A 72,089-nucleotide genomic window follows, 5' to 3' on the forward strand; every position below is an offset into this window, starting at 1 on the left:
CCAACGGTATACCTGAACTCACTGTTCAGGTTGTGGAATGTGGCTTGTTTGTCTCTGACTTTCTCTGACCACGGCGTTAAATAATTGTAAATGTTACATCCATACATGTGCTTGTTTAGTTCGTTGCCTTTTTATTTGTTTAGTTGTTTGTAAAAAACAAAGCAGGAGTTCACACATAGACAGTGATTCATCCTAACCAGCATTTGACATTATCAGTGCCTACTGATGATGCAGTCCTAGCCAGTGTGAACAAGAGCCTCCACTGTTGTACTGTGAAAGCATCACTACGTGGTCAGAGTCCAATAAAATGCAATGCCATTTTCAACAAGGATGATATTGTCTGTCTGGGCACACTGGGAACACATTTGTTCTGTTGCATGGCAGTTTTGCATCAGATTTCAGAATCCACGTGGTAGTTCTCAGAGAGCGGTGGCTTTCATGGGTGTTTTCCTTCCCCCACATCATTCTGAGAGTGTTAGATACTGCATCTTAATTTAGATTTAACTGTTTTTGTGTTTTTTACAGTGACTAATAAAAAATGTGGTAACTCTAATGACAAATTACATCTTCAACTACTTAGACTTTTGTACACAAAGCCCTCAACGTGCACATATTGGATCCAAGACTCATTAAAAAAGTTTTCTGTGAGTTCAGCAGCTGTTTCTATTGACTAGCTTTATAGGTATATAAATAGGAAGCATGCCAGTGCAAGAAGGACTTGAAGGTTATTTGGGTTAAATCCAAAAAGAATCTTTGTGTCGACTTTAAACATCTGTTGTTTTATTCCTGAAAAACCAATTAAAGCATTTAATAGGAGGTATAAAACACCTCATGCATCTAATGCCAAATTAAATCATGTTTATAGTGACATATGCTTTGCATATAACACAGGTGAACCAGTCAATTAAAACTTTAAAACAGTCTTTTTTATTTATTTCGATTTTTTTTTTTTTTTTTTTTTTTTTTTTTTTATTACAACAAGTCATTATTTATTTTAAAAAAAAAATCGTATTTATTTTGATTTAAACAAACAGAAATGTTTACAGGGTCACGTGGTTGCTGTGATGTTTCGAGGTGTTTCAGTGTTGTGAGCTATAGTCTGGTTTGGACAGGTCTGGTCTTTAAGTGTCATGGGAAAGTGTCACAGTTATTTACAAATGAATTTATTTTCAGTGTTAAGAATGTTTGAGCGCCTTATGCTGGGTTTAATAGAGGTAAACTTTGCTCTGATCCACTTGGAAGTTTGGGATCAGATTATCCACAAAAGCACAAAATAGGCTCTTACGTACCAGCTTTGCAATTACTGGTCCCCAGAGGCAGTGAAGTTCAAATCCCTATCAGCTGCTTAACATCCCATGAAGCAGGCAGAATGCTTTATTTTCTTATGGAATTAAAATAACCAATTTTACAAAGCTATTAGTGGTTCCATAGTGTAGTGGTTAACATATTAGTCTAACACGCAAAAGATCCCTGCTTTGGGACCAGGAGGAGACACAAATAGCTGGGAGGGCTGTGTCAGGATGGCAATCTGGGGTAAAACTGTGCCAAATCAAATATGTGCATCCATCTGCTGTGGCAGGCCTTTCAAAATAAGGGAGTAGCTGAAAGAAGCATCCATTTAGTTGTATTTACAAGACATTCTTGTTTTAAATGCTGATTTTGATTTAAAAAAGTCATTTTTTATATTTTTTGTCATAGGTACTTTAACTGCCTGATCACAGTTTTGTCAGAAGTGTGGTTCCAGCAAACAGAGAGCATAAAAAAAGCTTTACTTTTTTTTGAGTTTCAATTTTCAGCAAACAGTTTCATTTCAAAGTGCACACTAGTATTAATGTTTATGAAACTGTTGTGTTGATTTCAGATATGCTAATAGTAATTTACTAAGTGGTAAAAAGATATGGAAGACTACCATATGTATTCAAGTAATAAAGCATGTGTTGTTTTATAATTACAATAAAGTATCTCTCTATCTCTCTATCTCTCTATCTCTCTATCTCTCTATCTCTCTATCTCTCTATCTCTCTATCTCATATTGTCTTAGAATTGTTAGAAGCAGTGATCTGATCTTCAAATATGAGAAACAGCTGGCTTTAAATCCTGTGCAGCTCTACCTTCATATTATAAGGGATTCAACCCACTTTTCAGTGGGTGACCGGTGCTGCGACAGCTGAGAGGAAATGATTGCGAAGCAGGCTGGTGATCCTTCCAATCCAAAATACAGACCCACAAGTCCCTGTGGCCACAGAAGAGAGAGGGAGAGCATGTTTGTCCTGTCAGTGAGCCAGAACAGCTTTCCCTCAGGAAACTCCTTGAAAAACGCAAAGTCAGACCTGAATAGCACTTTGTGAATCCCACACTGCAGCTGAAGCAGCAGCAGGAAAAAGGTCGAAGGATTTCAAGTCTTTCCTCAGTTTATTTTAGTATCTGTGACACCCAGAGACCCTATTGTTAATAGACAGCTCAGAGAGCATGGAACAACAAAAGTATAGAGCAACTGAAACTTGATCATCCGTGAGCCCTCAGTCATGGTTTTAATAAACACTGCAGAGAATAATGGCAAAAAAATGAAACATCATGTAAAACACCACATCAGACTGTTTATTCAAACTGCAACAAGCCTGCTAATTAAGCAACTAGCATCAACTCTTTGATCTTTGCAAAATCTCTCAAATCATTCTTTCTTTTCCCTCTTGGTAAAAAGGTTGCTGCTGTTATTCCATCCTCCACTGTATAAACCATCCAAATCCATCCAAAAACATCAACCTAAACCAGTGTGGTCCACTCAGGGAAAAACCAAACTGGGGGACCTAACATTTCCTTGACCTTGTTTGACTTCGGCTATGTAAACCTTGTTGCTCGGTAATTGTTCATTGTATTTTCCCATATGTTGTTTTTGGGTACACAGCCAAACACTTCCTCCCTCTGTCTTTAATGCCTGTTTTTTAACAAACACTGTGAGCTCCACTTTCCTCAGTTCTTTTTTTTTTTCTTATGTGACGCTCAGCTCAGACAGTGAGAGACCAGAAAAACTTGGAGCATGGTCAACTATAGTCAAGTCTGTATTCTGTTTAGCAGTTGTCCAGCAATTTCATACTCACTGACACCAGCCTTGGAAATGTCAGTGAAATAAATAAATGAATAGATTTCTTATTTGGGGATAAGTGGTGCAACATGTCTCTAATAACATGGCTTTCACCCCATGTAGGAATTCAGTTTTTTACTTACAAAGGGAGCAGCATTTTGTCTCAACATGGGCATATTGCTAAAGTGTTTTAGCAAATATTATATTAGAAATGTGCAGAGTGAGTGACTCTGTATCGTCACCAGCAGTAGAGTGCACCACATCCTGTGTATTTGTTGTAGATCACTTTAGTTGTATTTGTTGCTGCAACATGTGTCGTGGCAACATGTGTTTAGCTTAAAGAAACAGAACATGGTTGGCCAGGATTATTCTTGGAACTTTATCTTCAGAGCAGGGACTACATTACACTACGTGTTATATTGCATTTCATGCAGCACTCTCTAGGAAAGTATCAAAGGTCTAAAAAGTTAATATTTAAAGGTCAAGTGATGATCGTTGACTTATGATATAGAAATATGACCTGTTCACACGAATGCTCACAGTCAAAATAGTCTCCTGCAGAACTCAGAAATAATTATTATCTATAATAAGTATATATTAAGCTGGCAGCCTCATCAAAAAAGTTATACTTATGTGCTGTGACCCAGTTCTGTCAGGAAATAAAAGCAAACAAATCCATGCAAGCAAACCTAGTTATACACACCTAAACACACACATTGTGTATGTACACATAAACCTTCTTGGTTGGTCTGGGATGGGTTGCGTGTGAAGACTGTTGAGTCTGTAGAGCTAGACAGTCTCTGTTCTGCAGTCTGTCTGCACAAGGGTTATGCAACATGGGCTTGGCCTTACCACACGCTAGCTTTTCATTGGCTCCGTAGAACTTACTGATTTGAATACCCTTCCCCCGAAACTGTTTCTGTCTGGACTTCAACTGACTACGTAGGGCTTCTACGGTGTAGAAAAAAAATACCCTTCTAAAGGCATACTTTTTGGCAGCAGGAAATGGGAGGAGGAGACCTTAAGCACATCTGTATTTATCAGCTTTTCTGGGAGGGAAGAAACTGGGTGAACTGAAATAAGAAAACAGGAAAGGAAAGGCTCAATCAACAATTCCAGCCTCCCTTGGGTTCTGTTTCATCAGCTTAATCAAATATGGGAGAGAGCCTTACCAAAGATATCAATTGTATATAATCTCATTCCAATTACGGCATATAAACAACAAAAGAACAGGTTTGCACTAGTTAAACCTGAATTTATTTGACGAGAGAAAAGTCAAGACTAATACTCTTGGAAAGTTATATTTTGTGACACAGACTGAACTGGACCAGTGACCTTTTCAGGTTTACTTGTTAACTTATTGTTCTAATTCTGTTTTGCAGGATATGGTTTTAGTGCACAGAAGCAAGCCTAATACTATCTATTGGAAAGAAGGCTTATCTTAATGGCAATGAATATCATCTCACTTTCAAATGACTAGTTTTACACAAAGTGCTGACACATTCTCCCTATATCTGTTATGTTTCCTATTCAGAAACGTGTGAAGAAGTGTTTCATGCCAGCTTGCACTTTCTGCATGCGTGCGGTTACATGCTAACCATGAATCACATTATTGTTGTTTCTCTTGTGTTTCAACAGACTGCTGTTTATCTGCCTCTCTTTTCTTTTCTGGTCACAAGTCTGTCTTGGGATATCCTGACGTCAGTCGGGTGTCATAAATGCAATCGTACAGCTGTGGAGTGTTTGAAGTTTAGCTGCATATCTGTGGTGTTAATATTTGCTGTGATATATGTATTCTTATGTTTAATTGTAATTATACAGCAGTGGCATTTTTAAATTGGCAGTTTTGAGTGGGTAACCTACTATACTGGACATGTGAGGTTTTACATTTTAGGGGAGGCAGTTGGAAGTGTTGCTGGAAATGATAATTACATTAGTAAATATTGCAAACCTATTAATCATTCAGCATGCTGAGGTGATACTTTGGTACTATGTCTGCTGCACTCAACGCATCTATGCAGCCAACATGCTCGGTACAAACAGGGAGTGGAATACACTTACACATATCTTACACTGTGTTATCATAAGGACAAGGCATAAAGTCGATTACATCAAATGTCAGGATCTGTTTTTTTGTGTGCATGCGCCTGACTGTCTGTGCAGATGTATGTCAGAAGTTTTGTTTGCTCTTAACTGCACATTTGTCTCACATGGAAATGTGCAACCTAAATATAGAGGGCAAAGTATGGCCTGCCACTGTTTGTCATGTACCTTTAGACTGTGGCAACAACTGACATGGCAAGTTTTAGAGTCACTCTATCGGAAAATGATAAATCCCACACAGCTAGCAATTTCAACAACTGTGCATATTCAACGAAAAATAGCAAAAGCTAAACTCGTAGTTTTTACAAATTCACTAGCATTTCCATACATCTCTAATGAATAAAATACAACACTGAAACACAATTGCAACTCTAAAACGATCATTTAAATGAGTATTTTTACAGCCATTTGGGAAATAATCCAAGTAGTACACAGCGTAAACTTGATTTAGCATGCAGGTCCCAGCATAAACCTGCATGCTCACAAAAACATCCTGATGGCAAGCACATAACAAAGGAAGGTATTTGCAAGATTCCTGAAATGCATAAACCCCACACACTGAAAATGTCTTTTGACAAAACAGATGGAGAATAAGGATTAGAGAAACACAAAACCCATCCTTTCAAACTAAATGTAGTGCCACCCCATGAGAGAAAATGACACTAGATTGCAGGTTTTAAATTAGTCAGCTATTTGAGATAACAAATCTAAAGAGGTTGTCTTGAATGAAGTTTAGAAACATACACCCTCCATCTGTTTTCGTCTAGTTATGTAATTCAATGTCTAATTTAGGGCAAGAGGTAGGGTGCAACCTGGACAGGTCACCAGTGTGTTGCAGGGCTAACACAAAGAGACAAACAATCATTTGCATTCAAATACAATCAATACAGTCAATTTAGAATAACCAGTTAACCTAACCCCGCTAACTGCATATCTGTGGATTTTTGGAGGAAGCCACAAACATACCCCTTGATGCAAACTGTGTTAACTAGTTACCTTGTCATTATAGTATCTTCATGTTATCAAAGGCTGTGAAGAATTTGCTGTGTTGGACAGTTTTACACATTATGTAACCACTGATTAACCCTAAAGCCTCAATATGTGTGTGTCAGAGTAATCAGGTTGTGCATTTACAAACAGACTTTTTTGTGTTTGCAACTAAAATATTTTTCTCCTCCAGCTCCAGCATAAAAAAAGCCCATGCATAAAACAAGAATGTGCCACAGGCAGAGTCATGTGCATCTGGCTGTGTTTGTTTGGGTGCCTTTTCAAGGACATTTGGATTGGAGGAAATGTATGCCCAAGAAAGCCCTTATAGTTTATTTTTCATGCTAGAAGGTTTTCTTTTTGACTGGTTCCTGGAATTTGTCTGGAAAGGCCAGAATAATTAGGCCAAATTAAGAACTAAAGTGAAGAAAACTTCATTCAGTTTGCTTGTTTGCAAACGCTAATAAAAAATGACAGTGTTCTACGTTTCTTCTCCAACTTGGAGAGACCACAGGAAAAAACAGGTGAGTATGATTTTGTCCTTTTGCTCATGCAGTTACCAAACAGCCCATCCAAAGCAGTTCAAGGTCTATTTACTTAAGTACTAAGTACAAGAAAAAAAAGGTTATATAAAACATTACACCTGGACATTTGGCTTTGCTTAATATTGCACCATCTGCACTATCTAATGCATGTTTTGATTTTGTATTAGGTATACTGCAGCACAGTGTGGTCACCTGATTAGATGATAGTTTATCGTTTTCATTTCGCTTATAAGGGCATCCAGCAACCGGTGAGTAAAATCATCATTGCTCTGCAGTAACATTTGAAACACCACATAAAGCATAAAATTTGTTCGCACAAACCTGTGCATTTGGGGCTGAGCAGCAGACATCATAACATTTTGTGTAATAACAGCGTCATTTTACAAATTGAAAGTGGGAACACGGAAACACACTAATCGTCATTCTTTAATCACTGTATTTCATTATATGAACTAACTGTAGTGTATCACTACTAGAGAAGGGTGCAGCTGTAGATGTGTGATGTTATGACAATTCATCACTCTCAACAAATGAAAACCTATTAATCTACAGAGTTGGCTTCTATTTGATCACCTATATACAAATCATTAATGTAAGTTCAGTCAAGGCCCCGATCACAAAGTACTAGAAGTTTGTTGGCACCATTTGGCCATTGCTGACTGCAAGGGAAAATGTGTATTCCCCAACTGGTTGTTAAGTGATCCATAAAGGTTGCTAGCAGCTAGTCAGTGAAATGAGTGACAAAGAGGGTCCTGTACCAAAAGCCTCCCTGTGATTCCTTTGGTCACCAGGCCTCATGTAGCCAACATGTTTCAAAAGGCACAATCTTTACTTTGAAGGTAAATCTGTTTCTGGCTTGTGCTATACTTTTTGCAGTTTTCACTACTGCTCGGAGAGAGTGAAGACATGTCGGCATCTGCCCTGCAAACTACGGGCAACTGCTACCAAACAAAGCAATCATAAGGAGGTTTTTGATGGTGGTGGTGTTCAGTTTCACCAAATGACTCAAGCAACCACTCACCAACTGGTTAGCCAATAAACATTTTTCCTTAGTGATCTGGTTAACCAGGGGCTCAATGGTCTCTAGGCCTGTGCGACTGGGTCTTTAGCAACTAATTTCACAACGACCGCCATCAACCTTCAGGCATCACTCACCAACACGTCATGCAATAAACATTCTTACCTCCCCACAGGTGGTTGTGCACTTGCCCCAACTGTGGGCACCAAAAGTAGCTCAAAGGCATTATGATACATTTACAGCTTGTCAGTCATAATCTGCACAAACACAAACATCTGTCGCAATATTCTGCTTTAACGACCGTTTATGAACCAGAACTGTGTGTGTGTGAGAGAGAAAGCAAGAGAGAGAATGAATGTATATTTCTAAGTATAGATTACAGCATATTTTACATGGCTGCTGTTATTTCCTTTTTGTGGAGAACAAGCATGGCTGCCTCCTGTTCCCTGTAATCAAGGAACCCTTTTATTTGGATTGTTTATAACAATCTTGAATTAAGGTTGAGCCTGAGAAGAAGCAGCATCTGTAGCGATTAGCTGTTGGAATTCAGTACAGCAGTAAAGCAAGCTAAAGGGTGGGCTGACTGGTAATTTAAGAAAAAACATAATTATGTATTACAGATGCCAATAGAAGAACATAAAGATCTGGCACACTAACAATCTTTTCTCATCCACGGCAGCTCTCCAAAGCTGGGGACAGGTTAGATGGCTGTAAACTAATCCTCGTAAAGTTCACAACCCCAGAAAACCACAGGAAGGTAATAAACCATCAGAGAACACACTGTTCTGCAATCCAACAGAAGCTCGAGAGAGGTGCCCTCTCAGTACAGAAGCAGAACAGGACAAGTGTGATCTTTAAGACATTGCATACTCTATTGTGTCTGTAGCGCCCAACCTATCATTATACTATTACCACTAATAATTATATAGCAATTTTCAGCTGATTTGTTGCTGTTTTTTCATGCCACTACTCTCCAACATTGTGCAAGGTTTTGGCATCACTATGCAAATTACCTAACTTGTCAGACACACCTGGCTAAAAACTGTAAAGTTAAAACTTTTATTTCTGGTTACCTGCAGTCTGACGTTATTCTGCTGGGTCACTTTCTCTGTCTCACATAATAGTGTTCACACAAAAAATGGCAGGTCCCAATTTTTATTGTAGGAACTAATTTTAAAACATCTGAAAAAGACATGTTGATCTATGTGAGCCGGTTCTTCTTTCAACATTTCCCTTGAGAATTTCTAAGAAACCAGATGGAAACTGTAAGTGCTCACAGTCTTATAACCTAACAGGACAGCATAAAAACAACTGGGCTCTGAGCTAAATCTCATGTGAGCTTTGTGATACACACAGGATGTATTAAAGCAGTTTTTTTGAGTTCACTGATATTCCCCATTTTTTCTCACATTACCCGACTGATTCCTTTATTGTATCATGAAATTGTTTTTATGACCAACAGAGGAAATATGAGACGGTGACAAAGTGTAACAACGGTAAAGGTTTTTAAATTGCACCGAGGTTTATTGTCCAGAACACAAACATTTTCCCAGACTTCATGTAATCATTCACAAGACAGAATTACATTTTTTCCTACAACTGTAACTTCTACATTCACATTTAATTGCGCTGGTTTGAGGTAAAAAATGGGGTTTAATTGCAAGGAAGCTATTTATTGTTACCCAGCACACTATAAAATTTACTGTACTGTATTTAACAAACAGCTGCCATTAAGAGATTTCAAAATTGCTTCTCTGTTTGCCTGAAAATCCCACAGGAGACACTTGGTATGATTAAAAAACATGTTTAAGTATTTACATCACTTATGTGAACCGAATCCAAGTGCAGTTAATGGAGTGACGTTAACATTAGTTGTATTTGTCATACCTCTGCTTTTCCTGCCATTTCAAATGTCAAAAGGTTATTACTGAGTGCAACACATGACGGCCATGTCAGGAAAAAGCACCTCACTGACCCGGTGTCCTATTTATACTTTTCATTTTTTTTAGAACATTTTAAGTTCTGTTGTAAGCAGCAGATTGCTAATCCAAGCAGAGCAGACAAAGTTACAATGTGAAAGTTACACATTGTTCAAGCCACTGTGGCGCAGTATGTACCAAACTGTTGAATAGACATATTGTATTTCAGCACTAATCTGTCACAATTTGGTTTATACAACCTAATGTTAGATGTTTCTATTGTTTTATTAATAGGTATTTACACAGATAATATTTGATTGTGTTAATTACAAATTCAGTTATGGCTGCTTTGGCTTTGATCCTGGTATTTTGGTACAATCAATGATGTTTTTCCTTGTATGGAATGTTATAATCCCTGCTGCTCAAAAAACTTAAGAGAACATTTAAATCTCACATCAGATCTTGAAGAATTAAATAGTCAACTTGAAAAGCTTTACTGAAATACAGTAAATGAAATAACGTAACATTGTTCATCAGAAACCAAAATCCTGAGCCCCTTGAGGCCTGGATTTAAAATCACACCAAAACTCTAATTAAAAACTGTTCTAGTGTTCCTTTCATTTTCTGTGCAGTGTATAAATATATGTAAAATGTATTGGCTGAAACGTTTTTACAACATATTCCTCATGCAACTCCAAGGAACTCTTGAAGCAATGAAATTAACTGCAAATTTACTAGTGAAAAAACAACAACAGCTTGTTATTGTGCTTCTTTCTCTTTTTTAGAAAAAATAAAGGTTTTCCATTTCTTCTATGCGTGAACAGGGGTTTCAGTTTAATGGTTATTATTATGAACTGTGTCCCGTGTGTGTGTGTGTGTGTGTGTGTGTGTGTGTGCTGACATAACTTGTAACCATGGCCACCCAGCCAACACCACACACTCAGAAATTAAAGTACAGAAATGTACCTATAGGGGTACAATGGCTTGTCACTGGGGTGGTACCCTCTAAGGTACCGTTCTGTACCCTAAACTGTGGGTACTGATTTGTACCCTTGTAATTTGTACCTTTTACACGTCAAACCTGTACTTTAAAGGGCAAAGTTGTACCCTTAGTATAAAGTACAAAAAAGAACCCTTAAAAGGAGTACAAAAATGTCTTTCTAAAGGTTCAGTATCTACACACAGATTTCCTATATTTTTCCTCTCAGGATTTGAAAAATTGAAGATACAAAGTCAAAAATACTTGTCACATTTATTACCTTCTTAAATACATTGCTTAACTGTTACATACAAACTGTTATCAACAGAGTATGTGTCATAAGCTGCAACATCAATTTCCTGTCCAGGTTTTAGCAACGTCCATTCACTATCAACTCTAACACTGTATGAATGAAAATGGTTGTCATATAACAGAGGAATGAGAATTTTTCCACAAAAGACCCACATTGTGTCAATATTAAATATGTACTTAATTTGCCAGAACAGAGGAATCTTCTCTGAAAGCAGTACATCAATGACAAACACATCTCTTACACAGTATTTGACACTGTTCACAATTACTTCTGACACACGCTGGAAAGCTTTCTTAGCACTATCAACTTCAGAAAAGCCACAATAGACTGTCAGTGCTTGTTGCAGTTCCAGTGGTAATGACAAAAATGGTGTAGTCACACTTTTTCCAAAAACATTTTCAAATTCACCAAGTAAACTTTTGTTAGAAAACTCCCAGCACTGTCTGAACTGATGTCTGTTGCTCAAAGTTGTAGCAATGTTCATAAAATTTCTACAATTGCGGGACAACGTTTTGAAATACTGGTGCTTACTTTCAAATCTCATACACCATAACAAACGTAGAGGGCCGAACATTTCAATCAGTCTTGCATAGTGGATTAAATAATGACACTTTGGTGTAATTACATCCCCAAATACACTTTTCAGTTTTGTGAGAAACTCATGGACAAGCAACTTCAACAATAAAATATTCTCTTTTCGCACTTTTTTAGCCATTACAATCTCTGTTATTTCACGACATAGAAGAAAAACATGCCAATATTTACAATTAGGTGGCACACGGTCTGCCATCAGAAATGGCAGCAATCTGAACAGGCACCACTTTTGAGATGCTGATCCAACAATACCAACACTCTGAAGTCTCTCTGATAACTGTACTGGTTTGTTTGTTTTGTCATTCTGACCGATGGGCATTTTTTGCAATTCTTCATTGATCTCTCTAATTGTAATATGCTTCTCAGTGTGGGCTTTACAAATCACTAGTTTCATAACTAGAGGAACTACACCTTCCAACAGATCATGCATTACATCAGGTGGTAAAGCTTGCGTAACACTGAAATAACTCAGTCTGTCAAAAGGACATGAACTATTTACACCATATATTGTTTTATCATCCGGAAATTCTTGGATTCGTGCAAGATGATACTGGTGAACCTCTGATGTTCTTAAAACAAAGCTTTCTTCCTCAAAGGATTGTTTCATATCTTCATAAGAAGCCATGCAATACCGACAAATTCTACCAGTGTTAAATGACATAGAAAAACCACCAATCATGTGAGCTGATAAATTATCACAAGATAAAGTTGCAAGAGCAGCATGAATAGTGTGTTCAGTTTTATCAATGGTAAAAGTAAAGCCATCAGTGGAAAGTTTTTCCAAATCATCAAGCAAAGGTTTAAGGATAACATGCCAACCACACCGCTTAACGAAAGAATAGCGTACCAATAACGCTAGATGAATGTGCCTCTGCTGAGAAGTGTACCTTTTGTCCAAATTGCCTACAGTGTAATAAAATGCACTAAGTTTGTGTTTGGATCGTTTAGATCCTAGAGGATTAAGTACTTCAAATTCATCCTCATAAAAATGGAGTCGCAGTGCATTTGGGTTATCCTTGAAGAATTGATGATGTCTGAAGATTTCTCCATCAGAGTAATCTGTTAGAAATTCATCAGTTTCCAAATTGCCACTTGAAAAAATGTGATCTTGTATGTCTTCATGAGAAAGATAATTTTTTAGCACCTTATCAACAGGCACATATGAATACGAGCCAACTGTATGACCCACAGAGTCTCTTAATTTGCAATGAACAGGCTCTGTCATGTTGAGCTTTGATTTGCAATGTTCTTTGACCAAATAAGGAGATCGAATAGCTGTTGAAGCCTTCTCAAAAAATTCATTTGAATGCAGGACATTTTTAAGCTCTGGACACAAAGACACATCAAGACCCATTTTCTCTAAATGATATGCTATAAAAGCATCGTAGTTCTCCTTGAAAAAACACATCAGAAAATTTACATCTTCCACAATTTCTTCCTGAACAGAGACTGGTAAAGAATTTTTCTCTCTGCACTTAAGAATGAACTTGAAAAGATTGTCTCTGAAATTTATCAAAAATTCATCCCAGGATGGAGGGGTTTCAATATTTTCAGTCATGTCATTTGCAAATTCATTTGGGTGTGGACTGACTACCTCCTGCTCATTTTCATCTAAGTCTTTATGGGGACACAACACCTGTTCTCTGTGTTTCCTATACACATGTCGTCTGAAAGATTCATATTTTTTGAAGGAAGAACAGCAGTCACTGAGTCCACAGGTTATATCAAAATTGGCATCATGGGAATGAATAAGTCCTATGTGCTGAATAAGCTTTGTCAAACTAAAGGTTCTTCTGCCACATTTGGAGCACTGATATGGCTGAGGCATGGTGGTCAATACAGAAGATTTATTTGTCTGGTGACTGTGATTGGCAGAGGCCGGTCCTCACCCTCATCTATTTTCACAATGTACTTTTGGAGAAAAATCAGGGTGTTCTTCAGATGTTTTGGATAAGCAAGGTTGAAGACAAAATACAAGCAGAAAGAAGAGATGATTCCTTCAAAAATACACGAGCTTCTGCACACTTCACTGCCATCCAACTTCACAATGTTTGGAGCGCTTCTGGAGAACACTGGTTTCCAGTCTTCATGAAGTAGCTGCACAGTTGGATAGGGGGTTTTCGGATGAACCTTTGAAGTCAAAAGAGAAGGTAGAGGAAAGCAATATCTTAGTCTCTTAACAAAAGATACATTTGTTTTCCTTTTATATAGACTAAATATTTTAATACACACACCTCTCCAAGTATGACAAAGAGATCCAGTTTCTCCTTGAAGACGTATGGCAGGAATAAAAGTGCAGCCCTTGTGTCAAGATCTGCCAAAAAAAACCAAAAACAACACAAGATCACCCATGCATTTTATCTGGCATTTCCAGTTACCTATAAAAATTATATAAAATGGAAGCCTTGAAAGCAAATACCTGGTAGGTCATCAGTGAGAGCCTCCTCTCTTGCATCAAGGTAGAGCTGGTAGAGTGGGGTTTTCCCTCGTGTAACGTCAATCACCTTTGCTGCAACACATGAGAGCCCTTCACGAAATCGCTGGCTTACATTACCCGTTGTTGGTTGGATCCACCCGAGTTCGTTGCACAGCTACAAGTAAAAAATTAATTTTCAGTACAAAATAACAGTGTATGAAAATGAAATAATCTAAAGTTGATATTAATTATGTATGGTGCTGCATAATTATTTTTTTATAGAATTTAACAACAATACTGTAAGAAGTTACATGAACATACAAAAAAAGGAAAGAGGGACAGATGAAGAAAGCAAGGTCAAGGGCAAATAAAATTTACTACTATAAACATGTTAAATGTGACAGCTATTTCCAAGTTCAGTTCAGCTTTCTGACTTACACCAGTAGGCATCCCTAAGAAGGGGTACTTCTTCAACACATCCTCCACAGGCATACCATCTGCAATTTCTTTTTGCCGCCAAGCAAACGTTTGCTGCATACGGTTATGAACCACCATGGTATCTGGTTGCATCTTCTGATATTGGCACTGTAAGACCTTTAAGTGGGCGTCGATGGATAATAAATCCTCTCCTTGGACGCATGGTCCCTTGAAAGAAAGCAAGAGTGAGAAGAGAAAGTCAAAACAGATTAGAAACCCAACATAAGACTAAATATACAATTAGAGCTGACACGATCTGTGCATCACAAAGAACTCGTATCGTTTAAAGTTAACCGATACCATGAACCAATATTTAAAATATGGAAACTCTGAAATAATTTCACATAAAATCTTAATTGTTAACTTGAAATTTTAGTTTTGGAGTCCTATTTAAAATGTTGTTTTTTTTTAAATCTAGTTCACCCTCTTTTAGCGCCTTCTAATTAATAATATTTTGTGAGGTAGAAGTATTAGCACTGGTACTTTGTATTAGCAAGTGCTCTAATCCAAGTATTGGTATAGTTTTGGTTTGAAAAAAGGGGTACAGTTGCATCCCTAATCCTTAGTTTTAGATGTAATAACAGAGGCAAGAACATTTTATAGCTCAAGATGTCCCTCACACCAACCTGACAAACATTTCTCTGACTTGTTCGTTGACATTTATTAGGCTGCCCTCTCCTCGTAGAACCAAACTTCTCCTTACAACGCCTCACTGCCTCACTGTCGACTAGTGGTGCCCGCTCTGATTTGAATTTACGTCTCAAAGACATATGCCATGTGTGCTTGTTGAACAGAAACATAAGTTACTGTAAAAACAATCTACACAAAATACACCCAACAAAGAATCAGTAAACATACTTCATACAAACCTACTGAGAGGCTACAGATTGTCTTACTAACAAAACAAGATTGAAAAAAGCTTCACTTTTACTTTGTAATCTTGAAGGAACCTTATGCAAATTTTAAATTTAACTTACATAACCATTTCCCTCACGATCCTTGAGGAAAGGATACTTCATTACCAGCGTCTTCACAGCTTGCACATATTCAGAATTTGTAGGATACCTGTAATATCAGAAGAAACATAAGTGTTAGAGCAACTGCTGACAAACAAACTTTATCAAGTGTCAGTTATTGTTTCTTAGTAATGTAGCGTTTATTTTCAATATGACAGATTCAGCTTTTTCTAAAGCAACAAGCTAACATTACCCTGATTAACTTACATAGTATACTGTGCCACAGCTTCATATAGAACTCTGATTATTGTGTGTCTGTCCCTTGGATTTTTATGGCACGGTTCTTTGTTGTCCAGTTTTAGTTGCAGATTTTTGGGAAATCTTGGAATTTCAAAAGAGGCTGGCAGTCTCAAAGTATTTTCATTGCTGTGAAAACAGTTAAATGTTTGTTTTTATTGCATGAATTGAAGTATAAAACACTACAGTAACAATACATATGGTAGGAAAAATGATCATATTAACTAAATCCTAAAAGTGCATAATGGCCAACATGTATGTTTCAGACATACTAACTTCATTATAAATAAGAAAATACCTTATTGAAGTTGACGAAGTAGATGGTTGCCAGTCTTCTGGAGAGACAGTCTGTAGAGTCAGCGTCACTGAAGATTCCTTCATCCTTGACACAAATTGGTTGAATTTAACCTGCTTTTTGAAGGATCCTTGGAAAAGGTATGCAACCATAGTCTCAGTAAGACCGCAGTCAACTGTGTCACCATCAACCTCATTGTCTGCAAGATAAATGGTAGTACAAACTCTAAATTCCATGTAAGAATATTTAACACCACATTTTTACATGGGTAAAAACCGTATATCACACACATTAAAACCTTTTGTACAACTTCTTTCAGTTCAAAGAAATATTCATTAAAAAAATCAGTAAATTAAATAAAATAAACCAAATTTTTAGAGTGAATCCTCTTGATATGCAAAGTTTTCATTTTTAAATTTAGATGTTTGTTTGGGACTACTGGACACAGGAGAGCAGAGTCTGAGCATGCTTTTGTGCCCTTTCAAGTTTGGAAGAAGAAAAAAAAGACTAGAATGCTGTAATTTGTTAATATTCACTACTAAGGTGACTCCTTTCTCCAGATTTCCGACAGTTTCTGCCGTCTGTTCTTTCAGACCGATTACTTATAGCGATAACACCCGGAGGACCGTATTACAAGCTCAGATTACATGCTGAAAAAGTTCCCACATTGCTGAAAACGGGACTATCAAACCCCAGCTGCGACACCCTTGTTATATTTTAAACAAGTGCGGCGTCAAGATATTTCCTTTAAACGCCGCCCATGTGTGTTAATGGCCTTGGAGTGGATGTAAAAACGTGATTTTATTAAACCATTAATACACTAACGGTAAACTGCATTCAGCTACCAGGGAATCAAATTTCGCGCCGTTCCGCTGCGCAGGGGTTACCGAACCCATAGACTGTGGCCGAACCACATATATAAGTTCAAACTTATACAAATACTATGTGTACACATTTTTCATTTTTCAGAACTGTGACCTCAACTTTACACATGAAACGTTTGTAAAAACGTTTGTAAAAAGACATAATTTGAGCTAAGAGAGTGCCGAAACTAGCTAAATTGCTAATATACGTTAAGCTAGGCTAAACCAATAATTAGTAATTACGCTACATTTTTCTTTAAATAAAACTTACCTCTGAAACGCTGAGCTTCAGCTTCGGTGACATCTAAGCCCCACTCTTGTATTTTTGTTAAGAGTTCCTCGGTTGAAAGTGAACAGAGCACACCAGGACTTGCAAGTTCGTAATCCATCTCCGTCCGTTGATAAAACAAAATGGCACCTGCTGCATTTAAAGAAAGTTCTAGAATCCACCAGCTATTCGTTGAGTTTCTTCTTCTACTTTTTGTTTGATGTTGTGAGGATGGGCTCAACTCGCACTCCGAGGGTGCTTTTTTGCAATTCATCCAAATACTTATACTTAAAAAAAAAAACGCTCTCTTAAAAAAATGTTTAAATGCATTTTTACTTTTTTTTCTTTCAAATAAATTCGTTGTTCTTAAAGCAGCTTAAAAATAAGGGGGGTTCAGGGAATACAAAAACAACAACAGCAATGAAAATAATAAAAAATAAAATAAAAACACTAAAATATATGCTTAAATCAATACAGTTGCAAATAAATTACTGTCAAAAAGAATTAAAAAAAAACCTCTAATCAAAAAGAGCTTAATCAACCTGTACTTTATCTTTTGAAAGAATGGGTACAAATAAGTACTTTTCACAATTAAGGAACATGTATGTACCTTTCAGACGCTAAAAAAGGTACAGATAGTTCCCCCGAGGTCCAATATTTGTCCTTAGACTGTATTAATGTCATTTTTGTACCTTGGGGCACAGTAATGTACTCCTTCCGTACCCCTATTTCTGACTGTGCAGCCCACAGTACACTAAACACATATTTTGAAGTTTATGTATTCATATCAAGGCTGAGTGGCTCGGAGATGTAGGAAGCGATCCCTAATAAACCTACACACTAAACTGTTCTAATCAAAGACTATATAAATAATTCACTCATTTTTGAGGTTAATAATTCAGTATTTTTATTATTTATGAATATTATTTCCAGCTCCTTATTCTACAAATCTACATATTTCCAGTACAGTCTGGAGTTGATTTTCCACACTGGCTCTCCCTCTTGCCATAGGCCAAAGCTTGAGCAGAGAAAGACAGATGTTTACAACACATACAAAATCTTAAAATCTTCTGAAGAACTTACCAAGCAATATTTGTGGTGTATACTAATAAGACTTGATGAAACTTAACAAAGAAAAACAACCATAGACATTTTCATCTACTGTATTTCCACATAAAGCCCATTTGCCGCTATGTTCATCTGTTTCTCTGTGCATGTCAGTGCACTTGATTACCACCTGCTGCACTGTGAAAAACCACAGTACACAGATTCACATTCACTAAATCCAGTGGACATTAACAAAATGGACTAAGAACCACTGGTTTTAAAATGTATTCAGAAGAAAAGAAACAAAAAAGTTCTGAATTTCTCCTTGTCTGTTTTATTTCATTCATTTAGATCAGTGATTATTATATCAATATTTTATTTCCAGCTAAGGCTTTTTATGATTAGCCACTAATTAACAAATCTTATGACTGGTGCATATAATTATAAAAGCACATGACCTGGTCAGTTTTACAGACTACCTTATCTGTATTGATCACATAATGCAAGCATTTTCTTTCTTTGCCACCAGACACATGTCACATATTAAAGCATGACTTTTTGGGGCTTCATGTGCTGGCTCCTGCTGTGCAGTGGTGCCCTGAACTGGGGTATGACCATGAATCAGATGAATGGTTCATGACCTCGGACCTTTATGAATAAGATGCCGTGACCTGTCTGCATTCCTAAAGTGGCTTTGATCAGGTAGAACAGCAGCTGATGCCCCCATGCAAAAAAACAAGAAGTTGCCAGAGCACTTCCACAGTCAAGATCTAAACAGCAGAAATGCATGTTTACAATGTGTTCATTTTCTTTTGTTATATAACAAAAACATTGAAAAAATTTAAACTTAAAAAAAATGATGAAAAGAAAAAACTTGAAAACAAACCAAGTGAATCACAGAATTTTAGTGAGCGTTTAATCCCATAATCAGGTCTGCAAATTGAAATATCCTCGTTCATTAAGGAATTCCCAGAAAAAAAAAGGAAATTTTTCAGAGGTTTGTGATCCAAATTTGGATTTGATAAATAAATAACATGTTTATCACATTTTCAAAGACCCACCATTGTCCACTCTGACCACATATTTAATATTGATAATTTAATATTGAAGATTTCTGTTGAGTCCACCCAGACACACGTCTCATGTCTGTATAATAGTACAAATTAAGTGAGAGAGAACAAACATAGCTACATTCATTCACATGACTCAAAGCATAACCAACACTAGCCGGTGTCTCTGATCTGAAATACCTATGTCATGACCTGGATCCAAGGCCATGACAAAACAGAAACGGGCAATGGTGGACGATAAATTTAACCCTTAATCGTGATAATATAAAGCAAAGAAAAAAATAGCACATGTTTAGCAGAAGTATTACCTGCATGTGTAAATGTGGCCATTTAAACATGGTGAAATGTAGGGTGTTGTGGAGGATATATTACAAAACCCCAAAAAACAACAGAGGAACATACAGATGCATGTGGGTGAGGAAGGAGAGCTTAGTTGGATTGGTTTTAGTCTTCTTGAATCCTCAGACTAGGTGCACGAAATCAGATGATTATATCAGCCTAGCATTATTATGTACCTTCAGGAACACAAGGGGAGACTTATTAGCCACATCACCACACACTGGTAGTTAGGCAGGGGCTGTCGCAGCTTGTTTGTCTGCATGGTTGGACTTTGTACATTTGAGGTGGTTCAGTCTCCTGTGTCAATTTACCAATGTATGGGAGAACTTCATATGCTGACACAAAGTCATGATCAGAGAGCAGGGAAAGGATCAATCTAAGCAGTGGTATAATAACTGTGCAGACACACTGAATAATAGAAATGTCAAAATTAACTTGTACATTATTGTTTTTGTCCACCCTGCTTCAGACATGAACAGTTAAACCTGCTTCAAGAAGGTCAAAGGTCTATCAAACACACACACAAAAAAAGCTGAGATATAAATAAAGTCTTTCATCCTTCACGCTACAGTTTTCAGAAGTGCAGAAGCAAAACAGCATTTTTTTTTTCTCTTTTACATAACCATCTGTCGTCAACAATTTTCAACTCTTCTGAACTGCTTCTTCTGGAAAAAGCAGAGCGACTCTTTGTTTGTATTACAAAAATGTGCAGGGCATGAGACTGCATAGCAGTATGACACGGACTCCAAATCTGACGTATTTTTCATTAAACTCTGACTTTAAAGTTGTCGTGCTAAATATGCTGACAAGTTGTATACGTTCGCATGAAAAGCAGTCCGTCTAAATTATCCCCTTGCATGCAACCCCGACCACACTGAGGCAGATCTGACATATCCCAACGCCACCCCCGAATTTCCATCTGGAACAGATGTTCTTTTTTTGTTGTATTGCATAACACTGGTAATCCAACACAAGCTCGTCTCTGGGCCGCCTGGGTTCAAGCAGTCTAAGGATTACTTCCACACCTAAGGTTATTCCCAGGCTTTTAATATTAAAATGAACTCCAAGGGAAGTAGTGTGGAATCACTGATGTTTTGATTTGGACTAGTTTTCTTCCTTTCGTTAGAAATTCCGTTGGAAGCCTAAAAAAGATTTTGAAATGTGGTCAATAAATAAAAGAACCAGAACATGTTCTACAAGTAGACTGGTAAGATTATTACCTTCAAGAGATTAATGTTTGACATACAGTATTTTTTTTATGACAAAATATGATTTATTATAAGGGTTAGGTCTTTATGGATTTGATGCAGTGAGGTATGAATACATAAATCTTCATGGTTAATTTGCCCTAATTTTCCTAAATGAACACATTATTCCCAGAACATAGTGTTTCTAAACCTTATGGTAAATGAAGCCAAAGGTGTAATCAACTTCAGGCTTTTTTCAGCTCCTGCACTCTTTGGTATGCTGACTCCGCCAAATATAATTTTTCCTCTACAGAGCACCAGCCATTAGCACAAGTGTGGTTAAATTATGGCACCACTTCCTGCTGTAGTGGATCCATCATGATGCCTCTTTTGGCTGAAATGCACAGGGATTCATATTTGCATGGATCTGACTCTAATTTTCTTGTATAAAAGAAGTCAATAGACACCTGTCTCCAAACTCCTTTTTACATAGTATAAATGCCCTCCGAGTCAATAAACTGCACCTCCCTCCTGTTACCTATTAAATGAAGAATGCATGTCAGACATATTGATCAGGACCCTCCACCTCACATAAAATCGGTTGTTGTGACACAAAACACCTGGAAAGACCACAGTCTCTTGTTTATAAGGAAGCACTGGTAACAATGCCGTGTTCACAACAGTGAAATCTGATCCGTGATGATGGTTGTGGGCCAGAGACATGTCTCCTCATTTCAACTATGCAAGTCTAGTTTGCGTACCAGGGAAGCCACAACATGTGTAGCTGCACACAAGCTGCTGTGACTGGCTGCCAGTCCGTCTGAAGGAAAATGCTTCTTGGACAAACTGTTTTTTCACTCTGCCAGATTCCAATCTGCATGCAACCTAACTATTATTATTTCGCTGTCATTAGCGGTCGTGCTGGTTTTGACTTTGGAAAAATAAAGAGTGAGTAATAAGTTACTTTCTCAAATTGTCAAGGGGTAAAAAAACTCCAACTCTGCGCAGCCATAAATAGCAAACACAAACTTGTGCTGCAGTACCCCAGAGATCCATGCATTTCACAATTTCACAAATCACATGCTGTTTGTCAGACTTCATAAACACAAACAGGGCACGCAGAATTCAATAGAAAATCAATGTATTCAGATACTGAGATGAAGAGGCTACAACTTCCAGGAAAGCCATGCTAGTTTGAACAGAAGTTGAAGGGTTGTTTACTCTGAAACTCAGATGAACGGATTTCACAGCTGTTCAACTTTTGCCCCTGAAAATAAAGTCTACTGCTGCAGCTACTGAGTTTTTCCTCCCAGTTTCAGATTTCTCCATTACAGAGTATGCAACTTCACATCACGTACATTAAGGAAATCCATTTTAAAGATAGCCATTCTTGAATGTATCCCACTCTTATTACTAAAATTCAGCAACAAAAGCATGTGATGGTACCACATGACATTTTAGTGATGGGATGATATTCTTAGTACTAACACTACCAGCCCTACTTAAAAACTACAGACACTATATAGTATGAACCGAAGGGCAGACTTAATTTAGAAAAAGAAAAAGAGAGAGAGCGACAATGTCAGCTTATTTTATAATGTAAACAAGGTTTATTGCAAATGTGCAGTTGTATCCAAACATCTAGTGAACAACTCTTGAGGATACATTACAGCAACAATACAGTCATCTTTTACAAAACAAATACAAAGGTCAGCTCTAGTTACGACGAAGACTTCTCCCTGTGAAGTTTTGCACATGGTCCTGGTTTGCTCAGCATCTGCTGTTGTGTGGAAAACATAACGAGTCTTTGGTAGCTAGAAAACAACAACAATAACAACAGCAGCAACTGAGGACAGTGTGAGAATGCGTTCCTCTCTTTCTTTACAGGCACTGTTGTCATGCCATTGTTTTCGAGTTGGCATCTGAGCAGGTAAACAGGCCAGATGCTCGATGACGCTGCTACAGTCAGGAGTGCATCTGCAGCGAGAAATGCAGGTGTCTGCTTGCAAGCAAGCTATACTATGTTAATCTCAGGACTTTTAAACTCTATGTACATTGTAGTTATTCCGTCAAGAGTTAGGAAAACAGATATGCACCATATATTACAAAATAAGAAACGTTTGAAGAAAAAACACAATGTTCCTACTTTACAAACGACTGATTTTTGTTCCAAAATCAAAAACAAAAACAGAGCAGGATTAATTTTCCCCCATAAGCAGCAAGCCCCAACTGCAGGCAATACAAAATTACACTTTTTGAATCATTAACAGTATACTGATCGGTTCACCAGCTCTAAAAACATTAATCTGTACTGACCTCTACCTCTGTTGCCCAGCTTATTCTGTTAATTATTGGTGTTATGCTCGGATGTACACAAACACATCAGCAATACATTGTCGGTACAGGTAAAGTCTTTGTTATGAGGCTGAAATGTACTGCTGCAAGGCTTTTGAGACAAATCCACGCAATGGGGCACCTCTCACTGAGACCTGGAGGGCCGTCTCAGATGGGTTTCCTGTGAGTAATGGAAGAGCAAACTCTCCACACTTTTCCAAGTCAAGCACCTGCAGGGCCAGCCCGATCAACACCTTCTCACCTATTGGAAGGGTTAGGCTAGGCAGGGAAAGCCGCCCTCTGTCAGCAAGTTCTCGACTGTGTCTAGTCAGAACCTTCTCGCTACTCTTAACACTTTCGTCTACATTAGAGGGAACATGACAAAAAGCTGGACGGTATCAGAGGACGGGCCTGACATGGCACCGGTCAGAGCGTCTTCAGTTCTGGTCTGTGCTTATCAGTGTCAACAGTTCGTTTGTGTCCCATCGATCATTTAAAGCCCAGATGCTTCACCTTCATTGTTTTGAAGAGATCTCTGCGGCAGCGATTTAATGACGCTTTCATTCAAATGGAGGTCCATAATTGGAAAGAGACAGTGGCTCTGCCCGCCCCAAGGCAGAGCCACTTATACAGCAGAACCAGTGCTGTGGTTGCAGGTCTGCTGCTGCTGCTGCTGTTCCGGAGTGCCCTGGATGTTCTGATTGTCCAGGGGTAACAGCACATCCGTCGGGATGCGCGACTGGAACTTCTCCAGCTGCTCTGGACTGGCTAGGTTCTTCAGCAGGTAGTTCTCTCTCTCCAGCTGGTTGTTCTTCTCAGCCAGCTCCTTGATCTGTTCCTTGAGGATCTCCACCTCCTCACGCACTGCATACATCAGGTGGTTCTTGACAAGGTCCTGTCATAGCAAAAGAAGAGAGGTTAGTTTAGGTACATAAAACAGAGCAACTGTTACAGCCTGCAAGGCTGGTTTGATTGCTTGCACAGTCTAAAAGAAGGACTGGGTTTGCCAGCCAAGTTTTTCCATTAGAGGATATCTGCTACTATATTTTACTCCTAGTCTCACATGTACTTCTTGTGATCTAGCAGGCACAATAAAGTTCACATGTTACTTAACTCAAAGGTGCACATTCCTGCACGTTTACTACTTTGCACGTCAATAAAGCGTGCAGCAGCAGGGACTTCCTAGACACTTCACAGAGCTGATTTTACATAACTGTATTTTGGGCGGTCGTTGATTATAACTGTTCTGATGTATGAATTAACCTTTAGTAAAGAAATCTAGCAAAATCTCACAGTTTTAAGGTCTGGGAGGGAAAATATCTACTGTGATACAGAATTAACATTTTAACTTTGTGGTTATTATCACTTTGAAGGAAACAGCTATGCTACTTGTACACTGCATGCATGTGTAATGCATCTCGGTGTACTGGCTGGTGTGTTATTAGCTTACCATGGCCTGCTCGATTTTGTTGTCGATGGCCACAACGCTAGCACCAGAGGCACTGCAAAAGAGAAGAAATAGAGCCCATAATTAACATTCTGCAACTTAAAACTCTTCAAGTCACCTCATATTCCACAAAAGAAAAACAAAGAAAACATGTCGCTCCAATTCTGGGAATTCCCAGGGTTACTAAGGTGAAACAGAAAGCATTCCAAACGGAAATGAAAACCGTTTGCTCCGCTGGTATCTTGGCTACTTTTGCCAAACATAAACTACACGTCAATTGCTTTTGGAGTCAGATTAAGGTTTTATTTAGGTTTCAGTGTAACCTTGTTACTGAGTATGCGGCAGCCAGCTAGCGATAAGGCAAATAGGGCAGAACAGATATCTGTTCAAAGTCCACAAAGGCAGCAGCACAGCTCAGCAGAAAGCATTTGGGAACTCTTAACATCAGAAATCGAGCACATAAATGTGTTTTGAACCACCAGCAAAGCATTCAGTATTGAAGCAGAATGAGGAAATAAAAGAAAAAGAACAAAACAGACGAACGTTTGGTAAAACCTCACACATAAATAAAAAAGAACCGTATTCAAGTATTTGATGACCATTTACCTGTTGTCAAGTTTGACCGAAACAACGTCTCCTCCGAGTAAAGAGGAGAAGAAAGAGATGGAGAAGTTATGCAACTGGTAGACGGCAACCTCCATTGGTGTTTTAGCGAACATCTCCGTGCTCATGTTGAGTACCAGACTCGTTTGGATAATATTTCTCGCCACGTTTGCGGCTGGTTGATCAGCTAAATAGGGATCCGGGTTTGTTTCGTCTTTAGCAACGATGCACTAACTCGCTTCGGGCTAAGCGCAGTGCTGTGTCGGGTTTGTCAGCTTCGCGGATTTTTACAAGCGACTGTCTGATGCTATTTCTGCCACCGGCCAGTATTTGAACGACTGCCGTTCTGACGTCACATGACGCGTGCATGAATTAGTCAAATAAGCTGAGAAGGAGGGGTGAAGGGAGGGGGGCAGTTTTTTTTCTTTTTGGTGCCTTCCAGTGTCATGAGCAAAAAACAAGAACAGTGTGAGATTGATAAACAGCCACGACCTCAGCATTTTTGTTGTTTTTTTGACATAATAGTTAAACCATAGGTCACGTAGTGATCATTCAATACCTTGATCATAAGATTGGCTGTAGCATTGATTATGTGTTTGGTCTTCATTTAACTACTTTTTATGTTTTTTTTCCTCTGCAGGTTCAGTATAATCAGGATAAGCATGATGCAATGACGTTCAGAACTAATAAAAATCCCAAATACTAAAGTGATGCATTAATTTTGCATCCTTCCTTTTATCTGTTTTATCAGATCATTAACATGGCTATATGATAATTATTGCATATATATATATATATATATATATATATATATATATATATATATATATATATATATATATATATATATACCTTATATATATAAGGTATATAATACTTATCACTTATATAAGCAATCATAACCCTTTAAAATGAAAGAAATATAAGCTTGATGTGGGTCACTTCTCTTCAGTAAACCTTTTTGATAGTTTAGCCGTGCACCAGTTAAAGCAAAGCAGTCACGATAAACAATTAGGTTTCATTACCCTTTTAGTAAACAGTTACTACTCCAAATGCCGAGCTTAAACGTCAGCATTTGAAGGCAGCGTCAGCTCTGCCCCGCTGCTGAACTTCTCGTGAGTCTCTGCGAACCCACAAACCGAAATCCGCAAAGCTGCAACAAGTAGTAGAAAACAAACTATCTGAACACGTTAGCCTGCACTGTTACTCGTTCTTGCAGCAAATTAAAACCCTCGATTGATGTAAATAAAGCCAAAAAGTTTTTCCTTATACTGTCATATGGCTAATTTATTAAACGGGCTTATTTAACAAGTGATTTTTAACGTGACTTCTTAGGAAGATTGTTTTTTTTTTATTTCTTTTTTTATCGAGTTACTTTACATGTCAGTACTGACAGTGTTACCGACATGTAAAAGAAAAAAAACCCTCACATTTTGTTCACATGACTGGTTGATGATACTCTGGAGTTTTTCACAGTATATGCTCTAACGGAATGTCCTGCACCATCCACACGTACCATATGCACATGTATAGGTACTTTTCCGTCCTATCCACAGGTAAATTTCCAATCAGTCTATGTCTGAACTCTACCGGACTCTAGTGGTGAAAATGTAGACTACAGTGCACTTGGGCAACAAAATTAATTAGAGGGAACCTGGTGTTTCCTTGGGAATTTTCCGTACACCGTACATTTCCAGGTTGTTTTTCCAGTTCTGGAAATTCTCAAATGGCATTCTATATTTATAGTTAAGGACTTAGCTCCTACTTGTTCATATGGTATATGCCTACCACATCATTTCTTGTTCCTTTTAGTTTTTATCACACTACAGTCCATTGTCTCAGCCAATAAACAACATACTGCAGGATATTTAATGGGTGATCTGTACCTCTATAGCAGAGGTGGGCAATTAATTTTCCCAAGGGGCTCACTGGGAAACTGGGATTGTTGTGGAGGGCTGTACCAACAAGCTTTTAAAGTGATAAAATTAATATTGAGCAAAATTGAGTTCAGCTTATTAGTACTACCCTCCACAACAGTCCCAGTTTCTCATGTGGCCCCCTTGGGAAAGTTAATTGACCACCCCTGCGTAGTTACATCAAGCATCAACAACCTCTTACTGGAGTACATCAATTTGCAACGCTCTCTAAGCGAGACCTTTTCGAACGGGCATGTTACCACATGAAGCTCAAATGCATCCACACAAAGCATAAAATAATAAGTCATTTGTCACATAGGATAACTACAAAGGATACAGAGAGAGAACACCTGCTGTCATCCCATTTTTTCCATCGCATTACCCACTGCTATTATTGCGTAATAGACCTTGTTTTCGCTGCAGGTTTTAATAGCTTTAATGTAATTTCCCGGCACTTCTCAGCTGTCACATTATGTTCCATTTTGTTGTTGCAATTATCTGATTCAATACTGATAATAAGCCAATTACAATTTTATTAAAGAGTCTCTGCATAACAATTCTTCTACAGGCACATCAACTTGTGGAATATTCAACCATGGATAACTTTTATGCAGATTCCCTGCTGAGGGGATCAACTCTATTAAATTTTGCTCATTCATAATCCACATCCTTTCAGTCATATCTTTCAAAAGGATATTAGGTCTATTTAAATAAGGACAGAAAAAAAATTAGGATGTTATCTGAATAAAATAATTCAATTATGAGTCCAAAGATATTTTTTGCATGATCACACATGCCTAAAGACCGTGGACCTGCATTTAAAATATTAAATAATCCCAGACCTCTAACTTTTTATAACTTTAAAAACCAAATTCCTTTTTTTTCCTTCTGTTTTTTTGAAAGAGGAGAAGAAGGAGTTGTGTTACATAACAAAACAATTAAAGTGGTTGGACTTCTGGTTGGACTAACAAGGCTTAGCAGAAAGCACAGTGACTGGGTATTAGGGCCCATCGTGCCTGTCGTCTCAGATTTCGTGCTGCGACAGTTCAGCTGCCAGGTTTAATATCCAGCCCGCTTCGAGCAATGAGAGACAGGTGAATTACCCTGCCCAGCAGTGATAGTCCCATTTTGGAGGAAGGAGTCACAGCGAATGTCTTCAGCTGAGATGCACAGATAGGACCTACACAGTGGGGAGCCTTCCAGCACAGTATAACCAATGAACCGCATTAGGTAAGATGATCACAGTGTAAACTGAGTCTCCTGCTTTTCCTACTACAGAAGCTTTAGAATCGCTCTGATACAAATTTAAGTGATGGAAAATATTGATTAAATTCCTCCTTTCAAGAGGAATACAGATTTTTCCTGCCTTTTCAAAAAATAAATACCCTCGTGTTTCCGTGGAACACCTAATGCCTAACAATTTCGGCGTGTGCCCAATTCAGTGAGTCATTTTGGAGCTAGGCGATGGCCCACAGTTTCCATCAGATGTCTCCTGCGCAAGAGCCAACTCCATTATATAATACCATGATTCATCTGTACTGATGGCTTCAAAAGAATAAGGCCGTCACATAATACCAGCCTTCCAGCTTTTTGTTATGAACAGCATTTTAGGAGTTGTACTTTTTCCCCGTCAAATTGAAGCTATTCATAATACTGCAGAGAAAATATATACAGAAGAAAAATTCTTTTTGGGCCAATTAGGAATGCATAGCGTGGATAAGAGTGTGGCCCGACAATACTCGTGCATGCCAAAGGTTGCAGCCAGAGGCTATCTCAGAGGAAGCTGGCAGTGTGGGCAACAAGAACAGCTACAAACAATGAATACTGAATTCACACTGAACTCATTCATACACTAGGACACCCAGAGGCAGTCGTTATTATCTCATCACCTCAGACTCTTGAGCCATGGCCTTGGTCTCTCTCATGAGATGTTTCAATAAATTCATGCCCTGGTATTGAATGTAACATTTCTTTATGTGATATATTGTGCAGGCAGAGAGTGATGACAGGATTGACACTGCTATCCAAGGACTGGTAGTGATATCACTTTTCCCGCTTTCAGTGCCGCGGGCACAAAAATCCATTTTTCAAAGTCACCACGAGCAACAGTCCAAAATAACACCCCAAACGAACGTGTTACTCTAGTAATCCCCATAAGTACATCTGATAATGAGCCTGAAGCTGCAGCATTTTCTTCTAGTGCTGTTTCTCACCACATGAGCAGATTGAACATTATGAAAACTGTAACGGCAATCGTTTCATTTAAGGATTGTAACTGCTGAAAATACTGCAATGACAACTCTATATCATTTAGATGTTGACAAGCTGCCAGCATCTGTCACCGACACATGTTACTGTCGAGCCTGGCAAATGTCCCCACACCACAAGCAAGACAAATTCTCCTACTGTCCTCGGCCGCCCCCACTTACCGCCGATCTGGCCTCTTGAACAGACTCGGTGAGTAAGGGGGTGAGTAGCTCATAGGTCTCTCAGGAAAGTTGAAGTGCTGGTAGTGACAGCAGAATCTCTGGGATTGTTCGGCCAGCCGGAGGGCGCACACCGACCTAGGGGAGGGTGGCCGTGCCCCAAGAGGGGCAACTTCAGCAGGACGCGTCTTAGACTGTCCCATTCTGGCTTCCAAATGAAGAGGCTGTTCAAGAGTCGAAAGCCCTCTTAGTGTTAGCTCACTGTTCTGCTGTTGTTTGCTCTCAGCAGCTGTTTTCTCAGAGCACAAAGAGACAATTGAGGTCTGGCGAAACCTCTGGATATGCAGCCATAGCTGTGAGTGCCATGCTCAGGCTGACACTTGTATGATGCGTCTCCAATCTGGCTGAATACAATGGCCTCAGAGTTACAATGAAAATGCCAGTTTGCTGAAATGGCGCCAGCGGTTTCATCTCTAAATCACTGGAGTGCCTCTTTGAGGCAAACAAAGCAAAAGGTATTTCTCTGACTGCACCTAAAGGGAACAATCATCATGCCTGTCTCCTTACCTCATGTAATCGGCCATAATAAGTGCAATAAAAATATAATCGGGCCATTCTCCTATGGTGTGAAACAAACTTGTTAATGTAATGAACCTTTACACCACAAAACAAGTTTTTTGGACACCTCATTACACAACTCCTTGTAATTTGCATATAACTTAGCTCAGCTGCCTCTTATGCAACATGCCTTATCATGTACTTGAGTTAAAAAATCCCAAAGTACTTTTAATTGCTGGGTTTGTCAACTGCAGTATGCTTTCATTGTAATCAAAGGGTGTAAATGTTTGAAGAGCTACTGCTGTTGTTAAAGGTGTAACACCAAAATGAACCCACGCTTTGCATAACTAGTTTCTTTTTAATTTGACAGCTCCATGTAAGTGTCTCGCATGTCTGTCTCCATTTAATCCAGTCTGTTGACAAGACATTTGATAGTCTGTAGACTGTGATACACAGACGAGTGTGGTTTTACACAACAGGACAGTATGTGAAACCAGTTCTTCAAGCAAATCTCCAGTGCATATGTAGGGCTATCAGACAGAAAGCTTCATCCATCTTCATCCAGAAATGGGAGTCTGTGGCATATTTTAAGGAAATAAAATATAAAGGCAATAAGCTTTTAGTCAGCACTGATAATTTGGTCGGTTAATTTTACCACACTGCTTGGAAATTAACAAATTGCCATCTATATTTCCTTGTAGCAGAGGAATTTCGGGTTAACTCAGTTCACAGTGTCAAACAATCACAGATCTCTATCAGCATTCAGGGTTGTTTTTCTTGGACAGCTTTCCTCCAGATCTGCTTACTTTGCTGTACAGAGCAGTTCAGGAGCAGTTCATGTTAAATCTGTAATATTTAATCACTGTGTATTCTGCAAGGTCACGCAAGGAAACCTGCTTTCCTACAGTTTAACAAGGTCACATTTGTGCAGCTCAGGGCATTTTTGTCCTGTAAGGTATGGATTACGTATCCCACTTAATGTACTGTTTACTTTTTATGTAACCCCCTGACATATTTCTCAATTTGCCTGCAGTAAGCAAGAAGATGACAGTGTGCCAACCAGTTTTTGAGCCCCTTGCTTTTGTTTTTCCGCCACACCAAAGGTGCCCTGTAATTACATGTCTCGAGAAAGTAATCTTCCTACCGACCAGACAGTCGATCATGTTACAACATGTGGTGTTAAGTAACTTTAAGAAATTTGAATAACTGTGTTTCCCCGACTCTTAAAAGAAATGAACAGAATAAGAATGAGCTTTGGGGAAAAAATGTAAATATGACTTTTGCTGTCGTATAATTTCAGAAGAGCAGTGATGATGTAAATCCTAGATTGATTTTCAGTGAAACAGAAAGAGGAAAAAAGGAAGAAATTACACACCTGGGATATAAATATCAGCCACCAGCTGCTGTATTAAGCAGGTTTACTAAATTACAGGCAAAAAAATAAATACCAACTTTGAGGGGATTACTTATCTACATTAAAGGCTTTAATTGTGATCTTCATAGTATAAAGAAGAAACATTTCTTCGCTTGTTTTTTAAAAGCCCAATCTCACTAAATCAGAAGCTACAACAAACAGGTGTGTGTGTGCGTTCGTGAACATGTGTAGTCCTCGCCATCTGTAGGGAACTGTACCTATCTGATTAGTCCCTTGATAGAGAACCTCCTTTGCTTTATAACAGCTGTCTGGGTGCTAACCTGTGTTCATTATCATTAAAAAGACAAGACAAGGACTACCGGCTTAATGCAGTTTCCCACGGCAACATAAAGGTCCGTTTGAATGGTTTGCTTACCAGAAATTGTTATTATATTTCATTTTAGCCAATACATAATTATATTCAGTTCATTTACAGTAGCTTTCACCGTAACTAACAGAAGAACAGGCACTATTGTAGAAATGGTGATGTGCAGTATATTGCAGCTAACAAGCGTGGGGACTTTGCAGCATCTGGCACCAGAATGCAACTCAGCAGAAGTCAGACAGCTTCAGGCCATAATGTAAAGATTTACCTTGTATTCTAACGAGCAACATGTTCCGGCTAAATTTACTGTGAAAATACTGAAGTAGAGCGGAGGCCCAGAGGACTGTGTTAAGGGAATATCACAGGTGAAACCCTGTCAGGCAACATTCATATCCCAGCCCCAAATCTTCCCCCCACAAACAGTATGTTCGAGTCAGTAGCCCTTAGGATTCCCATCTGTGTTTTACTGCGTTTACACTGACATTGGCAGAGGAGAACACGCGCACACACATGCAGACACACCATATTGTTCACTCTGAAAGATGGCAAACTCTCTGACTAGTATGGATGCAGTTTAGTGATCTCTCAAAACGCTACAGGGGTGCAAACTGGAAAGGAACTATGGGTCTACCCAATACTATATTCTGTTCAGTTGATAATGGAAACATTTAAAATAAAAAATATGTATCCAAGACAGATAAAAAAAACATTCTGTGTTTACGTGAAAGTATGTATATATTTAAAGACTGGATCTAGTGGATGACACTTCGCATGGCTGGATCACATCCCAGAACAAAGGGTTGCAGAGTTCACTGCCATTAATCTGTCTAACTATGGAATGCTGACATCGGACTAGATATGGGCACAGGCTTCACTGAAATCCACTGCAGTCTGGTGGATCTGCAGCAAAGTTGACTGTTACACACATTCATCCGTTGATACTAAATGATAGTATCAGGTTTAACTTGTCAGGAGTTGGTTGGATTTACTGTCAACCCTATCAGCAACTAGAACATTAGTAAGCAATTAGAAATGTGATTTTAGCACAGGATGTTCATCATAATCATGGCTGTCACTGGCACGCATACAGTATAAGTAAATACAGTTAGAGCTATAAATGTTTGGCTAATGTCACTTTTTTAATTATATCTCTGTACACTAGCATAGTGAATTTTAAATCAAAGCTAAGATCTGACTGAAGTGCAGACTTTCAGATTTAATTCATAGGTTTTGTGAAAAAGTAGTTTATTAACACTTTATTACTCCTAATAATTTCTATCAATAGTCCCCAATTCCCAGATGTTCAAAATTAGTTGACCAAAATAGAATCATGCTAAATTTAAGTACTGTGTTTAATACTTAGAACAAAATTATTGTAGTTAAAGACAACCCGTGGGCTCTGTCAGGTCTTCAATAGAAACCACTTTCATCCACTCCTTGTTTGTCTGTCTTTCTGTTTTCACTTTTAACTTTAATAACTGAAAAGCATGATCTAATGGGCAGAGATCAGGTGACTGACCTGGCCACTGAAGAATATCACATTTCTTTGCCTTGAGAAACTCTCGGGCTGGTTTTGCAGTATGATTTGAGTCGTGCACTGTCTGATCAGTTATAGAGCAACTGAGTGAATGTGAGCAGAGAGAATACGCCCATACATTTCAGAATTCATCCTGCTGCCTTAGTGATCCAGTTCCACTGCCAGCCATACATGCCTATGCCACACAGATGATGCATTGATGTTTCACATCATGAGCTTGTTTCTCTCCTTCTCCATTGTTTTATATTCCCATTGAACTGATACAAGTTCATTTTGGTTTCATGTGTCCATCCTCTTTGCAGACCTGTGAAGACTCTCAGAGGTTTTCTGGAAAGGTTCTTCTGGCTTTCCTGTACTTGAGTGTAACTAGTGGTCATGAAATATCAAGGGAAGGGGCCTCACCTGGCCATGAAACTGTCTGTAATTCGTGAATGTTTTTGCTCTACCCTTTGAGTTAAAGCTGAAAATGCACTTCAGTCACATTTTGACTGGTTTGAAATTTACTGTGATGGTGTAAAGAGGCAAAATTACAAAAAATATTTTATTCTTTTTATAAGATAAGATAAGATAAGATAAGATAACCTTTATTAGTCCCACACGTGGGAAATTTGTTTATACTTTATGGACTAGAATAATGAGCAGTCTGCAGCTTTTTAACAATAAGGAAAAGATGAACCTCTTTTTCTTTTTAGCTCACTTTCACATGCATGTTTTATAGTATCATTATTCTTTTCATCTTCTTCAAACTATTCCTCATATTCATGTTACGACCTTTCATTTTATGTATATTCTTTCTTGTGATTTCTTCATTTTTCCATCTTCGTCGCTTTCCAGCTGAGGCTGAGCTAGCTGAGCTTGCAGCTGTGTGACCCGAGTCACCAACAACTGGGACAACACTGGAGGGAGCTTAGGCCTCATTGAGCCATCCTCTGGTGTGTGTTTATGTGTTTGCTTGTGTTTTGCTTGCCTGTGTGTATGCTGATGAATCCAGTTGGTCACACGTTTGCATACGTGCATACTCGCGCGCGTATGACCTTGTCAGCATGATCTGGATTTAACTGGATGATGGACACCCTGCTAACTCTCACTGTCAGTGTCATCCAAACACTGAATCGTTCCCACAGACTCCAGCAGGCTTCTCCGCTGAGTATTAAAGCTAATCCTTTGTCACCTGCGACACGACGATGGAGCAATGACAAAGTTCCCACGGATAATTTGAAACAAGTCATTCCCGGTCATTATGACAGAAAAGCACATTTGCAGCTTTAACACAAACGAGCATCAAACAAACCGCCTTGCAACAAAATGGAAAACAGTTTCCAAAGAAATATGTCGTAAGTCTTTCAAAAGAACTCGAAAGAATTCTAAACCTTTTATGTTGCCTCAGTTACTTTATGTTCTGAGGGGTCTCTTACATCTGTTATTCAGCTATTATTCATTTTTTAGATTCTTTTAAACTACTAAATACAGACATTTGCTGTTTTTTGAAAGAAAATATCAGATAAATCATCACTCATTTCTTGGTAAAATTACTTTGAAGCTAAGACACGGGTGCTTTCTCCTAAGTTCCTACCATTAGCCTGAGGAGGTTCCATCGCAACCTGCTTCACCGATCTCTACAAGCCCAACGACCTATATTATTCTCCTTTAACAAGACCACATGAATGACTCAGATCATACAAAACGCTGTATATCAAAACAAAGATGATAGAATAATGTGTAATATATCTGCTGTGGGTGAGATGTGCAGTTTACCCAAGACTTTAAATCACCTTAAAGGCAAAATAGTTTTTTCAGTGTGTAAAAGAATATATCATTATTAAAGCTACTGCTTAAGCACACATACTGTTCCTGGAACAAACACCTACACATACACATGCAGGCTACTTCACACTACTGTAAGTGTTCCGACCAGAAATAGTAACGCAAACAGAAACAGGGCGAGGACCGCTTCTCATTTGTAATGAATGTAGGCCTTTAATGTTCCCTCCAGGGATCTTACCCGGTATTTGTGTTATAGCTTGAGGCAATGCTATTGAAAACTCTGACTGATTGCTACAGACTTGGAATCGGTGGAGCAGCTGCATGAAATTAGGCTTGTTTATATGTAAATAAGTCCATAAATATACCCAATCTTTAAAGTTCCATTAAAGGCATTTACTGAGGAAAGCCACATTGACTTTTTTCTCAAAGGGAAAGCTGATACAAGTGCAGCTGTGAAGGGAACTCATGTATATTCAGCACCTAATTTGATTCCCCCCCATTCCAAATAGTATCACCAAACCATTTAACGTTGAAGCCAAGAAATCCACAGGGGTATTCAGTCTGTGCAGGCTCACAGAGGTATGGCGTGGATCAAATGCGGGAGAGAAGCGCTGAAGGGTGAGAGGACACTGTGTACACAATATTTCCTCAGCCTGTCTGCATGGTGAGAATCTCATGGACGGCCTGAGACAGACGAGGACAAGGCCAGATGTGCTGGCCACCGTTGTACTTCAAAGAAAATATTTTGCAGTTGAGTAGAAGCCTTATCTTCTTCAGAAGAAAAGCTGAAATATATATATATCCTGATGAAAGTTAATGGGAAGTCTGTTTAATCAACAGAGAGATCCTAATCTAAGTATTTAAACTAACACATGGATGAGTAACGGGGTACTATCATGTTAAAACACTCTGTTGATGTGTTACTGATAGTGTATCAATTCTAAAAGGAAGCATCTTTTTGGTAAGTGATGGTGTGAGCATGCATGTATTTGTATGTATATTTACATGAAAAGTATTGAAAATGGATCATAGCTTTGAGCATGTTGGCATCTTTGCAAAAAACATATAAGTTTTTTTTTTTGTTATTCTAGGCTCCGTGAATATCCAATCATCACACCCTGTATTTATTGTATTTATAGTTTGTCATGGTGTATTTATTATATTTATGGTGTAAGTCTGCCTTAGCTATGGAGATGCCATTAGGACCACTCATTAAGACTGCAGTTGAACTTGTGCTTAAAGTTTTGTACAGCATTTGAAGCCTAAATCTTCAAATGTGGCACCAGTGAAAGGGAGGTTAGATAGGCCTTTGATAGATGTCAGCATCCCATCATTTAATTATTGTTTACATTTTGAAGGCAAATCAAATTCTGAGACAACCTCAAACACTTGTTTTTTTTTTCTCAGTTCAGCAGAATTTATATTGTAGCACAAGAGCACTTATTTCAGGATGTGACTCAGCCAGGGGAAGGATCTACATCCACTCTGTTGTGTGATCCAGATGTAATGGGAACACAGTGATATGCTGGCACTGTGCTGCGATTGGCTGAAATGTTGTTTGTGAGTTTAAAGGAACCCCAGCCTATCCTGCCCTCAAAGAGCCAAAATGCCTGCCCCTTATACAGAGATGTAAGTCTTCTAAACTTCACTGTCAGCCTGTGCGAGTGTGTTTGTTTTATTATTTGGGTCGCAGTCCATTTGTAGACATGTAGGAGAGTAGGGAATAATGAAACAGATAAGAACTTGACTTGACAGGATATGTGGTGACATTGATTAATTAAAATAAACGCAACGTGATGTGATATCTTATCGCACATTAAAAACAAAATGATATGAACCAGAAAAACATAAACATCTACAGTGTTACAACATGTTGCATTGACAGAGTTTAGGGGTTTTTCCATCCGCGTGGAAATGAGGAAATTTGTCTTTTTACAGTTCTTATTAAAAGAAAACCCTCTTAGTAACTGCTCAGTTTGCATTCTGACAGCAGTTTTCTTTTATTTGTTGTCATCTTTTTATTGTATGTGGAAATGGTTGCCATAAAGAGCTTGAAACCAATCAATCATCGTCTTAGATTTTTACCCACACAAAGATTCTTTTTAAATAACCTTACAGCAGGTTCACGATGTCTTTAAAGAGAAAAAACAGGAAATATGTCCACTTAAGTGACTCTTGAACTTGAAGCCGGTCACAGTATGCAAGACAAATTGTCTATCTGCAGTGTCATTTTCCCCGTTTCCAAGCTGCATTCAAGAGCGTAAACATGATTTGCCATTCCAGTCATTGTATCAAGACGCAGGTAAACAATCTAGGACAAACTGGCCCGCCTCCAGCGTGTACCAAAGGGTTCCAAAGTTCACTTATGAAACTGGAGAACACTCTGTTCTGCACGCACACACCACACAGGTACTGCCACTGGTCATACTTCTGCGCATGTGAAGGTGTGCATTCAAGCATGGATGCCAATAACGCTAAAAGATCCCTACATATGTATGTATGCAAGAAGGACAAAAGTACATCAAGATAGAAAAGCAGACCTACGCAGAAATCAATGTGCACATGCATAAAAAACACAGGGTCACTAACGAATGCCAACAAAGCTAAGACACACACACAGACAGACAGAAAAGCATGCCTGCGTACTAGACACTCTGTCGCTGTCTGAACATGCAGATTTATAGAGTTTGGCATACAACTTCTTTCACTTTTAAGGCACCAGAAAGAAAAGATCTTTAATAATTGGGAACCTTTCATAAGACCGAGGGTTTTCACTGAATGTTGTTGGGTGATTAACAATTGGATTTTAAATGCTCAAAGTTCAGGTCTAGGAAAAGTGGCAGTCTAATCTGTGGTTTTATTCACTGCTATCAGTGACTTTAGAAAACTATTTTAATAGTGCACAACAACCGAACATGTAAGACAGTGATTGCTATGCTTGTGATCTTTTGCAATGAACCCTGACGCTGACGTAAAATCTTTAATCAGATCTGGCCTATCGACAAGGAGAAGTGCGTAAGAGTCCTTTATTGTTTTGAAGATGGACAGATTTGCAGACATAAGCAATGTTTGGGAGCCAGTAGAAGCTGTCACCTTATCTTGACAGCTCACATCACAGAGTTCAAGCGCTGATGTATGAGGCTTCCCACCAGAATGGCAGTGGCTCAACTTTGTGCAGATGCAGCAAGGTTGGGGGAAACACAAAGCAGAATAAAGCATGTGCATTGTAATTTAGGAATGCCATTTCTCTGTGCGGCAGAAGGTATTCAGAAAGAACTGAGGCAGATCATAGGGAAGACTGCTAGAGGTGAGTGAGGTCAAACACTCAGGTACCGCATTCCAGCAAAGCATAGTGTTCCAGGGCTGTCTTTAGCCTCGGTCCTGCAACAACTGAAAAGCATGCTGCTGGAACGATATGCAAACTCTGAGTTCAGCTTTGTTGTTGCAAACAATTACAGCGCACAAAGCCAGGTATGTCCTAAGATCTTTTCAAAAGACCTCTAGGTATCTCACAATATTTATTGACTACAGACATTCAGTACGTCCATCTAAATATGCTGAGCAATATTTAAAATATATAGTTAAAATTCAAAATGGCAAAATCAGATCGGGCTGACATTTGTTATTGGTTTAATAATCATAAAGAAGTAAAGAGTTGTGTTCCCTTTTTCAGCACCTGTCATTCTTTGTCTTTACAGTAAATCCACACTTTAGACAAACAGAAAACCAGTGTCAGTAAAAACCAAATATGATATTTTTGAGGAACTGTTTCAGGAATTTGCAGAAATGAAACAAAATCCTGTATTCCGCAGGTTCCCATGATAACTCCTGACCTACATACACGTGCACACACACAGTCACACCATTATCACCGGTTTCCAGCCTGTGTGACTGATTGTTTTCTTCACACTCCTTTAATGACTGTGGTGTTCTCACGAAGACTCTAATTACATTCTGAACACAAAGGCGGGAGCACGGCGTGGTGCCTGCAAGGTATCTGCGCACCTTTACGATGCAAAAGCACCTGACCAAGCCAAAAACGTTATTTCAGAGAGACGTACATGTAAAAGCAACTTGCCAGAATGTGATTAATTTAGTAGTGTAATTTTTGTGTCTTGTCTGCCACCTTGTGCACAGTCCTTTGTCCTGCCGTCTGTGTCTTTAGGCTCTTTGTGTCTGTCTCGCTCCTCCTCTTTTCTTCCTCTCTGCCTGCACTGCACACCTCCTCTAACAGCTATTGTTATTCCTGTCCTTTCATACAGTCTCAGAGCAGTAAATCCTATCTGACTGGTATGCTTTGGGACGGCCTAACCCTGACTCTGTCTTGAGATAATTATCCTGTCTCTGACCTGTCTAGTCATATTCGTGTTGTCTGGTACGCAGTCACCTTTTTTTGACACAGGTGTTGCCGTGAGAGGATAAGACAGCCCATTACATAAAGTATATGTAACTGTGACCTGCATATGGACAAACAATGGGAGGGGTTAGGGTGAAAGAGCATCCGCCCTGTGCTCAGTGAGCTTAGCTATTTGTGTTGACTTTGCAAGTGTACCATGTCTGGCCTGTGTTCCTGAATAAAGGTGAACACAAGTGATGCTGCCCAGTCACGTCCTTTCACGCTGTTGTTAAAAACATAAAGCAAATCTGTCGAAAGGGTGAAAGCATTCAGCAACCTATAGATGTTTTTTAGACTAGAACCCCCGAGAAATTAAACACAAAAATACATGAATGAGCATGTATCATAATTTACTTCAAAAATCCAAAATATAATTGAAGGACCGATTTACATTTGCAGGATTTGCTCAAAAAGGAAACTGAAGCTACAGAATCTTAGCTGTAATATGTTCTGCTGCTTTAATATTTTATACCCTTTCAGCTCAAAACAAATGCATAACAGACACAGGAACTGGTCTGATGACAAGAACTCAGGGTATCACCTTCCATCAGAGCGCAGTGCACCAGTTATTATTTGTCTGCACTCTGCCGTCTGGGGACAGGACTTTACTTTCTATTATAGGCAAAGCACAAAGCTACCAGACACCAAAACAGGAAAATGTAAAAATGAGGAAGAAAGGAGGAGAAAGAGGGAAAGGGCTTTCACAACTGTTAGGCAGTGTTTCCTCTGATAGGAGGCTTTGGCTGTACTCCCAGTTCTTTAGGTAAACTGTCAAATAACAGGGTTACCTTGAGAGGAGCGCACTAGTTTTGTTTGGAAGAGATGTCGTGAAAAAGTGCGTTAAAATGACAAAGGAATGACGTCTAGGCAGATAAAAAAATAAACTTTTAACTCAGTTGTTCAACCTAGGAAAACACTGTCACAAATGTAAACCTTAAATTGTAAATGTGCAAAATTATAGTCAATACCAAATATTAAGTAGATATACTAAACAAGACATGTATGGCCGTGTACAAATGATGATTCAGTAGGATGTGCAGGAGTAACAGTGCATACATTTGCAAAACTTGTTAGCCTCTTATCACGGGATCAAGACGATAAGAACAATCTAAGTCTTTAATCTGTCCTACTGCACGTCTCAATGTGTCTGTGAAAACAGGTGGCATGGACTGTTTAACCCATCACTCCAGGCTAACACTTTTTAGAGCCATTTTCCATCTAGTTAATACCACTGTGGCCTCAGATAATGTGGAGACTTGTTTAAAATATGAATCTGACTTCAACGGTGGCAGCGATGAAAAGAAAACAGAAGTGATGAAACTAAGATGTTGAGCCACTGGCATGAATAAGAGTTTGCTTTCACACTGAAAGGACGAGTGTGGAGAAATATATAATTAAGTGAACTGCAAAATCAATTCAGTGGTGGCACTGGGGTTTGCTATTTTATTACACAAATTTTAAAACGAGGATTCCCAAAAGATGAACTTGGGAGGAATTCAAATTGCTTGTTCCCTGTTGACCATCCAATTTGAACCAATGGATTTGTTCCCAACTGTTTCACTGAAATGCAAATGCTTGTTAAGATGCCAACTTGAGAGGGAAATAAAAGACATGCCCCGGGAGAGGTGCTTACTAAGGCACTTTTCAGTGTGATGGCCTAGATATTATTGCCTCTTAATATTGCAAGAAAAACAAAACACTCGAGAGACAAGCACTGCCTGAGCTGAATCTGATATCTCCTCCTAGAGAGCACATTTGAATATGAATAGGTGGAAGTATCTTTCTTTTCTTTCAGTTGTGTTCTTGTTTTTATTATATATATGTTCTCCCCTTGCTGGCTGTCAAAGAATAACAGTGAGGGGCTTTGTGTTTTATCAGGGTGTTTCTCTGAATTTCTCAGTGATACATGCTACAATAACATCCTTTCCCTTCAGAGGGCTAGCACATTGGTTCATGAACAAAAAACCCCTGGAAGTACAGCAAAACCACTCACTAAAACTACTAAATGAATCTGGAAAAAATAGATCAATTACAAACTGATGATTCTTGTGACAAATTGATGGAAAATGCATGGGCTGGCCAACATTTTCACACTGTTGTTTGTTCTTTTATTGCAGAATTTCTGTCTGCAGTTCAGCATCTTACTTTGCTAGGTAACATGATGACATCATAATATATTATGCATAGCAAAGGTACTGTTATTAAATTAAAATTATATTTTTGTAGGTGCTGCAGGTGCATGAATGCTACAAATTGTTAATTTTAGTTCAATGGTAGGTGATTGCAAGGCAACATGATGGCATCATAATATATAATATAGATGTGAACTGCCAGGGGACTAAGAGACCTTTGTGCCAGTTTGGTAGCTCAACTACTAATCATGTAGGAGGACTTTGCAGGCAACACAATATATTTGCTGTATTATAGTAATATGCTCACACTAAATCTCACAGCTTCCATTTAACAGCTATTTTTAAAGGTATACTTAAACCAGGAGTTCTAAAAAAACATCCAACGGAAAAATGAAAGACTTGTAAGAGCTTCTTGTATGTATATGGTGTCCCTGCTATGAACTGGCATGTGAGTACCCAGCAGCAAAGTAAATGCTAGACTATGCTAAGCAAGCCAAGGATGATGGATCAATAAAAACATGAAGGTCAGAATGAGCAAACGTGTGGAAGTGAGAGATGGAAAAAGACACACGACACTATCATTTCTAACCAACTCCTGCAGTATATATTAGATATATATATATAACAATTATTCAGGCAGGCCACTGAGTCACGCTCAGTTGAAATTGCTGATTTTCTTCATTTTAATGTCAGCTGATGTTTATTCTATGCAGTCAGTTGGAAAATACAACAAAGGATACACAAGATCCTTTAGTCTTTAGCCTCATCAGAGGTTATCAGAGGGTTGCTGGGATGTCTGTGTGCCTTTTTGGAGCACAGTTGCTGAACAGTCCTGGTGCCATTTCGGAACCCTGCATTTCATGCTATGCATCACTTAATGAGTGCATACATGTTGTAACTGATGCCTGCTAAGGTTTAGACAAGGGTTTTGCTGCTGCTGCTTTCAGTTCCTCTGGTTATCCACGTCTGCAAATGCAACTGGACTTGTAGACTTGTAGACCCTTTTAGACTTGCTTTGCTTAACACACAGCTGTGACTTGACACGTGAGAAGGAAGATTGAGCAAACCATCAGTTTTCCTGTTTGGCTCAAGCATTTTCACAGCAAAGAACATTGATTTTCACACAAGAAAACCTCCTGACCCTCACCAACTTCCACACCGTAGACTCACAAGTAAGGTCGTGACCTTAAGTATTTCTCTCTCCATCAAATACGGTGCAGGTTCCACTTCCCCTGACATGACACCTTGCATTCTGGATGGAAATAAATAAGTCTTTGTACACACTGCAGGCCCCTGAAAGACTTGCGTCAGGGATACGGATGGCAGTCTGGATGGAATCTGAGTGTGTGTGGCGTGCACTAGCACATGAAAATGAGAGATAATTGCAAGGGCGAGATGAAGAAAGGGTAGAGAGGACAAACTCTTTCATTCATTAACGTTCCTTCCAGTCCCACACTGTTTTTCTTAAGTCACAGTTCTATCGCTCTGCTTACGAGACAGCTACAGTACATGTTTTCCAGAAAACAGCTGAAAACATGTAACATGTGCTGTTTAGCCTAATCCCAGATTGTGTAAACAACACAGCATGCAAACATAATGATGAGTCTGTGACTCACTGGTCTCCATGACTCCATACTGGAAGGAATGCAGAAGGAGTTCATTTAATGTCACTGGTGCTAAATGCCCCTTGTGATGGCACAGTAATATGACAGGGGAAGGAGGAACAAGGCTAAGTTAGATACAACCGGTCTAAACTGCTCTTATGTTACAACTGCCTCATTTAAAACACCGTGGCACAAAGAAAAAGAAAAGAGGTCTTGGACAGGATGCATCTTGTTACTGTAGCTCATTTGGGACTCACTCTCAGTCTTTCTCTCTCTCGCTTCCTTCTCTTTCTCCCTCTGCTGGGGAGCAGCCAGCAACAATCACAGACTTACTGAAACTTGGCACATACGTTCATTTTTTTCTCTTTGCTCACTCACAGCCTCTTGACTGCCAGCAAGGCACATTGAGAGAGAGAGAAAGTGCTTGGCAGAACAGGTCCACCTTTTTTTCTTTTTATTCCACCAATGTTGTCTTTCAGAAGGCCCAAACTAATCCTCAGTGCAGTATAACTTTCTTTTTTTCCCAGTCAAAGTTCTAGTGAGGAGAAGTGACTAGATTTCAAAAGCCACGGCTGGGTTGTACTTCATCAGCTTTGTTTTGTCATAGGCTGTGAGTCCCTGTGTGCTGTCACCACAGGAAAAAAAAAATGGTACTTTACAAAGTTTCCAGTGCATCATTTTTCTTTGCCAGTTTGGTTAATTCTATTTTTCACTTCAGGCTTCCTTGTTTCTTTTGCCCACTCGATTTTCCTTTTTCACAAAGCCCGTGTTCACTTATGTAAAAAGCCCTGAAGTCAAAGAGTCTTTGGGAATTTTGAGGCACCAGTACAAACAGGAAACCATATTTATTATATTACAGTCAGAGTTGATGTTTCATGTAAATTCACCAGCATTGTTTTAAGAATGTATGCTTTAAACTTTAATCAGTTTCAGTTACATTAAATTGAATTTTCTGCCACTGTATGCTTTTGTTTCTGGTTCATTTATAGAATTGAATTACTTGAATGTTATTTGTTGAAGAAAATGTATTGCACTACTTCAGGTGCATGTTGCCCACCATGTTCTCCATTCAGTTTCTATCTTGATAGCTGTAGACAGCTATATGAAGTGTCCAGGGCTTTTTTTGTTATCATCTCATTGCCATGCAAAGACTCAATTTCCATTTTTCTATTTTCTTCTCCTTATCAGGGTCATGGAGGGCTGGCGCTAATATCAGCTAACACAGAGAGACAGCCAACCACTCACACACCTACAGCCAATTGGAGTCACTGGTTAACTTAATGTGGATGTGTTTGGACTGTGGGAGAAAGCCAGAGTACCTGGAGAATACCCAAACTGACTCAGGCCCCCAGCCAGCCAGTGTAATCAAACCCAGGGCCTTCTTGGTGTGAGGTGATGTGCCAACCGCCATGCTGCCCAGGACTAAAATTAATGATGCAATTACAGTAAGACATGAGCTCCAACATATAAGGTAAAAGCCGTTGTGGTGATGTACTCAAAATTAGGGAAATACTTTATAAAGCATTAATTAAACTAAATGTTAAAGCACCACTTAGGTGTGATGAGTAGCAGATGTTGGAGATGCTCATATAAACCAATTTCACACATATATTCAATTAAAAAATTGTTTAATGTGCAAAACAACATAATAATTACTCAACTTTGTGTTGCATAACGGTTTGCTGTAAGTTCTTTGACCAAAATGAGTTTCTTTCATGCTTCTTCATAACACAGACGCTGCTGTTTTACCATTTGCATGACAGGGGGAGAAATGCTGGGAAAATGCAGGGATTTTAAATTACACCTCCACCCCGAGGACTCCAAAATGTTTACTAGAGAGCACCAAAGTGTAGTCAGAAAAGGAAAACACCGTCTGTTGCCAAACTCCCAATGTCCAGTTACTTCAAAAATAGAACATGTGATTGGTCTTGGTGCTCTAACCTTTCCTGCGTCCTGGAAGGAAGGGCTTTACGACCTGCTGAGGTTCAGAGAAGAAACTGTTTTCCTAGAGTCTTTAAGAACAGTTCTCAGCATTGGGCTGTGGCAACACCCTTGTTTAACTTTGTTTGATGCTACCTCCATGCCTTGCAGGCTTAAAGACATTTTAAAAGGCTTGTGTAAGTGTGTGTCTAGGGGTGTGCATGTGTGTTTTTGTTAGGCTGTACACAGTTGTGTTTCCTTCAAGGTCAGAAAAGGTAAGGTCTTAGGTGATTCTTAATTTTACTGCTTTTCAGTCTTTTTCCTGTGCAATTGTGACTATATGTATCTGTGTGTGTGTGTGTGTGTGTGTGTGTGTGTGTGTGTGTGTGTGTGTGTGTGTGTGTGTGTGTGTGAGAAAGCAGTCAGGGAACATCATGTACTCAACCTGCATGTGAACAGTACCCAGAGAAAATAAGATAAGCACTGTTGGGCTGCATTGTGTAGCCAACTGTTGTGGTATCCCACACTGCGTCAGTGTTAGATACAAACATGTAAGATTATGGAACAGCTATGCATGGAGAAACCAATCGATGTAACATTTGAATGAATCCCAATTAAAGCCAGCGTATTACACACCTTCTAACTTTTCCAGACCAAAATGTGAAAAATGTGAAATTTCACGAGAACTTACAAAGGCCAATTTTTTTTTTTCAATTTGGATGCATAAAGATGTTCTTTTGCCTTTTACACACACACACACATAGACATATAATACAGAGGACAGCAAAACTGCAAGTTCCCCTTGAATTTCAGACACACCATTTGTTTCTACTGATCTTTCTTTCAAACTTGGCCCTCAGAAGCAGGGTGGGTTCCCACAGTCTCACTTTTCATGCAGAGATTAGAAAGAGACTGGGATTCCCATGCTAATGAAAATAGGGCAGAATGAAAATTTTACCACCCCCCCCAGCCAGCAGCTTGTTTCGCTCAGCCTGAATGGTGTGGAGAGCACAACTCTACCAACGCCTTCATTTCAGCTTCCCTTTATCTACATTACACTGCTAATATCTATATTCTGTTCCTTTACTAACTCGCTGTACCAAAAGATGTTTTTGAATCACAGTGCACCCTGGCTATCGATCATTATACAAGCTATATTACAGTTTAATGTCTACTTAAATTGTATAATTATTATATTGACTGTCTGCGATACTGTGACTCACACTTAAGTGCAGAACCTTGTGTGTGTGAGTGTGTGATGGCAAGTGTTGACAGGCTTCCTTATTATCTAATTAGGCGCCATAGTCATGGTCCAAGCAGATAAGGCACGGAGTGCAAGCCATGGTCACTCCACACACACCCCACCCATCTTCCGGCACACTTATGTAATTCCTATAACTGCTATCTGGAGTAACTAAGATGAGGAATGAAAGAATGAAGAAAATGACAAAGGGAATAAACAAGAATAAAGAGGGAAGAGACACATCAAATAAAACAGGCATCAACAAAGACAGCTGCACAAACTCAAGAATGATTGAAGAAACAACTTTAATGGATGGGTGGTACTGTTTTTAAATTCTTCCTGTTAATAGTCACTATGAAAGGGCATCGATTCCTGTGGTTGCTCTCTGTCTTCCCCAAAATACCTAGGAATATGTTTTTAAATCATATTAATGTGGCGATGCTAAGCTTCCAGGCATTAATTACACATATTTTTTTAAATGAAAACAAAACACTGTCTATATATTTGGTCCTTGGATATTGGATAGTTGGTTATTTATAACTGCAACATCACTGCGATCATGATCTAAGCAAGTCAAAGAACAATTCCAGTGGTTTTACGCAGTAAATCACATCTGGTGACAGCTTACATCACTGACAGGCATTTCATAACTAATGAAGCTTGTGCTGTCATTTTAAAATTGCTTTTTCATTCTTTTCATTTGTGTTACATCAGAATGCTCAGAGCCTGACACAGACTTGAAACTTGCTCAGTATAGTTGATTTCTAAAATTAAAAGACACAGTTCCTTTTTAGACCGTTCTTTAGTCACTGATCTTGATCTGATCTGTCTCAGATGACAGTAGGCGTTACTTATAGATTTCTAATCCAATATCTGGTACATGTTGTATCTACACTCGGTGACACACAGGACAAAGAAGCTTAGCTGGATTTTGCTGTGGTGATGTGTCACCCAGCAGCATAATGCTATGGGTCATCTCAGTGTGCTGCATTCTGCACGTGGATAATGCTATGGGTCACCTTTGCGCCCTCCATTGCCAGGGTGCTTATGTGTGGGTGTGTTTGTGTTGTTAGAGTGCCTTGTGTCTCAGTTCTCTGGAAAATCTGAAGCAATCAGTTAGACAGCAGCCTCAGGACACCTGTTTGCAAAATGTTAAAAAGTCTTCAGAAACCCTCACTGACAGGAAGCATATTTATTCACACAAAAACTAAACGCCTTTTATTTATTCCAATATCAGTCTCCAGGTTCTTTGCATTAAGAGAAGCTTTTGCAGCAAGCAAAAGTCAATGAACAGAAAGATATCATAACAAACATCTGATGCACATCCTATGTTTGTATTGTTGCTAAGGACAACTGAATGAAACCACAGCAGTGTTGGTAAAGAAAGGCCCGCGCAGCAGAGGTTGCATCAACCTGTGGTGCAGGGTTTGTCTGTGGATTTCTGAGTTAACAAACACTGATCTCTGTCTGCTGAAAGTGTTGGCAATGATGGAATTTATAGCGCGCGTGTGTGTATGCCTGCCTATTTTGGGAATTGCATGCACACTTCACTGTGTGCAGTCTTCACAAGGATTAGCAACTTGATTATCATTTTTAATACAACAGACAGATTAGTCCAGTAATAGAGCATTGTCATGTATTTTATATGGGCAGACACGCACAAACACTTGCAAACAAACCATTCAGTGATGGTTCCAGACGTTCTCTGGCAGAGTACCCAAGGCAGCCTATTCATGTAGTAACAACACAGTAAGGTAGTAGGTCGAGAAGTACATTATAAAGCCATTATTGTCCATTTCTCTCTAACCTGGTCCCTCAGTAAATAAATCACAGGTTTATACATGCCAAATCTATACCAATGTGTGTGAGAAAATCTGCTGGTTTCCAATATTCTATCTCCACCTTATGTTCCCAGAATTGCTTTTTTGCTTCCAAGACACAAGTGGTCAAAGTCTATGTTATAGAGGAAACCCATAAAACGATAGTAAAACAAAGACTGCTCATGTTTTTTTTAAAGTTCCCTATACTTCATTCAATTATTAATAACTTCCTGTAGCTATAGAAAAACAGTGTTACCTCTCCTACGACAGCTGCACTCTGCCTATATCTTATATCCACTAAATGTCAACAGCACTGCTATTCTTAGCTAACCATGTTTTGTCTTAGTCCCAGATCCCTGTCTGACAACCTACTTCAGACTCTTTCTTTTCCTTTAGCTCTCCCTGCCATCACTTCTGTAGCCTGCATTCGCTCGAGATTTGATTGGTGATTGATTTGGTTTGTTGCAAAAGTACAAAAAAAAAACCCTAGATTTAGATTTTTTTCAAATGTCATTACCAAATCTTTAATGCGGGTAATACAGGGACAGTTATCTCCAGCAAATGAGCAATGAATCCTTACACACTTCATATCTATCTGTCTACTACACCTTGATGGAATTTCTCTGTAGCAGTGAAAGAAATGTAGAATTCGATTTTAAATACTGTTACAGCAGCTTGTTCCACTCTGATCATGAGGCCTGTTACAGCTTGTAAGTATTTATAAGACAAACATGTGTTCTAGGTTCTAAATTTCCCCCCATTTAATAGTGAACTGGTAAATGGCACTATCTACACCACCACAGAGAAAAGAGAAGAAACACTTTTTTTCTTTACCCCATTCTACATCCTCAACATTGCTAACTCAGCTACATCACCACAATATTATCTACAGAAAAAAATTAAACACACAGGGTTTAAAATAAGAAGGTATCCTTTTATTGTAAAGCCTGCAGATGAAAATCTATTAAATAATTTGACTTGTCCTGATGTTTAAATGTTATTCAGCACCTCATCCTCTCCTCCCACCTCCCTATGTTGTTTCTACACAGTTATTGTGTCATGTATGTGTATGTCATGGATCTGACATAAACATCACATTTCAATCGTGTCTTTAAAGAAGCACAATAAAAACAGAGCATGGTCCCAGTGCATATTGTTTTCCTTGCAAGACTAAACAACCGCTGAGAAGAAATGCAGTTATGGAGTTAAAATGAATGAAAATGTATTTTCATATTCTGCTGAAATGTATAAGAATCGATCCAGTGTTGTGTAGAAAAACAGCAATTTTACAGACTGTGATGGGACCCTTTATTTGGCTGCAGAAGCCTCTCCAGGCATGCCTTGGTTTTGAGGTTATTAAATCTTAGAAGTAAATATAGGCCTGAAATCAAAAAGAAAAAAGTTCTTGTAGCAAAGCTACTTTGTGGTTTGTATGTGAATCACAGACTGGAGCTTTCATGATCAGCAGAGTGTCAGACACAGCTGGATGCCGTCTCCACTCCACATTGTAGGAGGGCTAGGTTAGGTTCAGCAGTCAACTGGACTTAAGCCAACTGCCAGTGTCATCTTAGGCCAAAGTCAGAAACTTATAACAAGGTCAACAGGATGTCTCAAGGATAAACAGAAAAGCGAGAACAGAGAGTAAAACTTATCTTGTAATCTTATCTTCCTGCCTTTTTATGTACAAGCATAAAATCTGTGAACCTCACCTACAACTCTGTCATAAAGACTGATGGTCATTTCAGCCTGACAAAGCAATCACAGTGTTTTCCAACCAGACTGGAAAAGTCCTCTCTTTTTTTCAGTCAACAGGCATGAACAAGAAGATGAAGAATGTCCCATCCCTACACAGTCATGCACCTCCTTGATTCCAAGAAGTTTTTGCTCCTTAAAGCTAAAAGGCTTGAGAAAGTCAGCCTAACTTTGCTCTACCTAATAAAAGCACTTCATAGTCTGTGTCTTCAAATCCGGCCCCCCGTCAGCCCCGTACTTTGGCCACAATCAACTATCTGACACTCTGTGAGTCTTTTGTCCTGCTATTTTTTTCCCTGGACACATTTTTTTCCCTTTTCACCTCCCCCTCTTGTTTTGACGGCTTAACAGCTGACTAGTCACAGACCTGATGTCCTACGATAAACGTTTGTATCATCACTGCAGGCTCTTCACCCCCCTTCACCCTGGCAAGTGGTTTTTAATAGCTGCTAAATACTGACTGACTGGTAGTGCTGAAGGTGTGCGACAGTGCCTTTCTCGTTCCAGCCAACTGTAGCCCACTAAGCCTTAAAATAAATCAGCGCATTTCCTCTCATTTTATCCTGTGGATATCACAGATCCACCTCACCCCCCTTGGGGCTTTCTGGCTCTTCCTCAAACACCAAATAAGACTTGTGACTTAAAATTCTCCTCTCGGGACATTTCCGTAACCCTTAAATCATTTACATAACACGTCTTCTGTCGCCTCCAAGAGATGTCCTGTCGTGCTTCCACGGGCCATGCTGAACATTTTATTCTGTTAACAAGTGACAAATGAGAATGATAGCTGCTGGGCAGAATGACCACCCAGTGTGAGGTCACCGTCTAAACTCGAGCCAGGCTTTAATCAGACACCAGTCCTTCCCAAAGCGAATACTTGAAAAATCCATGAACTTCTGCAAACCTCAGCTCAGCAAGTACATGTACGAATGAATCACTGCTTATTTCCTTTTGAATGAAAACCTGCAAAGGTTTGAAATCACTGTTTTAATCCTGCGAGGAAGTCTATGAAAGCCACATGATCCATGTCTGTGGTTCTCTCTTGAGAAGGGAAGGGTTTGGGAACAAAGTGTTCAGGCCAAAGAGGGTTCGTCAGACAAACAGTTCAGCTGGCACAGGCAGACATATGGTCGTTCTGGCAAATGGCAGAGGTGAACAGTTTGTCTCACAGCCAAAATATGTCAATACTGCAATGCTATATAAATAACAGCACTTATGTTATGTTATTCTAATAAGTTGTATAACTGTGAAAGTGTTGCTTTTTGTATCAGTCTGTCACACAAAGCCAGAAAAAACTCGTGTGTAACACCTTTAACAAACCTCTGCCAGCAGGCATTATTCCAGGTGTGATTCATAAACAATGAATGCTTCAAATCATAATTCATCTGACCTATCAGTGTATTCTAAGGCAATGTTGAAAGTATAATATAGAATAAACACAAACTTCTTTAGAAATGCCGTCATGTGTGGCTGTACTCTTTAAACCAGTGTGTCTCCATCTATCATTATGGCACACCCTCGCTCTCATAAATAAAGAAGTCCCACAGAAAGAGAGCAGGAGCAGAGTCTCCTAAAAAGGTGTCAGAATTAATAAGCATTTACACAGTGGTTATTAAAAACAAAGCGGACGTAGTGGACATTTGCAAAATAGTTTATATTTGATACACATGCTAGTTCAGTCCAAAAGGCAGACACAGTTTGCACAATTCTAACAAACTTGAATATTTGGTGTGGCTACTTTTATTCTTCAATTTCTTTAAGTAATATTCAGGAATACTTTTAAAGGCCATTCAAAGCTTTCTGTTCTCTGTAAAGATGATCCCATATTTTTCATCACTTTAAAAAAAGGCCACAAATTGTCTGTTCTTGCAACAGGCCGACTGTAACGAAGTGCTTAAAGATACATTTTAAAAATAGTTCCTTTTCTAAGTTGTCTGTTATGTACAGACACAACACTGATTCATCCCTTGAGATCCCTTTTTTTATGCCCGAATGATTCATAGCTCATGATTCGCGCTAAATGGTTTAACAAACAAGATGGGGAAAAAATCGCTTAAAATGGCCACGTATAAGGACTTTACTGAAAATAAGCGAAAAAGAGAAACGTTTTGAAACACCTTCAGAAAGCCTCGAGAACTGTTACTCAAGACCAGCTTAAAAATATTATAACAAAGCCTGGCACCTTGGAAGCAAGATACAAAGAAATGAGGGTGACTGAAGACTTTCTGCTCTGCTGCATAATCACTTCATATTACATGACACAGCCTTACCGTTTCTATTTTTTTAGAGCCAACACCTGCAAAATCTGTATATTTCTTGTAAATGTCTAATCGTCACTGCTATCAGATCAGCTGCAGTGTACAGTGAATGGTTTAACTTCTTTTGAACTCCCAGTCTGTACTGTAATCATCACTGGACAAGAACTGCCTTCCAGCATACAAGAAAGAAAAAAAAAAGACAGGCTTATTTCGATACTGTGTGCCAGTCCAGCTTCTGGATAAATTTGATAAAGTACTGATAATGCTTCTTGGCCAGAACACTTTATTGATAAGATAAAACCTACAAGTAATCGCATACGTAACAATAATTACCTTGAATGTGATCACTCCAGCCAACCTTAATTAGGACCGTCATATTACATATATAGTCAAAATGCCAGTTTTTGTGTTTCCCATTTAAATGAAACGAATTGGTTTATTTTCATTTAAAGTTCTACCTCACGTATTTAGTTTGAAAGTTGAAGCTGCAACATTTTCTGTCTTCTTTTCTTCTATTAAATTGCAAAAATTCCAGTTTTAATGGAACTTTGTTTGTTTTTGTTTTTGTTTTTTTAATATAATTGTTGTTTAAAAAAAAACAAACAAGAAAGCATTTTCGCAAGTTTTTAAAAAGTAAAAGTCTGCAAGAGTGACTTCAAGAAAGTACAGGAACTCTCACAAGTGGAACCAACCTTTATCAAGATTCCATCTGTGCATATACGCCACAAACACATAGCTCACATAACTTAGTGAACATCAATGGTGCCTCTTAAAGTGATAACACGTTCATATTCTTGTAGCTTTCACTGGTAATCCCCATAGATCTACACATTTTATGTATCAGACACCCAGATACACCGTATTTAATCGCATATGGCTGGCTCAGGTTCAGTATTTCCGCAACAGTAAAACTGTAGCTAACTGGAAAGATGGTAGCTGTTAATTTGAGGCTGAAGTCATTTGACAGTAGCTGCCAAACAAACCATCCAACTGGCAGCAACATTGTAGCAGGACATTCTCTTCCTTGCAAACAGTGCGGCGTGAGCTGCCAAATGCTGTTTTATAAACACTATTTGGCAGAGACAGTGTAGGAGCGAGGCCAGTTTTAATTGACCTCTAGCAATAAAAGATCATTTTAATTGAATCAATATGACAACAAACTGCTGTTTTAGAATAACCTTGTGTATTTGCGAGGCATTCTTTTTAGATTACATTTTGTTTACCTTTTTTCTCTGGCTTTTTTCCCCTCCACACAGTATTGAGTTGTTTTGAAGTTGAAAGCTTTTTTTCCATTGTGATGAATCTTGCAAGACTTCTTTATAAGAGTTATGTCCTATAAATAATAATTGTCCTCAGTCCTTAACATCACTGTGTTAAAGCTGAAGAGGACGTGCACATATTATTGTCCCAGTTCCAGTAAGTAATCTATTACTGTAAACATGCAGAAGACCCAAGAAACCTAATTACACTACATTTACCACCTCGTTTGATTACTCTAAATGTGTTTCATTTGATTCACTTGATTTAATATGCAGATCAACAGGTGAAATCGCGACTTTGTATTGAATACGCCTTAAGTGAGGTAAAGAAATGAAAATATTCTTAAGTTCAAAGGAAAGATCTTTGAAGTAACCAGATAAGAATGTACCTGTCTGACAGCCAAGCTTACCTGTGAAAGAAGAGCAATATAGACAGCATGGTCTGGTCAATGTTGCTGTTGCAGATCCCCTCATTGAGCAGGAAACAGGGGTCTCTCACAACCGACTCCAGGGAGTCCTGTCTCATGATGTTGTTCAGTTTGTCCGTGTTCAGGTTCTGGTACATCAGCTGGTTGCGGAGCTGGCGGAAGTGATTTACAGTGGGGCTTGTGGGGCTTGCTGGCAGGCCTCCTGTAGTAGAAAGGCCCTGAGCTGGGCTGCTGGATATGGATTCATCACAGCCATTGGCCAGGTCCAGACAGCAACTGCAACAGTCCAGGCCGATGGGCGAGAGGCAGTCGTCATCTGACATCTTGGAGTGCAGCTGGATGAAGAGGGAAGTCGCCCAGGGCAGGTGCAGAAATTTCAGCAGAAAATGACAGAGACTGAGCTTTATAAATAGTAGACAAAGTGAAAGACACAACAGGGGTGTGTTCCTTAGCTCTGACAGAGACACTGGCAGGTAGCCTGGGTCAGTCTAGTGTACCGTCCTGTCTCCACTGCAGGGCCAGGAGGGCTAAATGGCAGGTTGAGCTGCTCCCTGAGAAGTGCACTCACGCTGGGCCACTCTGCCTGCTTCTATCTCTGAGTTCCCCTCCTGTGGCTCTGCTGCATTTAGCCTTTTGTTCGGGGCCGACGCTGCTGCAATGTGTTGCTACTGTGGCAGGAAAAAGACTGAACGCACCACACACACATACACACTCACTCACACCAGTTCAGCAGGAGTCCGCTTGAAAGCAAAACCCAGAAGCTGCTTATCAGTTTTTTCTCTGGACTTTTTTTTCTGTGGTTGGCGTGCTTAGAGACAGAGGGAGGGAGTAAGAAGGAAGGGAGGGAGCATGGAGGAAGGGAGGGAGCGATGAAGGCAAACAGGGTGGGGAAAAGCCTGTGATTGGTAAAAAGCATTGCTGGTGATTTATTGGGCCCTCCTCTTTTCTCGTTCAGTTTAGCCATGCGTGCACCAACAGTAAGAAAGGGAAACAGAGAGGGGTGACACCGCAGAGCATGCTTGAGACATGTGCAGTTTCACCGGCTCCACCCTGCCATTATGACAGCCGAAGGACTGGCTGAGTGAGAGAGGCTGCAGGAAGACACACAGAGCAATGATAACATGTGAGAAGACATTGACATTGAATTGCTAAAACTGTGTTATACATGCGTCATTGATTGTGCTGTGTTTATTAGCTTTTATCCACTATACAAGTCTCTGTAAATTAGGTTTCTCAAGCAGTTTCACTAATTTCAGGACTTCCTTGTGGAGAACACACAAAAATAAGGCAGAGAGGACACAGTCCAAATAAAGACAGAGCAAAAATTAGAAACTGCAAATTACTCAGTAAAAGTGTGACTGCAAAATGTGTATATGTTGTCTATATGTTATTCATTGTACGTGTTGTTTGGATGTGACTCACTTCTGCCCTGTGTGAACTGCCTTATGCAACATCGGTCAGCGTGAAAACTAATGGCCAGAATATAAATGCACTATAAAAAAAATAATAAAATAAATCACATGAAATACAAAATGCATGCTGCGTTGGAGTTTTTTCTTGCAAAGTGAACAAAAACATTATCTTATCGGGCCTCCCGATGTTTAAATAGCATTTTGTCATTTTCCAGTTCTGTTTCCCAAACAGCTTTAGATTGGGAAAGCGTGTGCTGTGTTCGTCCACGTGATTAATGTTTCACAAGTCCTGGTAAATACCAGGGCAATGTCGTTACAACCAAAACAGACGCTCTGGGAAGATGGTACTGCTGAGGCTCTGACCTCAGCTGCTGACCAACAAGTGCACTGCATGTTGTCTACAGATGGCTAGTCACACAAGAGCACAACAACAAAGATAATTATAAAAAATGCATTTACTCTGAGGCATGCAGACATTTCAGCTACACTAAAAATTGTCGGAGCACCTATTGTTGGGTAGCAGAGGGATCAATTAAGCAGAGAAAATGACTGACTATTGCTTTATTGAGTGTGTAATGATGTCCTCAGGCAGAGGGGTTGCTACTGTTTGGGTGGAGGAAACGCCGGGTTTGAAAACTGATGTGGGTAGAGACTCCCATCTAGTGGAGATCTATAGTATAGTCAGTGATTGTTTTGGTCGGCAATGATTTTAACTGACATTAACTGGAATACCTTTCTGGAAGAATTTTATAAATTATACTATTCATGATACAATTACAGAATTACACCATTAGATTATATGATATAAACTAAACCTGGGTTTTGAGTTTATGACTTCAGCTGCAGCCATAGTTTATTATCCATTTATAGGCATGGTATCAAACTCTCATGTTAATCTTCTACACTAATTGTCCACATGTCCACTTTGTTCGATTGACCAGTTTTACTGCTCAATAAAATGGAATAATCAGCTGATCACATGGCAACAGCAACAGGTAGGTATATAGACATGGTCATGATCTGCTGAAGTTTAAATCAAGCATCAGAATGAGAAAGCAAGGTGATATGGCAGTTATAATGTGACATGGTTATTGGTTCAAAATGGGTTTTCTGCGTATTTCAGAAACTCCTGATTTAGAAACTATCCAACGTGTGGAACTTCTCTAGGCCTCGCTGGTGCGAGAGGTCAGAGGAAAGTGGCCATACTGTCCATCCCATGATAAAGTGTACCCATGTTCTGATGGGCGTATAAGCAGGATTATGAACTATGTCACAAAATTCAAATTATTTTCTTGAATAAAACAGTTAATACAGTGTAAAACTGTATTAACTTGGCCTCCACACGTTTCAGGCACCTTGTTGAATCTATATCATGAAGAGTTAAGCTCTGAAGGCAAAAGAGTCCAACCCAGTATTAGCAAGGTGCTAATATATATATATATATTAGGGGTGCAACGATACACAAAATTCACGGTTCGGTTCGGTTCGATACTTTGGTGTCACGGTTCGATATTTTTTCGATACAAAAAAAAAATGTTCATGCCTTTTTAATTTGTCATTTATTAAAATTATAAATATATATTTTAACACAAAAGTACAGTTTTTAAATTTAACCCTAACCCTTGTGCGTGTTGTTTTTTAGCTCGTCATATTGCAGCCACAGAAATTCTTTTGTCCATGAAACCATAAAGCTGCACTTTCTTTTTGCCTTATAGTCTGATTTGTCATAACTTCTCCGTTTTGTGGTAAGCTTTTCTTTGGCTGTCACTTCTTCACCCTGACCTGTCTTATTTGGCTCAGCAGAACTAAAATATATATCTGTCTGTGAAGGTTCTCAATCATCCAGGTCATCGTAGTGAAATATATATCCTGCCGCACTCACATAAGCTCAGCGATTCTCTGCGCGATCAACCTCTCACATGTTTAAGCTGCGGGAGATTTCACTTGTCATGTTTGCATAGTAAGCTAACAATTAATAAGACGATGTCAGAGAAATTGGTGCACAAATTATCATCACTCACAGATCAGTGCTGTCGCTCTCTATACACAGTTCGCGCGATTGCAAAGTGAAAGCAAAAAAACAAGCGCAAATTCAAACACGATTTCAATATGTCACATATTGACAGTGGCTCACCGATGCCAATGACATAATTACCCAGCTACATTTCTGAAAGAATGCAAAAGCATTGACATATATTTTTCCTTCCTACAATAGCCCGACAGGCAGGGCAGAGATAGCCCCGGGACGTCGGGCTAGCGATATTGAGAGCCCTGTATCTGATTGAGGAATCACTCATCTTTGGAAAAGAGAGTTTATTACAGAGAAATGTCTCTTTCCAAAATAAAAGCTATACTATCCGCTTCTTCTGGGCTATATTCTCAGCAGCATATTAAACATATCAGGTCTCCATAAGGAGAATCCTGTGCTAACAGCTGTCTAAATGACTCGGCTAAAGTTTGTAGCATGCATACTTGTTGTTTTTGTCTTTGCACTAGGATGATGTCGGTGTAAATGTGCAGTCATATTCGTTGTGTTCCCACTAGTGCTTTCAGGTTAATCTCGTTGAAATAACCTTAACGCCACAACACGGCAAATCTCCGTTAACGAGCTACCCTATACAGAGGGGCTAGACGGCCAACACGTTAAGGAGCTAACTGCGCTAACACACTAGCTCCCACCCATGTAATTGAGCATTGCATGGCACATCCAACATACTGTTTTACTTTAGTCCATGACTCGCTTACCTTCAGGGTCATACGTCACATGAAAACCAAAATAATTCCAAACGCCAGATCTGAATGAGGGTGGGGGAGGTCCACTTCTGTCTCGCTAGCTTGCCCTGCGCTCTTCCTTCTGACCATGCTGTCTGTGTTGAGCGCTCAGTGAATCTGCGTTCGACTACTCCGCCTAGGCTGCACTCTCGAGCCTAGGCGGAGTAGTCAAATGCAGATTCACTGAGCGCTCAACACAGACAGCATGGTCAGAAGGAAAGTTGATAAAATAAATTACAAATTTTGTATTGTTCTTTTTTTTTCTCCCCTTTGGTTTTCTTTCTTTCTCTCCCCCTCTTTCTTTCATTCTTTCCCCCTTTCCTATCCCACAGTCATGTCTGTCCCGTTTGCAACTGAAAATAAAATAAATTCATAATTAGGGCTGGGCCATATTATAAATATCGCGATAGAATGGGAGTAAAACGCGCATGCGCAGTGCCTTTGTTTTCATTCGCACATGGCCGATTGTTGAGTGAAACAGATGAACCAGAATTGGTTTGTAAAAACGGTGCAACTTCCGTGATGTGGAACTGGTTTGGTGTTTGTCCGTCAGATACACAACAAAGCACATTTTTTTGCAGAACATGCAAGCGGCCGTTGTTATTGTCGTATTTGTCGGACTAAGATGCTCTTAAATCTGGGAGTAATCTGGGTCCTAAACTCCGTATGCTTCAGGTCAAACAACACTGCAGCATCACTTAGAGTTAAAAACTGTCTAAATTCTTTCATCTTTAATAAAACGATCAGCATTGCTGCTTTACCAGGTGTAACTATAAAGTTTAACTTCCAGGCATCCATGAAAACAAAAGTTATTACATTTAACGGAGTTAGAAGTTAGCAGGAAGCTAGCGGAAGTTAGCTCGCTAGTTTCGCTAGTTACCTAAGCATGATATTGCATGTTCTGACTGAGAGATTTCTGAAAAAAATCAAACGTACAGCTCTGCTATCACTTGCAACATAAATGAAGACAGGAAACTAAACAGCAGTGACGTTTGTAGGGTTACTGAAGTTGGGCTAGCTGGTATATAATGATGTGCTACGTGATCGCTAGCGACACAGCTATGTTAGCATAACATAAACAGTGAAGCTGGAGGACGAACACTAACACTTTTCCACTTATAAAAGTTAACGTGAAGGTTCTTCATGGTTAGAGACAAATGCAATCGCATGGCAGGATGCTGTAAACGGACCAAACTTCAGTCAGGAGAACAACTGAGATAATCCATCCACAATACGAGGTTAGTCATTAATATACTGCAACAACATGGGAATAGAGCAGCTGCCAGAGAATTCAACATTAATGAATCAATGGTAAAGAAGTGGAGGAAGCAAGAAGAATGAGTTTAATAAAGTTTGATTTATCTGACTGCTTTGTTTCGCTTAATGTGCCTTATAATCCCGTGCACCTTATGGTCCGAAAAATGCGTACTGCACACTGCAGTTTAATGTTGCAAAGCACCTCTTTTTAACTTCAGTGGATATTATACATGGTTATGCTCAGGATATGTCAGCCCATTTCTACTGGAAATGCCTTTTGGTTAAACTTTCAGCAAGGAATTTGCATTTGCACTGTTACATTTTTATAAAGCTTTAATGTACATAAAAACCAGCTTCTTGTTTAAGTGAAAATAAATGGAAGGTTGTCTTTTTGCGCTAGTAATGTTGTGGAGTTGTATTTTGTCTCGCATCAATTATATCGTTGGTTATATCGTTATCGCAAATTTTCAAATATATATCGTGATAAATATTTTTGGCCATATCGCCCTGCTCTATTCATAATTATAATAAAGGTCAATCAAATGGACCAATATGATGATCCACTTAAAATAAATCCTCTTGGCATCTTTCTTGGCCTCAAGACAACAATTCTGATGGCTATAGATCCAAACGGGACACAAAAAAAAAAAAAAAATTTGAAAAAAATTGTATTGTTCGATACATATGCGTACCGAACCGAAAGCACTGTATCGAACGGTTCAATATCGATACGAATATCGTTGCACCCCTAATACATATATATATATATATATATATATATATATATATATATATATATATATATATATATATATATATATATTCTCGAGACTGCAAGACCAGACTGACCAACCTGTGCACTGCCTGGATTGATTACAAGAAGGCCTATGACTCAATGCCCCACAGCTGGATACTGGAATGCCTAGAATTGTATAAGATCAACGGGACCCTAAGAGCCTTCATCAGGAACTCAATGGGTATGTGGCGTACAACACTAGAGGCCAACTCCAAGCCCATAGCACAAGTCACCATCAAGTGCGGGATCTATCAAGGAGATGCTCTGTCCCCACTGCTGTTCTGCATAGGCCTGGACCCCCTCAGTGAGATCATTAACAAGACTGGCTACGGATACCGACTACGGAATGGAGCAGTTGTCAGCCACCTCCTGTACATGGATGACATCAAGCTGTATGCCAAGAGTGAACAAGACATCGATTCACTGATCCACACTACCAGGCTATACAGCAATGACATTGGAATGTCGTTCGGACTGGAGAAGTGTAGTCGGATGGTAACAAAGAGAGGGAAGATAGTCAGAACTGAGGGGATTGAACTACCAGAAGGCAACATTGCAGACATAGAGGACAGTTACAAGTACCTGGGGATCCCGCAGGTGAATGGGAACCATGAAGAGGCCGCTAGAAAAGCTGCAACCACCAAGTACCTGCAGAGGGTCAGGCAAGTCCTGAGGAGTCAGCTGAACGGTAAGAACAAGATCCGGACTATCAACACCTACACCCTGCCCGTGATCAGGTACCCTGCTGAGGTAATAGGCTGGCCAAAGGAGGAGATAGAAGCCACTGACATAAAGACAAGAAAGCTCCTTACCATGCATGGAGGGTTTCACCCCAAGTCCAGCACCCTGAGGCTGAACGCTAAGTGGAAGGAAGTGGGCCGGGGACTGGTGAGTGTCAGCACCACAGTCCAGGATGAGACAACAAACATCCAAGAATACATTGGGAAGATGGCCCCAACTGACCGAGTGCTCAGTGAATACCTCAGGCAGCAGAAACCCAAGAAAGAGCAGGGAGACGAGGAACCATCATGGAAGGACAGGCCCCTGCACGGTATGTACCACCGGCAGATAGAGGAGGTGGCTGATATCCAGAAATCCTACCAGTGGCTGGACAAAGCTGGACTGAAAGACAGCACAGAGGCACTAATCATGGCAGCACAAGAACAAGCTCTGAGTACAAGATCCATAGAGGCTGGGGTCTATCACACCAGGCAAGACCCCAGGTGCAGGCTGTGTAAAGATGCCCCAGAGACAATCCAGCACATAACAGCAGGGTGCAAGATGCTAGCAGGCAAGGCATACATGGAACGCCATAACCAAGTGGCCGGCATAGTGTACAGGAACATCTGTGCCGAGTATAACCTGGAAGTCCCGAGGTCAAAATGGGAGAAGCCCCCAAGGGTGGTGGAGAATGACCGAGCTAAGATCCTGTGGGACTTCCAGATACAGACGGACAAAATGGTGGTGGCTAACCAACCGGACATAGTGGTGGTAGACAAACAGAAGAAGACGGCCGTAGTGATCGATGTAGCAGTTCCGAATGACAGCAATATCAGGAAGAAGGAACACGAGAAGCTGGAGAAATACCAAGGGCTCAGAGAAGAGCTCGAGAGGATGTGGAGGGTGAAGGTAACGGTGGTCCCCGTGGTAATCGGAGCACTAGGTGCGGTGACTCCCAAGCTAGGCGAGTGGCTCCAGCAGATCCTGGGAACAACATCGGAGATCTCTGTCCAGAAGAGCGCAGTCCTGGGAACAGCTAAGATACTGCGCAGGACCCTCAAGCTCCCAGGCCTCTGGTAGAGGACCCGAGCTTGAAGGATAAACCGCCCGCAGGGGCATGCTGGGTGTTTTTTCATATTAAAGCTACAATGGGAATTTAGAAACAAGAAAGGAAAATATATGAACATATTTAAAATAAAATGTAGGAAAAGTACATATTTCCTTCAAGAACCAAAATTCTGTTAGTTTAGCTTAGCATAAATGGAAATTGGGTAACCGTTAGCCTAGCCTTGTTCATAGGTAATAATAATACATACTTGCAGCTCTAAAGTTTATATGTTCAAATGTTGTGTGTTGTGTTTCAACAAATCTTGGTGTTAAGTAAGGTTATGGGTCAGACAACTGACCAGCAACCCATAATATATTTTTTTTTCAGTTAACAGGTTGGCTGACTTTTGAGGTGAGCATAAATAAATTGTGAGAGAATCGTCTTACCTTATCAGCTTCCACATATGCACAAAGCCAGTGTGCTGGGAGTCTGATCAATTCCAACCCAGCATAGTGAAACTGGATGCAATTATTTTTTAAGTATGATCATTAGCTGGTCCACTTGAAACAGAAAAAAAAATGAGTAACAGGAAAGTGTGTAGCCAACATAATTTCAACTCTGTCCTTTTCTGTTTAATTTTTTAAAAAGCCATAAAAGTTAAGTTGAGCCATCTTACTGTTTACATTTTCAGATTAGATTAGAATTGCATTTGCAAATACATAATCGTTAAACCAACTCCAACAATAAAATATTAAAGTGAGAGAAAGTCACTCCCACACTCTGTCATTGAAACAGGTGTGTGGAAATTTTTTGCTATCAGTAGCACATTTGTGCAATCTGTTTATATACGTAAATAACAACAATAACTTTACCAGACACATGACCACATTTTGTTCTCATCTGTAGTTAGATAGCAAAAAAGTTTTAAGGTCAATGATTAAAGTCAATAATAAACAAAATTATTTTTTATCTTAATATTGCGATTTCTTTCAAGCAAATTTTTTAAGAAGTCTAAAAGGTCAGTTGTGCCATTTTAAAGGCGATATAGGAAGCTGTATTTCATTTAAACCTTTTTATTGTACATCATCTTTCTTGTTCTTCTGATATTTAAGTCTGTGGCAGTCCAAAGATTGAGACAGTAAGTGCAGTTTTGAAAAACATTACGTTTTTACCAACTTTTATGTCTGCACCGCAGCCACTTGAGTACAATCAGCTGAGGTTAAATGTTCAATGTGCATGTACAAAGATATTTTATCAGCAGTTAGTTCAACAGTATTTGTATCTGTTGCTCTTCTAGGGTTCCAAAAAAATTTACATGCAGTACTGTCATGTAAATTTCTACCAGATATTTGTGATTTACACACTAAAGTTGTTTTTAATCTTCACTAACATTAAAAAGATTTCTTATCTGCTTGTTTGTCTGGTTGGTTTTTTTGGTTAATGTGTTTTGGGGGATTTTGAAAGTTTTTACAGTGAAATTGACAGAAATGCTAATAGAATCTCAATATTGATCAAAGTGGTGTTTTAATCAATTATAAAACACTAATTTGACACTGGGCTTTTCTCATTTCTCTCTTTTGCCTCCTACCTGTAATACCAAAATGAGTCTGTGTGTTGTCTTGAAGGAAGTCCCAATACCCAAAATGCATCTGGAGGAAAGAAGAGGTTGATCTGAGGAACTATGAGCAATGACTCACAGGTCCATGGTCGGTGTGGTTGAGATAAGATAAGATAAGATAAGATAAGATAAGATAAGATAAGATAAGATAAGATAAGATAACCTTTATTAGTCCCACACGTGGGAAATTTGTTTTGTCACAGCAGGAAGTGGACAGTGCAAAAGTTATGACGCAAAAATTAGAATACAATAAGAATAAATACAGTACACAACTGTACAGAATAGAATAAAATAAAATACTATATACAGTAGAATAAAATAAAATAAATATACAATAAGATAAAAATAGAATACAAATACAAATACTATATACAACTGAGTAAAAATACAACGATGACAGAAAGGATTATTGCACTTAGTATTATTGCATATGTATGGATGTGTGTGCTTGATCAGTTAAAGTCTTTATTATGGAGTCTGACAGCAGTGGGGAGGAAAGACCTGCGAAATCTCTCCGTCCCACACCGTGGGTGCCGCAGTCTCCCACTGAAGGAGCTGCTCAGTGCTGTCACAGTCTGCTGCATGGGGTGGGAGATGTTGTCCATCAGGGATGACAGCTTAGCCGCCGTTCTCCTGTCACTCACCACCTCCACTGGGTCCAGAGGGCATCCTAGAACAGAGCTGGCCCTTCGGATCACCCTGTTCAGTCTCTTCCTGTCCCCAGCAGAGATGCTGCCGCCCCAGCAGACCACGCCATAAAAGATAGCAGAAGCCACAACAGAGTCATAGAAGGTCTTCAGGAGTGGGCCCTCCACTCCAAACGACCTGAGTCTCCGCAGCAGGTACAGCCTGCTCTGCCCTTTCCTGTAGAGGGCGTCTGAGTTATGAGTCCAGTCCAGTCTATTGTTCAGATGAACACCAAGGTACCTGTAGCTGTCCACAGCCTCAATGTCCATACCTTGGATGTTCAGTGGTTGCAGTGGAGAATGCTTGTGCCTGCGGAAGTCTACCACCAGCTCCTTGGTTTTACTGGCGTTGATCTGGAGGTAGTTCAGCTGGCACCAGTCCACAAAGTCTTGGGTCAGACCTCTGTACTCCTTGTCGTCCCCATCAGTGATGAGGCCGACTATTGCAGAGTCATCAGAGAACTTCTGCAGGAAGCACTGGGTGGAATTGTGGGAGAAGTCTGCAGTGTAGATGGTGAAGAGGAACGGAGCCAGAACCGTTCCCTGTGGGGCCCCCGTACTGCAGACGACCCTGTCCGACACACAGCCCTGAGTCCTCACATACTGTGGTCGGTCGGTGAGGTAGTCCAGGATCCAGGTAGTGAGGTGATGGTCCACTCCAGAGTTCACCAGCTTGTCCTTCAGAACCGAGGGAAGAATAGTGTTGAAGGCACTGGAGAAATCAAAGAACATGATTCTCACAGTGCTTCCAGCGGTCTCCAGGTGAGCGAGGGAACGATGTAGGAGGTGAATGACGGCATCATCCGCTCCAATGCCAGGCTGGTAGGCAAACTGAAGTGGGTCCAGTGATGAGCTTATTAGGCGCCGAAGCTGAGCCAGGACCAACCGCTCCAGGGTCTTCATCAGGTGGGATGTCAGAGCCACCGGCCTGTAGCTGTTGAGGTCCTTGGGGCGTGAAGTCTTTGGCACTGGTACAACACAGGAGGTTTTCCAGAGCTGTGGGACTCTTCCCAACCTCAGGGAAGACATGCCAAGTGTCATTAGAGGAGAGAACTCACACACTGCAGCGGTGTTGTCTTTGATTCATTTCCCAGTGCCCAGTAACTTATGAGAAATGAGATTCGTTATGGCTTGTTTACTGGAATATTTTTTTTAAAACCTGCCAAGATACATCAAAACAAATCAGGTTTTTTTCCCCAGTCCCAAACTGTTAACATGGTGGAAGGCTCTGCATGCTTTAATAAATTCTTTTCACTCGTGTTCATGTATGTTGTATATGCACACAATAAGATACCATCTTTTATTTTCTAACCACTCTGGGACAAATGAGTTCTAAACTGCAACAGCATTTTTACAGGAAAAAAAAAAGTTGTGTCCTAGTTTATGCAAGCAGAGTCCCTCAGAAAACACCAAGGCCAGACTGAACTGGTTCAGACTGGCCTTGTCTACTACAGGGTACATTCAGTTGTTGATCCTTAGCCTAATGCCAGTCATCTCATACCTTGTCCTACTTTTCACTAGTCTCTATACAATTGGTAATTTGTTTTGATGTGTTTAAATGTCCGCTACATAACATCAGAACAAATATTTGGAAAATATTAGATTAAATTAATATCAAATATGACTTTATAATTTGCTGAGGGCCTGTTAGCTAAACAACTAAACAACAAAATGTGAATTATTCTGACATTTCCGACGAAAACAGTGGTTGTATCGACCAAATGTAAGCACAGCATTAAATACTCAGTTTGCATTTCATGCTTTCATCCTCTTTACATAATATGATGGACCAGAGATGGTAAATCTGGAAGATGACCAAAGGGTCTTTTTAAAAGATATATTTCTTCCATTATGTTTTTACCTATTAAAAGATCTAATTGTACTGGATTTGAGATGCTTTGCTTTTCATTGCATAATACTGATATCTTTGGGCAAGACTTCATTTCAGAGGACATTCTTTAAACGTCTTACTTTCTGCTGATAAAGATAATGTTCTACAAAAAATATACACTTTTCTTGCCGCTTACTCTGGGGAAGGTCTGGCTAACACGTGAGGACAAAGTTCACCTCAGTTCAGATGTACAAAACAGACTATCCTCAAACTCTGGATGAAATTAACTTTGGCTTGTTTGCATTACTTATCTTATCACAGGGATTACAAACAACTGATCTGATTATCTTTGTTATTTCAGGTTCAGTGTAATTATAATTGCACAGTTATCTAGGTTATACTTTGGTATGCCTGTGATACGGCATTAATGCATGCTATCATTTAATAACTGATAGTCAGCTATGCAGGTCAAAGTGCACCATTCAGGGTGCATTTGAGGTGATACGTATAAAAAGATATATGAAATGGGATCATAATAATAAGTATGACGTATACACATAAAAATATATGAATATACATATATTAACAGGAAAAATCTCTATAATGCACAATGAATACTATACAGTTACCGATTAATTGACACTAGAGGGCAGTGAAAGCAAAGACAACAAACGTCAATTTCTTTAAGGGTGAGAGTTGCCCTAACTGCAAAGATTTACAATATTTTTTTTAAATGTATTGCGCCAGCTTCAGTACAATTTCTGCTAAGTTTAAGAGTCGCAATGCATTGCAAATAAGATCCATGTAGGAACAGGGATCATAGTTAATAAACATGCATCGCATATTTTTAAATCCATTACAGATTCATGCCTGTGGCAGATCGTCACATGCTGGGCAAGTAATCCAGAAGAAAACAAGGGAAGAAAGAAAAGGCTCTCAATAAAATATAATTATTTTATTAAAATGTATGAGTTACATTCATTAAAGTCAACAAAACTCAACTTGGAAAAGTAGCAAAAAAAATAATTAACTAAATAAAATACTAATAGTAAAGACCCATTCCTTAAGACAATTGCTATCATAATGCATCACTTCTTTACTGCTGCTTTTTCCGTGTGTATTTGATGTTCTGTTCTACCTCAGGCTGTGATTGGCCAAGAATTCAGAACCAGACAGGCTCAAATCCTCATTGGTTGGTATCGACCATAATCCTAAACTTCTCTCACCCTCTGAGGATTAAATTTGCTGTCCAGTCATCTTTAAGAAATGCGCCCCACTGGTTAGGCTTTGACTGTGGAGAAGTAAAGCACAAACTCTTTGCAGGGAATATCTCATCACAGGAACACACAGAACTTAACGCAATTGGGGAGCATTAGCCGGCTGTGAAGGGGATTCAGGCCATGAGTTAGGATAGGGAAGTAATTATTGTTGTCAGGAAAGTGAAGTCTGAACTTTCTTCTTCTCAACTGTTAAAGCTCAGTCTCATGCTTTCACTATTCAGCTTTAATTTGATGTTTTTGTTTTTTACTTTCTTTCTGTGAAATATTTCTGCTTCATCCTTTTTTCTGGTTAAATAAACTTGCATTGAATGACTGTCAGTATTTGACAGTGTTTCCTTTCTTTTAAATGCTTCTAAAACACTTTTGTCTCACGTGAGATAAAATTCATTTAGACGTGTTTTTAAAAATGAGGAACTGCTTTAAAAGAAGTTGTTCGGCTTTGTGTGCCAGTACATAATTAGACTTGCTTTTGTTTAAACAGACAAAAGCAGAAAAATAACTGGCACATTTTGACAAGTTCTACATGAGGAAAAAACAATCATCTATATGTAGCTGACTGACAAACTGAAGAGACTTTTAAGCATATGAGTAGGTTTTGCATTTAAATTAGATGCAGCATATAAGAAGTTATTGAAAAACGCACTCTTGCTAATGTAGCTAAATGATTGTTATGGATGAGCCATGATTGCAAGCTTACGCAATCCATATAAAAACATATGAAATATATATCAGTATGTCCCTGTTCTCATGCATGAGTCACTCGCCCCTAGTGTTTGAAGAGCTGCTACTTAGATTTATACGCTTGATCTTCCCATTTGTCTCCAGCTCATTTGAAGTTCAGACAGATTTGTGCTTAGCAGGCAATGTACTTTCAACTGCAGAGTTCAGATATCTATTCTAACAAAACCACTGTGCAATGAGGGTTTTTTTTTTATTGTTTTGCTATCTCCTGGGAAACATTATGACTAAATATCAATTTAGGTTACTGCCTATGTAATGAGAATTGGTAATGTACTTGACTCTGAAAAATATGTTAGCTTTTCTTTTTACTTTTAAAGTTTCACCTCAGCAAATTTATGCTTTTTTTAGGATGGAAAAAAAGATAAGGATTCCACAAACTGCAACATGTGTGGAAAGAACAAATTTGCTATTGGTGCATCATTATTAATCCTGTTGCTAGTGCTGAACACACTCCAAGCATTTCTCTCGCTTTTATAGTAACGCCGTTGCTTAAAACTGCATGTAATTCCAAGGATGAAAGACATGTTAGGAATAGGAAAGCTGGAGAGGCAAAGCATGATTATAGGGCTTTAGGCAATTCTGAAAATAAAATCTGAAGCGTTAAAAAATATGAAAATGATTTTTACCACATTTCTATTGACATATGCATATAACATCACTGAGCCGTGCCTGTGCAGACAGTTACAGCTGCAAGTGGGATTACTGAAATGGACCAAAAATGTTAACAGCTATCAATAAAGTATTGATTATCTTTAATGGAGGTAAAATAAATTAAATAGCTGCAGATAAAAGCATTTACTGGAAGATCTGCCACATTTCAGATTTGTCTGATCTCACACAGTTTAGAGGCCAGACTTTTAATGTCCTTTATTATCTTCTGCTTATCCATGCACGGACACATCATTAGACACAATGCACATAGAACATATTCAATATTCATTCTCAAGGTGTCTTTTGAAATACAGATGTGGACATAAATTATTTATGTGTTATGGTGCCTTCCTCTGAACTGGATTATGTGACAACAGCATAAATTAAACACACCGTTTTGGTCAGTCAGATAAAGAGGTTAGAAGTCAAAGGGTGTTGTTTGGGCGAGGAAAAAGACAAGATTATGAGTCGGGACCAGTTTTATGTTGTGAACTATCCAGGTTATTTAGCTTTGTTCCCTTAGAAACCAAATAAAAAGCAGCCATTTACAGAAAAAATATATATTTTGATGATTTGTCAAATGTGTCTTCTAAGCTACTCCCACCTTTTTTTCTTAGGCTTTATTGAAATGAGAAATGGCATGAGCTGTCTCCTTGATGGACGTGCCTCGGGGGACCTGTGTTTGTGCTCACTGTCCTGCAAATCAGTATTGATTGGCCTTGACTGGCTTTTAAAGTCCACAACCTCTTGGTTAATTACAGCAAAGAGCTCACCAGGGCATTAGAACAATAGATCTGTTCATTTACAGCTTTCATTTGTTTTCTGCATGAGTGAGAGGGAGATATGGGTCATAATTGATTTAAAAACAAAAATCTGGGCTGGGGTGTAAAGGCTGTTCATTCCTCTGAAAGCTGCCGTGTTGTGACAGTTCACAGACTGATTAACACTGCTGATGAATGCATGTGCATTTGTTCCCGAGGTTAGTTGTTGCAGTGAGTCTTTTTTTTTAGGTCATTTGGAAAAAAACGCCAAGGCTGAAATAACCCTCAATCCATGCGCTAATGCACAGTTACTATTTAGATCATTATGTTGGTGACACATTAACATTTAGGAGTAATTAAAGCATAAAGTATTTGGTGCCACTGACTCATCACCACATATAATCCAAGGTTAGCAGATATGTCTGCTTGGTCACATTCCTTGACTTAACAGTGCTTGATACTAGGCCATGTTTTCCATCAGCATACTTACTAAAGAAAACCAAAGACTGCCTTGAGTAATTCCCATAAGCCCACATCCACAAAACAATCTGCAGTATGCAGCAGAGTTGCATCTTCCATGAAAGGATTTTTTTTAAAAGAGGAGGGGGTAGCATCACAACTACTGGGCCCTGTCACTCACTGCTAATTAAATCCCATTGCTTATTCCGTTGAGAGGTCCTTTTTTTCCGGACAAACATCATTAGACAAAGCACACAGGCAGCTGCAGGTGGCCTGAAATCTATCCACTTGCACAGTCACAGGAATCTTCACAGTCAGATTATTTCTTATTTTTTCCTCGTGCGCTTTGTTGTCTAATGAATTCTCAGGTCATCCAAGAGAAGCGGCAACCTGCCTGCGGCTTGAAATAGTGCTTCATATAATTTTGCTGCATTTTAAACGGTAATCGGTGAACAACATTAATCACAATATGATTCTGAACTGTGTGGGTGACTTCTCATCCAGCAGAATGTGAAGGATCTGGAATAAAAATGTTACATCATATAATTTCATCGTACTTTCTTCTTATTTATTTGTTTGTTTTAATTTTTAGGACACATCAGACACATGTTGCTTACAAGTAATTACCTACTCGAAAGACTCGTGCAATGAAATATATTAACTGAAAATTGTATCCTTTTAACAAAACAGTAAGTAAATCCAGAGGGAAAAGTAGAGTCTGTATAGTAGATAGAAATTAATTTATTAAAGCTTTTGATCAAAGTGACTGTGAGCATCTTAGTGCAGGTTTTTCGTGTTAGGCATTACAGTGAAGTACATTCTGCAGATTAGACAAACAACCCTTCAGGGCAGTTCAATAACAGCTGGTTATAAGCTAACATAATTCCAGCTAATGTTGAGCTCAAGTATCCTAAAAACAAATCAGACTTTCTTTTCCAACAAAGGTAGATCCACTTTCAAAGAAGGCTTCACTAATGCCAGCTAACAGCAGCTAACAGTGGCAAAAACAGAAGTGCTTACCAAAAGAAAAGTTCAGGATATCCTCACAACTCAACAGTATTCCTGACCTTGGACAGAAATGAGCGTCGCTGGCTCATGAACTTATTCCAAACCCTTTTTACAATGTTTTACAGCCTTAATGAAAGTAAATAGACATGCATAGACTACAGATGAACAGCAGGCACCATAGCCAGGATCATGCACTTGAATTATAAGGGGAAATAAAACAATTCAATTGACTGCAATCTACTCATATCGAGTGGTGACATTTTAAACACTGTACTTAAGCTACATCATATTGTTATCAACCTCAGTCGTTTTAAATGATCCTGTCCAGCTGTTTATTTATTTGATTACTACTGGACTTTTTTGTCATTTCTATATGCTGTATTAAAATACATTAACAGTTTATCACAACATAAGATGCCATTTGAAAGGTAAGCCTAAAAGGTTATTCAGGTCTCAGTCACACAGCACAACAGTCTGCAAGCCCCTGACAACCTCCAGTTAAAGAGAATAATCTATTTCCTGACCACTTGGTGAGTGGTTTCTGCAGGTTGTTGGCTATCACTGGGTGAAATTGGTTGCAAAGAAGATGCTGCACCAACCTTCCAAACCTCCTTATGATTGCTTTGGTCATCAGCAGTAGTTTGCATGAAACACCAAATCCAAAGCAAACTCAAGGATGTTTTCAGTGCAGCACCTTATACCTCTTTTCAAACAATTTTACCCATTGACAGCCAGCAAACTCCATCAACAATTCACAAACTGGTTGCAGAAGAGCAACCAGTGTTTAACAGGTGCTCATTGACTGTCTGTGTAAATGGGACTTTAGCGATTGAGTTCACAACGACTATTAGTAACCACCTGCATCCAGCTGGGAAAACATATTTTTCCATTTGTCAGATATAGAACTGTCAGATGATCACTGCCTGTTCTGTGAGACAGAAGCCTAAAATTCTCACACTTCTTCTTGTGTGACTTGACTTGTACTCCATGCTAAACTAAGTTTAGAAACAAACGCACTGGTGTTCTTTTCACAGATGGCGCGCGTGCTTTGAATGGGGTTCATGGTGTGAGAGAGGGAGCAGGTTTCAAAGGCTTAGAGATCAAAGGTTAGGACAATTGTGACAAATTCTCGTTCCTTGTGGTACTGGGATAATGCAT

At 39.2% G+C, this 72,089-nt stretch overlaps 2 protein-coding genes across 3 annotated transcripts; both read right to left on the reverse strand.

The window, feature by feature from the left end:
* Positions 1 to 10,887: 10,887 nt before the first annotated feature.
* LOC146717782 (sterile alpha motif domain-containing protein 3-like) lies at positions 10,888 to 17,386 on the reverse strand. Of its 2 annotated transcripts, XM_085430924.1 has the most exons (9): positions 17,116 to 17,386; positions 15,985 to 16,180; positions 15,657 to 15,815; positions 15,411 to 15,498; positions 15,060 to 15,215; positions 14,395 to 14,601; positions 13,960 to 14,131; positions 13,775 to 13,854; positions 10,888 to 13,670 (listed from the first exon to the last, which is right to left on the reverse strand). In XM_085430924.1, the coding sequence occupies exons 1-9, from the start codon at positions 17,384 to 17,386 to the stop codon at positions 13,374 to 13,376; spliced, it is 1,626 nt and encodes a 541-aa protein (XP_085287050.1). In that variant the 3' UTR covers positions 10,888 to 13,373. The 2 variants fall into 2 exon arrangements, with proteins under 2 accessions (XP_085287050.1, XP_085287057.1); XM_085430931.1 differs by lacking the exon at positions 15,060 to 15,215.
* A 4,956-nt stretch (positions 17,387 to 22,342) lies between these two features.
* Positions 22,343 to 54,687, reverse strand: tsc22d3 (TSC22 domain family, member 3). Its single transcript, XM_085430944.1, has 3 exons — positions 53,874 to 54,687; positions 24,540 to 24,591; positions 22,343 to 23,984 (listed from the first exon to the last, which is right to left on the reverse strand). Exons 1-3 carry the CDS (start codon positions 54,212 to 54,214, stop codon positions 23,715 to 23,717), a joined length of 663 nt encoding a protein of 220 aa, XP_085287070.1. The 5' UTR covers positions 54,215 to 54,687; the 3' UTR covers positions 22,343 to 23,714.
* Positions 54,688 to 72,089: the final 17,402 nt, after the last annotated feature.

Source organism: Copadichromis virginalis, linkage group LG2 (genome assembly GCF_057382275.1).
Source record: "Copadichromis virginalis isolate Kocher_CV1m ecotype Utaka linkage group LG2, C_Virginalis_male_GT1.1, whole genome shotgun sequence".
In the NCBI taxonomy this organism is placed as follows: Eukaryota; Metazoa; Chordata; class Actinopteri; order Cichliformes; family Cichlidae; genus Copadichromis; species Copadichromis virginalis.

Excerpts from the sequence above, each read along its gene's own strand:
- LOC146717782 (XM_085430924.1), bottom strand. The coding sequence starts at position 17,386 with ATGAATTGCAAAAAAGCACCCTCGGAGTGCGAGTTGAGCCCATCCTCA. Across the intron at positions 15,216-15,410 it reads ATCGTGAGGGAAATGGTTAT|CACACATGGCATATGTCTTT; the intron begins GTAAGTTAAATT and ends CTGTTCAACAAG. Across the intron at positions 14,132-14,394 it reads TCTTAGGGATGCCTACTGGT|CTGTGCAACGAACTCGGGTG; the intron begins GTAAGTCAGAAA and ends TTTTACTTGTAG.
- tsc22d3 (XM_085430944.1), bottom strand. The coding sequence starts at position 54,214 with ATGTCAGATGACGACTGCCTCTCGCCCATCGGCCTGGACTGTTGCAGT. Across the intron at positions 24,592-53,873 it reads ATATTGCTCTTCTTTCACAG|TGCCTCTGGTGCTAGCGTTG; the intron begins GTAAGCTTGGCT and ends TCTCTTTTGCAG. Across the intron at positions 23,985-24,539 it reads ACAAAATCGAGCAGGCCATG|GACCTTGTCAAGAACCACCT; the intron begins GTAAGCTAATAA and ends TTGCTATGACAG.